General features: G+C 38.0%; 1 protein-coding gene and 1 long non-coding RNA gene across 2 annotated transcripts in view; both read right to left on the bottom strand.

Annotated features, from left to right (window-relative positions):
- Positions 1–41,033: 41,033 nt before the first annotated feature.
- LOC107309555 lies at positions 41,034–64,466 on the bottom strand. Its single transcript, XR_001553228.2, has 6 exons — positions 64,354–64,466; positions 63,370–63,467; positions 60,463–60,562; positions 49,047–49,197; positions 47,132–47,312; positions 41,034–46,592 (listed from the first exon to the last, which is right to left on the bottom strand). It is a non-coding gene; the product is annotated as an uncharacterized LOC107309555 (long non-coding RNA).
- Positions 64,467–68,776: 4,310 nt separating this feature from the next.
- Positions 68,777–72,089, bottom strand: part of LOC107309559 — a 4,475-nt gene continuing 1,162 nt past the window's right edge. Inside the window, exon 1 of the mRNA XM_015854471.2 lies at positions 68,777–72,089. This exon is cut by the window's right edge and continues 1,162 nt beyond it. Within this exon, the coding sequence (XP_015709957.1) occupies positions 71,100–72,089 (990 nt within the window). The 3' untranslated portion in view covers positions 68,777–71,099.

The raw sequence follows: 72,089 nt of genomic DNA, 5'->3' as shown, positions 1-72,089 counted from the left end.
ATTTTTTTGCTACATTCTTAAAGCCTATTCTCAAATTCCTTGATCACAACAGAAAGCACAGCTGCATAGTTTTCACTGTTTGTGGGACTGTATTTAGCCAATGTATCAAAATGTATACAATTATTTGCCTTCATTTGAGTCAGCACTGCACTGTGCCCTCTCTGTGTCCCAGTTTCAACCCAGGCAGAGCTGACTGCACACCGATATCTGGTTGTTGTGAGCAATGAGTTAATAACTCCATGCACAGGCCAGGCTGTGCCGCTCTGTGGGGCAGAGACATTGCCATGATGGCACTGGGCAGGATGTGGCCACAGGTAGGATATGGCTGTCCAACAGGCAGGTCTGTCAGATACCACTGTGGTAGCCATCACATTAAAACAAAAGAAAGCAAGAAAACTAGGAAAAAGAAATGTTACTTTACATTAAAAGCCTGCATTTAGAACATTCCTGTGGGAGAAGTAGGAATTCTGGAATAAATTTCTCTCTGTGCTTGCAGGTGAAGACGTATTTCTCTCAAAGAAAGGGACCAGGCTACGGTTGTTATATAAGCTGATGGCACACAACCCAGCCTGTTGAGGATATTCTAACAAAAGAGAAATCACAATATTTTTTGCAGCAGAATACAGAACAAAGCTTAATAGTGTACCATAAGGCTTAGGATGTTCATCTGGAAAGGAATGTTTGTGGTATGAATTCCCACTCCAAAGACCAGCAGCTTAGTCAGCAACTATGTCATACAACAGGGACAGGGTTGTGGACAGGGTTGGTTTCCCCTCCTTTTCCTTCCAGATTTTGCTAGAGCCACAAGTTCACAGGTTTGACTGTGAATCAAGTCAAACTAGATTTGAATCCAATGGACCATTTCTTTACTTGACTAGAAAGCTTAAATATTCTTGGGTTCAAGGAGGTAGTGAGGTCCTATTAGGGACACCAGACAGTCTTGGATCTCATACCTGCCCGCCACACTGCAGTATTTTAATGCTAGAGTATTAAAAAAATTGCATTTGTGTGACAAAATACTTAAGATACGCTTTCATTACCTACAGGTAGGTATTGAAAGACTGAGGACTTTGATTTCCAGAGTTCATCTCTAAGATTTGTGAAATTTCTTTCTCTCCAAGGAAACAAAAATATTTATTCTAAGCTTTCTCATTTCTAGTTTGGTTGGAGATTTTCAGAGCAAGGCCTAGTTTTAGCTGAACATATGGACCAGTTATACAGATTATACCATAATGAAACACAAATAGAAATGCTTGTGTGACACTTTTAAGAACAAACTGGCTTGAAAATTTTGAGTGCAGCGTTTTTATTGATTGAATGACACAATGAATTCTCGCATCCCTCTGCATTGCCAATGGATAATTATGATTATTACGAGGAGCATGCTTTGACTGAAAAGTTAGGCAAGTCTGTTTCTATGGCTCTGAAAGACTACTGCCCTCAAGAGGCCACAAACAGAAGCATGAAGCAATATTATACTAAAATGTTCGTTTTGTCTTTTTAAAATTAATTAAAATGAATGTGAATTATATCTTTCACCCCCTCCAGTATAATTAAGAGGAGAAAGCAGCTCTAGAATCCAGAAGTACTTCAAGTGCAGTATGAGATTTAAACAGCCTGGTACATCCATTTTGAAGTCACAGAAACAAAAGCCTGGACTATGGCTAGATGCAAAGAAAACCCACTGTCCTCAGCTGACAGTCGGAACTCCAAAAATCACTATCCCTTATTACAAGAACAGAAAAAAGTTACTTGTAAGAGCTGAAATCATATATATTTAATATTTCCAGATTACAGACTACATACATTCCATTAATCTCAGAAAACAAAACAAGACTAATTTTATGAAGTCAGGTGTTTTTCAAATGATTTTCACATTTTAATATTTTAATTTGAATGTTTAAAGTTGTGTCCTTGTACAGTTTACCATGAAGTATATCCCACACACTATATTTTTTCCTAGCAGGGTATTCTAGAATGTCTATCATAATAGTAACCATGTGCTTCATAAACCTTAATTTCTCTTCACAATAACTCTTCAAGATTACCATCAAAAGTCTAAGAAGAAATGCTACCAGCCTGCTTTCTCAAAGCATTTTTTAAACACTGGAGTTTTTGGTAGAATACCCACAAACTTAAAAAGCAAACCGAAACAAATGTCAGGAGTCAGAAACTACACCCTGCATTCCCTAATCCATTTCTACATGCATCAGACCGTAGGATTAAAACCTTTATATATGTCACACGTACCTCTGTCACTTAAGGTGTAAGTAAACCTTGGAGGAGTTTGATCTCCACGGCTTTAAAGTAGGCATGGATTTTTTTCACATCTTTCCTCTGTTCTCCAGATCAGAGCCATTTTTTCAAGAGTGCAATGGTGATTATTTTATTTTCTGGGATGAGTGGCAGCTTTTTCTTTCCCATTATTTTCAAGCCTCATTATGTATTCCTCCTATACAGCCTTTGCCCACACTCAGTCCCACATCATTTCCAAAGGTCTTCAGCCTAACATCCTACTCACCCTCTGCTTTGTACCCATGTGAACTGCAGTCAGCTTTGGTTTTCCAATCTATACCAAATTTGTTCCACTGAGTTTGATAGTGATCTCACCACATCTCAAACCTCCCACCCACCCAGATTCTTGCTGCAGGTAAAGGACACCCTGTGTTTAAGCTTAGAATTAAAAGAAAACCCAAGTGCTATATTTTAATCTAAGAGTCTCTTGGCATGTTGATGTCTTGTAGAAGCTCCTGCAGCATCTGCTCCCAATTCTATGAAGTCTCTTGCCGTCTGCTTTCCCCAGCATACTCGGAAGCTCTCCCTTGCACGTTATTAAAGTCATTTCCTCTTGCAAATATAAACCTTCTGCTTTAAACCTTTCTGGAGATGTGAGTGAAAAGATTCACACATACCATTTCTGAATTCACAATCAGTTTCGTCCTAAAAATTAAGTCAGGCAATAGAGATGAATAGGTGAGTTCACACAGTGCTTAAAATTAGTTCTTTCAGATATTCATGGAGGTGCGAGATCCGGCTTTATTTAAGAAGGATGTCCCTCAATTCAGACTGCATATAGAAATCTTCTCCCTTCAGTTTCCTCAGCAAAATAAAAGGCTACTCAAGGCAGGCCATCTCTAGCATTTATTCTCATAGTTAAAGACTTCAGAACAACGTTTTGTCCAACAGTCCCTCCTCAGCAAGATCAATTGTTTCTTCTCCAGCATTCGCCTACAAACCTACACCTTACTAACCCAAACTGGACTCTGGGGTCTCTTCTGTGTGTTTTCTGGTGACTATTTGTATTATTTTCCTCCTCATTTTCATATGAAAGATAGGACAAACTAGTTTCCGACTCCCAGCAATCTCCTTATAAGATTTATCATTCATCAAAGTATCATCATTAAAAACAAGCATGATAACACACTCCCATAGTCTGAAATTATGTATTGAAAGGCTAGGAGTATATACCAGCAGAGACATCTGTAACACAGTCATCCTGATAGTGCTACTATAAGAAGCTTGCAGTAAAAATGAGCTGCACAAGCATAAATTATGTGGACAACCTTGCCATGTCACCATGCTGTTTTACTCTTGTTCTTTTCCCAGCATGGGAAATTTTTCTCGCTTTTGAAATCTTGTCCCGAGGCCTCATGGGTGGAGGAGAGCATATTCACAGCTCCTCTCTCCCAGCAGGCAGGAGAGGAGGGAGTGTGCTCAGTGAACGCAAAACATGGAGAGATTTGTATCTAAGCCTACTAATCAGAGAGGTTTTCAGCAGAGTACAACTCATCAGTACCTGAGCAGACTATGACAGACACAAACACCTTGATAACCGTGCAGAATTTGCTTCTGAAAATCACAGGTGTATTGAAGCTTTTCAGGGAAGCAGCTGTGAGAACTTATTCTGGGTGACAGTGTATTTTAATCTTGCTGTCAAAAAACCAACTGCAGGCCCCTAAATGGAACCGCTTAGGCAGTGTGGGGAAAAAAAATAACCTAATAGCCAATAAAATAGTTTTACCAAATGTAACATTTCCCCACAAACTCCCCCTCCCCACCTCGGCAGCAACTGGGGACTTTACCACTCATGGCATCTGCAATAACCTTGCTTTTGACTGTCTCATTTGTGAATGTAAGCACATGACCCAAATCAATTATAGCTTGCTAGAGCCTGATACATAAACTTGCTAATTGAAACGTGTCCACTTCAACTGGCAACACATGGAGCATTTACTTAATAAGTTGTATGAATCATACAGACAATTTGTGCAATTCCCTTAAGTCCCCAGGAAGCTTTCTCATGAAAGTTGAGTAGGGCAGCGTATGTTGTATTATACCAAAAAAAAACCTGATGAGAGATATGAGCCTCTTTACACAGTGTATCGTGTACAGCAGCATGATAAAAACATATGCTGAATTTAAAATATCTATATATATCTATATATTTTAGAAAGCACAGTTTGCTATACCTGGAATTCATGCCTTAAAGCAACCCTTGGTATTACTTTTCCCCATCCTCCTGCATTTGCTACAGTGCATACCATAAGGATTCACTTTATTTAATTTACTAGACAAGTAGCTAATTAGAAGCTGCTCTTCAGCCAACTGAGAAGAGGCTGAAACAGCTTTTACATATTGTTACATAGACTTAGATGGGTCACAGAGGAAGGCACGCACTCATTTCAACTGGTTGCTTTCCATTTTCAGGGCTATGTTAATTCAATTTGCAGTGAAAGAAAATGACTCACGTACAGAACATTACTCACTATTTTGTTCCTTTTATGGGTGGTCTTTGGTATGAAGGACACTGAGAAGGACAAAGTAGTCTTCATACGACACTATTGTTTCATGGGCCACAGCACTATAAAAGCAGTAGTGTCTTCTAATTGACCACTGGTAGTCCATCTTTCCAATTGCAGCAGTGAAAACAGGATTGATGACAGCAGGGATGATTTAAGTTAGCTCTTAACACAACTTACGGAGAAAAGGTCACCAAGAAATTATCCGAGGTGTAGAAGGCTGAACTCAATCATATACTTTTGTTTTCTTGATATTTGCTTTGACAGCAGTAGCTCAGATTCTTAGTCCACTGAGTTGCTCATTAGCTCTTTCTTTGCCTTTCTCACCTTCATCATTAATACATGTAGGATCGAAAAGTACTGAATTTCATGTGAAAGAAGCATTTTCTCTTTTAAGACAAAACAACTCCAGAGTATCTCATCTGACTTGTATAGAAAACTGTACATGGAAACAACTGTTACATTTCTGACACAGATTAAACCTTCACATCATCTACCACTAAATATTTTAAATAGAAACAAACATCTTTGTCCAATTGTGCATGTGCTGAAGATACAATAGCCTGATTATTAAAAAGGCAAGCAGGGTGTTCTTTTTTTCCTTAAATTTCATTTTGACCTGTCACAGAACACTTTCAAGGAGTGAGTTCATAAGGTGTAATTGCTTGTTGTGTAATTATGGTTAATATTGAGTGGTGTATGAACTTCCTTCTCTCTCTCTCTCTTTTGTGAAATAAAACAAAACCCACCCATACATATCTTCAGTTTGCAAGCCATGATATCTAGTAAGTAGTGCCCCAGTCTGGATGAAGGTGATTACAAATAAAGGGTATGAAGAGACACCTCTCTATCTGCTCTGCAGGTGAGCATTACTGCTAAGATTACCACTGTCATCATGCTATGAACTGAAGGCAATGTTACATCTCATTCACACAAGCAGCACTATAGAAGCTGAAATCCCCTTGCTGGATGACTTCTGGAAACAAGGTGCACCCTGGGGCGCTCTGCTTCTCAACCTCTTGTTGTGTCCTTTTCAACTCTCAGTTGCTGCTTTTGCTTTACTACTTAGTTTTGCTTTGCAAGCATTTTTCTGTCCCCAAGTTTCTTTTTCCCCTGACCCTTTCCTATACCAGGGCATCTTTGTTTGCTGAAGGCTAAATAAACGTACAATCCAAACTATAAAATGACAAAAGAACCAGGTCTATAGGACTTGAACTATTCAATAGTAGTTTTACTTGCTTCTTGCAAGGCACAGGGTTTCAGTACACAACCTGTATTCCCAAATATCTATTCACATGTATTGATTTATCACCTATACATTTCAGAATGTAATGAAGCTTAGAGGTGAAAGCCTTTCCTGTCAGAGCTACTTAGTTCTTTCAAAACAAACAAACAAAAGAAACTATCCAAAACAAAATAACAACAACAACATTGTATCATAATGGAAGACCTAACTGGCAATAAGAGGAACTTACAAGGCTGTAGCGTGCAACATAACCCCATCCCACCAGTGCGTCTACTATAGTGTTTTAGCCCCAGGTAGTGTGGCTGAACAGTCTCTTAGCTAAACAGTTCCAAAGCCAAACTACTCTTGGATCCAGCAGCAGTAAATGAACTTTTACTTAGGCTTTGGATGATTATGATATTTCTTTGATTCTTAGGATCTGTTCAATTCTTAGAATTTGCTCAGCTAGAATAGCATCAAACATGGCAAGAACTGCATGGCTAGGGGATAAGAGAAAGTTGAGTATGACCTTTTGGATTTGAACATGGAATATTATTTTTCATCTCTCCCTTGCATGCTTTGTTAGACTTCAGTCATAGCACAGAAAACAATGACAAAGAACTGCATGACATGTTATGATTTTAATTCAATCTGAATAAATCAAGGAAAGTCTCTGTTTCTTTATTCATAGAATATCAATTATCTTTAAATTCTGCAATTATTTTAACAACTTAAAGTGGTTCAACTGAACTTTCCAGATTTAATAGAAGTTATTTCCATCTAAAAATTACACTGGGCTGACCTAATGCTATAATTATGTATAAAATAGTAGAATGCAAAATATTGCCAGAGTTTTAGTAATTAAGTTATGAAAAAAAATGACAGATGCATTAAAAGCCACTTTAAAAGCCTCTTTCACTGTTATGATTTAGGTGTTCTGGCTAAGTGAAAATAATTCATCTTATCCACTTGAGGCTAAGAATATTTTTTTCTTTGTCTAAACACAAAGTCGGAATGAGTATCCCTAGAAGTTGTAACTCATGTTTTGAAAATTTCAGTGATAAGTGGAAACTGTACTGTGTGTCAAACCTGCCAAGGATATTTTGGGTTTGTAGGCCATGTTTGAACACTTGTTGCTTATTTTGCAACAGCTGCAGATGTAGAAGTGAAATGGAGAGAGCCACAGGCAGTAGCCAAGACCAAAAACATAGGGCCACATGAGAGAAAGTACCAGTACAGTTAGCAGCTAGGTGTCAAGAACCACTGTGGAGATGCTTCACCACAATTTGTTTCCTGCAGGAAAGTTGAGCTGGTAAGTATTAATATCGCCTTGGCCTCCAAAGAGAGGAGCATTAGCTTGAACAATAAATAATAGGGCATATCATTTCAAATTAAAGGTATGTATACAAACAGCTCTGTAGGGTCATCTCCCAGTCCATAAACATTGCATAAATCAGCTTGAATTTCAACAGGCAGCCTTCATCCATGCTCTCATATCCATTATGCACCAGGTAAATCACTAAACTGTATAATGCAGACATCACAGCAAACTCTATTCATTATAACTTCTAACAGCACCTTATAGGCATCGGCCAGAACTCAAGATAAAAGGAGATCCATCACAACTGTATCAAAACATCTCCTTGGAACAAAAGCACAATCAGTGAGGATGACCCTGGCAAGATCAGGGTAATATTAATTATCCCTCTTTGTCTAACTGAAAACCAAAACACAGTCACTGTTATTAAGAGGAAGATGACAAATCTTCAAGAAGGGTCATGAAACAAAACATCAGCAGTGGCCTCAGTCATTAACATTCCCAGTTATAAACATATAAAGAATACTCTTTTCAATAGAATGTTGATGTTAAAACGAGGACTATTCCATTACCCCCAACAAGTCTGGACTCCCAGCATCTAAGACATGACTGAGCTGAAATCAACTACAGTGTATGGCTGACCTCTCTCTTGAGCAGTCCTTCAAGCAAGTATTAAACAGTGGATGATTGCAATGTAGCATTTAAGTCAGTTTGCTCAGATATAAATGGTAATAAGTAAAATAATAAATAAAAGATAATGTTCCATTTTGTTCATCCTAACTGATACTTCCAATACTAGAAGTGAAAATTATTTTTCCCACATAAAGGAAGCTGAAACGAAAAACACAAACCCCAAAATATATATTCTTTTCAGATATGTGATCTGTCTTTATCTCTAAATAAGCAATCTGAGTACTGAAAATTAAAAGAAGTCTTTAAGGCTATTTGAAGCCGACTGTACAATTCTGTGTCTACAAATGCTATTAATATAAATAAACAAGTTGAAAATGTTCATCCCTTACAGGCAAAGTATATAAGTTGCTTTTTTGTCCATTATTCAATTGATGTTTTTCACTACATTGTCTCTTCAGTAACTAGTCAATGGGGTAAGGCTGGTGAAGAAAGCTTCATTAGCTGCTTAGTCTCAAAGACAATTAATTAATTACCCTGAAAGAGTTTATGGGGGAGAATAAAACAGAGATTTTCACACTATGATGCTGTGTTTTTGTTGCTTTGTTTTTCAAACCAACATGGCTCTAATATTACTTCTGAGAGAGTCAAGTGCATACCATGATGGAGTTACTGAAAACACAAAAAACCAGAATCTGGTGAACCTTGCAGAGTATATAAAAACAAGCAAAATTTCTCTGCAGACTATATTATATACTAATTAGTTACTTTTCTTACCAGACAAAATTCAAAGTAGAAGATTGGTTGCAAAACATCTGGTCTGAATTTAAACAGAAAACACCTATGTAACAAGACAAACTCTCCAAGAAGTGACACAATTAATTGCTACTGAGATGAATGTCACAGGGCAGCTTCTTGCATGCAAATGACATTGTGAGGAAGGGTTTATGGCTGACTCATGGTCAAAGCTGTATGTGTCCCCTGTCTCTGGAGACAGAGTAACTTGTACAAACTATAGCTACATGAAAAACTTGCCACATAAATTATGTCTCAACAGCAAAATTAGTTGTGTCATTTACAGTGTTACAGGCTGCCAATAGCCTGGTTATAATTACATGTATAGCATTTTACTTGATCCCCCCATCCCTTGTAAAAGGTGACATTCACAAAGCAGGAGTCCTCCTTTAAAAATAAGAGCAAAACAACAAAGAACATATATTTAGGTGCATAGGAAGCAGGTTTTCTTGCTTCACTTACTTTTAATGATGTGTTACTGACTACAGATCTTGGCTAGAGAGCCCAGAGTTGCTTTCAGCAATAAAGGTATTAATACTGAAGAGGGAAAGTTTTAATTGCATGTACTAATAGAAAGCAAACCATAAAAATAGATTTTGTTATTCCCAGTGACAAAAGTACGAAGCCTTTCTGCTTCCTACAAAGTCTCCTAACACCAAGTCACCACTTGGCCACAAGACACAGGTTTGTGCTTTCCTGAAGGGTGCACACTCCAAGCATAGGTATAAAGGTGTATAACTTCAAGGGCATCAGAGATACAGATGCACACCAGATTTACCTAGATATACCATCACCACCAACAATAATGGGCTGTATTTCCTGCCCTTGAATGAGATGTGAATTATTCCTGCTGTTCTAAATTGTCTGAAGCATTCCAGAAGCTGTTCAACAACTAACAGCTCATGTTCTAAGAAAAACCCTACTTGCCTGCTTACAGCAGGTATTCTTACCCAGTGCTGTAGCTTGCAATGGTTTTGTTACTTAATATAAAACTTTCACAATTCTTTTATATTCCTGACAAGTAAAAATAGTCACAAGACCGAGAAAAGAGAACTCTCCTAGCTGTTCGCTATCCCCCACTCACTGTGCAGTATTCACATCCCTCCAAAACGTCTGTGTTATCTCAGAGCACCGCAGTCAGGCAGGAAAGTGGTTTGCTTAAAATCACAAAACCTGCCAGAGAACCAGAAACTGACCCTGAATCCCCTGACTCCCAATTTAATGCCTTACCTACAGGTACTCCTCTTCCTCTGTAGCAGTAGAGGGAACATTGCTCCTTTCAGAAGTGCTTAGTGCTAAATTTAAGTTGTGAGGTTGATTTGTTGGATTAAAAGGAATAGGTTCCCCATGCTCCAGGCATAATAAACAGATATTAGCTACTTCAGGGTTAAAGCAGAAAGTAATGTATATTTCCATAGTTTTCCATGCACATAATACATGAAGAACAGTAGGTTCATTAGTTTCATGTGCTCCCAGCAGCCAGAAGTGAACAGTTTAACTGTCTCTCTTGTCCATGTTCAGGGCAATCTTTCACTGTATAATAAGAAAAGGGGAAATCCAAGACATACACAGTGACTGAAAAATAATTGTGTGGCAGCACATAAATCAGCAAGAAGATTCTCCCAGAACAACTTGTTAGCAAGCGATGTGGCATTTGTAGGAAGATGTCTGTGACAGGGTTCTTTCTGAAAGCAAAATAACTGCTAACTATTTGCTTGAGCTTTCTCTTCTCCTGCTAGGTAAAACATCGATTAGAGCAGCACCATTTAGAGTTACACAGTTCAACATTTCTAATAGCTTGAAGGCTGCTCTTTCACCTCTCCGCTTGCTTCTGTGTGAGTTACAAGTTCCTTTTCAGCTTGAATAATTATTTTCCTATGTAAGAGATTTAAAGAAGGGAGAGTGGGGGTGGGAAAGAGGAAAAAGAAGTTGGGGAGGAAGAGGAAAAAAGGAAGATTTCACCTTGAAATACAGAGAAATTATTCTGGATGTAAAGCCTCCAAAATAGTTCTCAATCTTAGTCTTATCAGATGGAAACGAGCACGAAATTCATTGTAATAATGTGATCTTTCTGAAGTTTTTCCAGGTGCTGATTCTCTTAGCTTATTTTCTAAGTGACTACAAAGCAGAGGGCTATGGTCTCACAGCATAAGTGTGGCTCTGCAAAACAGATTGTTCTCAAAGAGTCACTGAAAGATGTTCAGTGAACTACATGAGGATGATCCTGCAGGGAAAAGCAAAGTTCCCAGAAGAAACTAAAGCTCTGAGCTCCATTACCACACTCCAACACTGGTTCTGTTGACATCACTGATAGAACTCTTCAAGATTAGACTTATGGGAACTTAAAAGATTACTGGGTATTAGGTTTTTTTCCCACTTTTATGATCTATACACACAGCTAATTCAGGTCTGGATCAATGTTCGTAGCTATTTGCAGTTGTCCATCTGGTCCAGCTTGCATTGCATGACCCATTACTTCCCCTCCAAACTACTTCTATGTCAGACAACGTGGTTATGGATAGGGCGAGTTAAACAGGAAAACTGATGTTAAATTTCAATTATGTCACTGTTGTTAGCAGGGCTATAACATAGTGGCAATTACTGCTTGATAAGTTTCTGGTAACTAACGTTCACTTTGGGAGACACACCCAACACACCACATGTTTGAAAGGAAATTTTTCTTCAAGACTGAGAACTCACTTTCCTGCTTTCTTTTGGAAGGATTATAAATCAATTTGAACAAGATTGTCTAAAGCCACCTGCAGCAACCAAGGGGCCATAAAATCCCAGCGGAAAGAACAGACATAAACTGTGCAACCTGTCCATATTATCAGAGTTCTGTGAAAGAAAAAAACAGAGAAGATTTGTACACCTGTTTTAAGCACCCGCCTAAATGCAAAGCTGTGGTAAACCAGGTCACACCAATATGCATGCTAATAAGCATCCTGTGGCGCTATTGAGGGGTTCAGGAGGAATCATGAAAAGCATTTAATGTTCTCTTTTCCATCTCTTCACAGCGTGTGATTGTAGCTAAACTTCCCTCAGATTTTTTTCTTCCAGTTCCTTCTTTTTCTTTTCCAATAGACCTACAAGAATGCAAATGGCCTCTTTAATTGTTCATGAGATCTCATTAAATTTTCCTTCCACACTTAGATTTCACTCTTTTTAATCAGTTGTTTGGTCCCTTTCAGACAAATCTAAGAGTCTGAATATATATATATATTTAATTTTTTGATCTGTGATAGAATGTGGAACTTTAAAGTGAAATGATTAGAGACCTTAATTAAAAACAAGGTGTATATTTGGTGAGTTAATTAGCATTTAAAAATGGACTTTTGTTATCAAAGTTTAACTATCTGTCCTCATCTTTTTATGTTCATTGTGAATTCAGATTCTCTGGAACGAGAGAATTTATAGTAGGTTATTAATTTTTTTTTTTCTACCTTCACTTTGCTCTCTGCAAACCATCATAATGGATCAACACTTTAAAAAAAAAAAAAAAAAAAAAAAAAGAAAAGAAAAAGCATGAGAATTAATGACCACATTCCCAGAATTAGCCAACACATTTCAATACACAAGGAGATGTTAACGCTACCCTTTTTACTTTCTTCTCTGGATAGGAGAAAAAGATATTCTAAATGCTCAGTTTGAGGAATGAGCAGCAGGACTACTGGCAAGAACAATTTATTTTCAGAATTTCAGATGCCAGCTCTGTGAAGACTCTGCCCAAACACCCGTCAGACTTGAGAACGGCAGAGAAGCCAGGCAGTGGCTAGAAATATCTGTCAATTCAAGTGGCAAGGTTATGAATACTGCAGAAAGAAAACAAATATTTAATGCCATTGGAACACGCAATGCCCCTGTGCTTATGTGTCTGTGTTTTCAGGGACTCAATTAAGCTTTGAAGGGATTCCATTTTATATGCAATTTCAGTCTCTGATAACTGCATATATCCCAGTTCTTACATGTGGACAACATAAAGCAGAACACAATCAAAAAGCAGGACCAACATACAATTGTTCTTTTGTGTTGTCAGCATGCCAGCACTCACTGAAACCCAATCTTCAAAACTAAATGAAAGCAAAAGATGCTGCAGTCATTACACTTGCACCCATTACCATGTATTTCTTAAAAGTTCCTTCTCTGATTCTTCATTTATTTGCTGGCTTTTTAATTGTTTTTGTTTAATAGTAAGAGGCTCACATCAAATCTACTTTTAACAGTCCCAGAAGTCTTGCAGCCTAGACACATTAAAACCATTTTCCCTTGTATCTGTGTTCTCCAATGTATCTACAAACTATGAGTTGGGCAATTTCTTTTTCTTCTCTCTCAGAAGTAAATAATTGATATACACACGCACACAGACATTCTCACCAGGCCAAGAGGGCTGATAATGACGTTGAGTGGATTAAATTACTAAGCTGATACAGTAAAAACTGTAAACAGTAAAAAGAATATTGGTACTGGTGAATCTTTGCTGGTAGGCTAAGGACAGTGCAGGAATCTTCTGATTGCTTCCAGAGAGGCTGAGCATCTGAGAGCTGGCGTTACAGGTTACACCTCCAGAACACTGAAATTACCTGTGATTAACTAAGGTCCAGTGGCATAAACAGAAAGCTAAAGATTGTTCTCACAACATCTCTAAAGAAGTCTGTGCATAAGCAGGAATGCATTTTTCACTGGAAATCAGTATTTGATCACATGAGGCTGGGAAAGAAATAAGACTGCAACCAAAGCCAATTGTTGTTGTGTATTAATTGGGCTACTCTCTTCAGTAATCATCTTGAAGACAATAAAATCTAAGACATGTATTACTTGTCTTTCACTTTGATACTAATTATTTTCCTTTTATTTCTTATTTTGACCTGATTTTGTGAAACAAGAGTGAATACTGTTCCAACAATAGTATACAGATGCTCAAACATTCTAATATCTACATGAGTCCTGCAGGCTCAGTTCAGTAGCATTCAAGTAGACTAGTTACATTGCCTGAAACAAGACTGAACGTACCAGCATGCCTGTTTTTACAGCATTCTGTGCATGAGCATGATGGCAGTGGAGTTCACTATAGTATAGGAAGAATCAGTTCCTATAGGGTTTATAAATACATTTAAAAAATTCATTGTGATATTTAAAATATCTATAAAGGTCCATCTGCTTCTATGAAGAATATTAAAAACCCATCTATATCTATATCCCCATTTTTTTTAAGCACTCTAGAGTATCTGAAGTGTTTCATAGAAATAGCTCACTTGCGTCCTACCTGTGATTTCAGACCTCTTAAATTCTGCTACCTAGGGGCAACAGAAATACACATATTGCTCACTGTGCCTATAAAGAACCCAATGCATTTCTTAACTGTAAAATTAATCTCAAACCTTACTGAAAAGAATAAAACACACACAACGGTTCAGTCATCATTTTATAAAGTCTAAAAGAAAAGAAAATAAAGAGAGAAAGAAAGGAAAGAAACGGGAAGGCCATAGATGAGATTGTGTTCTTGCCACAAAGCCACTGGCGCTAAGTCAGTGTAGTCCATTCAGAGCCATAAAAAATTACAAATCTCTAACTCAGCTGTGGGGCACAGGGTCTGATCTGAGCTCTGGTAAACACATGAAAATCCAGGAAAGTTTCTTTCCACAGCAGGATGAAACTCAGAAACACATCCTTCCTCCCCACACTGTGCTTTCCACTGCATAGGAAGACAGTCATGCAAACCAACGTTCAGCATGTTTAAGAGCATTACACAAGCAGGAATGTCTGGGAACAATGAAAGGCTGAAATTCTCATAGTATAAGAAGTAGTTCCTGGTTTTCAGGATCAGGTATGCTCTCAAACTTTTCATGATTTTAAAACAGCATTTATAGTATGCTGATTACAATATCTAAAGTAAGAGCTGCAGGTAAAAGCAGCTCCTTTAAACTTTTATCAAACTACAGTTGATAAAAGTGATTCCTGAACCAAAGTTTTGGGAAGGGTGGGGGGAAGGGAGAAAAAAAAAAATAAAATAAAAGATTATATTTTCCTTATTGCCTCTTTTGAGTTAGCTAATGTGAGTGAGAAACCCTGCAGGGAGATAAACACCTGTAGCTGTGTTATTGGTTTGTGCTTTAGCTTGGTGACTGACAAAGCATACATGATGTTGCACGTTGAGTACGGCACTTGAAATCTGCCTCTAACATCTCAATTTTCACTCTTTGTTAACCTTGGAGATAATATATTCTTCAGAATCACAAAATTCAAAGCTCAGAGCATATGTTGAGAATATAATATCTTCCCAGCAGAGAAATCTTGTTTCAATATCTCCAGGCTCATGTAGTCATAAGCCCATTAGTTATTAATTGCTTATGGTCTAATTAAATGGGACATATTGGCAGATAGAAAAATCCAAACTAAGGCAGACTATAATTACTACAACAACAAAACCACAAAAATCATCAGGAAACCAGGCAAAGAAGAAACCTAATTTAACCCGATTTCAAACTACTCAGTAATAATTTTTATGTATTTTCCTACAGAGAGTTGATAATTCAAATGAGGAACAAAGATTAAAACTTTAGCAATTACTGCTTGGAAGGGAGTAAATCTTATGGTGTACTGTGGTACCACTAAGAGTAAAGCACAGATTTTCTTATTTAAAAAAAAAAAATTAAAATAAATAAATAAAATCCAACACCCCAATACTAAAATAAAAGACATTTATATTTTATAGTTTTTAAACAGAACTATTTTGGAGAAAGCCATGCCTTCCATTAAATCCATGAAAGACCATAGTATAATTATTAGTGGGGAAAATAGTCTTCTTGTCTTTTAGAGACAGTAACGCTGAGGGATAGATAGCATTTTCCATCTCAGTAATGCCTTCTGTACAACAGCATCACTTTCAAGTCTTTCTGTCTCTTTCTGTTTCTCATTTTTGTTTTCTCTGCAAGCTATTTCAATGTCTTCCAATAGGTAGTTGTGTAATGACTGCTAGATCAGTTCATGGGTTTGACCACTGTTTCTAGATATTATTACAATAGCATCACAGTTTAACCATGCATCTCTGATCTTTCTTTTCCACTCTTCACTCCTGTCATGATAGCTAAGCATTCCCATTTATTATGCAGACAAGATGCTACAGAGGCAAATTATTTGAAGATGGCCATGGAAGAAATATCTGAGCAGATCAGCTGAACTAAAGATGCATAAGATGCTATAGCAATCTTGTTCTGCACTCTTTATGGTCACTTCTATAAATGGACCTGAAGTACTGACTGAAGATCATTCTGAGATTGTACCAGGTCTCTTAGGTATGAGGAAAAGTGGAGGAAAACTACATAGGCCAAGCAAGCCTTACAAGGGCAATTAATTTATCAGATAACAGACAGAAAATCACTTTCCGGAGCATCATGGTGTCAGACAGATATGCTAGGACTGCAGTTATTTCCCAGATTCAACAGGCTTGCTCTCTTTTAGAAACAAGCTAAGAAAAGCTAAGCCTAAATGAATTAACATCTTCTGAAACACAGTGGAGAACTGTGTGTAGAATTATTAATGAAGAGGTCAATTTGCACCAGTTTGAGTATTAGCAACTGTCAGCTAGATTCATGGCCATCTGTGGTATGGCATCCATTTGGGTAACATCCTACCAGAGTGGGCCAAAAAAAACCAAAAAACCACAACCCCCAAAAAGTCTTCCACACGAACAATTAAATTTACACATAATTTTTCCTCAAACAAGGAAAATTTAAATATGAAAGAAGTAGTAAAAAGAAAATCCATTCTCACTATGCCTTTAAAAATAAAAACAATCTAGTCAGCCTGTACTTCCACAGAGACCATAAATATCCAAAGAACTCATAGAGTTTTCAGGCACATCAGCTGACTAATCTTTAAACAGCAGTGTTAGAACATACATACTTAATTGCACTTGTGATTCTGAAGATTGTTTTCAAGTCTGGATTTCATAGTATGGAGTAAACCTGAAGTTTCTAAGGAAGAGAAATAAAGCTGAAAACTAATGCCCTGTTTTCTATCATTGTAGAGCCAGATTTCAAGGCATAAACTATGAGCAAGCGGGAGAAGCAGTCTGTAAGAATAATTCAGGTTGTTTGGAGATAAAAAACAAAAATATACCTCACTGGCCATAAGTATTTTGTTACAACTGCTATCTTCAAGAGGATCTGGAATTATCTTTTGAAGGGATGTGGAATGGCAGATCATCCCAAGTGGTATAGACTTAATTTGTGAGAGAGTGGGCTGGCCTTAAGTCAGCATATTGAGTAGGAAGTACCTGTCTGGAATTTCCTGGATATCCCAAGTAAGGTTGCCTAAGGACCACACTAGCCAATAGACTGGGACAATGAAAGTCATTTGTAGCTGTTTCTGTCTGGTATGGACAGAGAGCACCCTCATTTTGTACATCAGTTTAATTTTGCTAAGATCCAAGAAAAGCAAGAGAATCCATCCTTGCCCTTAAAGTTTTGGGGGAATAAAATAAAAAGCATCAGAAAAGAACACAGCAAGAAAGTTTCCAGCTTGTTCAAAATATGAATTATACTGACAAATTATAGAAGGCAGTAGACCTGTCTAATAGAACTCCCTTGAAATACTGAAAACATGAAACAACATAGGACAACCTTCTGTTTTTATTCCAGATTTATGTTTACAAGAAAACAGACAGCACTTTATCAGATCAACCTGAAGTTATAAATCCACCTAAAACCAAAACAACCACCAATATCAACAAAGCAAATAACCACAACTACTCTCTTAATTTGAGATAACTCCAGTTCAGTGTTTCAGGTCCTGTGGTTGAAATGTTTGGCATTTCTTTAACTGACAAAAGCAAGCCTTTGTCTACATTTATTGTACCATCAAACCATGAATTCTGGTCTATTCTTGTGAAAACATAATTTCACAAGTGGTTAATTTCCCATTCCAGAGAAGACTGCAGAGAACACCAAGAGTTTAAAAGGTAATTCTGATGATTTAATATCTCCCATTCTGAATAAATATTACACAACATCATAATATTTTTCTAAAGAATTGGACTAGAACAAAATGGAACCTCTAAAAAAAATACAGATTGTCTATTCATCTCCACGTTTATGCATCAGCAAAACAAAGTAATAATATTAACTGTTGTTGTAGAAGTGTTTTGCACATGTAAATAGCTAGCGCTCCATTGACTTTAGTAGAGTTTTGCCATTTACATCAAAAGATGATTTTGAGGAGCTGCCAGCTACATGCATAATGACAAGGGAATTACACACAAAATAGAGAAAAGCTTTTGAAAAAATAAATGTATGTAAAATAATGCACTCAAAAAGTAAACTGCATACAATAGATTAAACAGGAAAGTAAGATGCAGTCATGGCTTTCTTTCAGGCTCTACCCTTAAAGTAACTTCTAAATACATCAGTTAGTTGAGTTGCAGCACATATTGTACAACTTTTGAACAGCATCTTGCTTTCTCTCTGGGTTCACTGTTCAGCACCTTTCCATGGGATGTGAATACACTGCCAGTCTCTACTGGTTTCCTCTGAGCCGACTTTACTTCTGTCCTGTTTGTGAAGCCTCATGTATTGATTGTACTTCCAGAGCATGCCTCTCCATAAAGAAGTTTCAGAGACTTACAATTAGAGGCTGACGGAGATTGGCTGTTTCCCAAATCCTTACCTAACAGCCTTATCCTTGCTAGATGAAGCAGATCTGTTTTCCAACATAAAATGCTAGCTTTCCACCCTAAGCCCCCCACATACCAGCAAAATAGCTGTACACCTCCTCAGGTCATTCACTTGGCAGCCCACGTTGGAGGGCTGCCAAACACCCAGACCACTTGAGCAGCAGTCAGAGTCTGAGAACCAAGCAGCTAATTGGGGTGGTGACAAAAGGAGTTCTCAAAACAACAAGCAGCAGATTCTCAGCCAGAAGCACACAAGTTATTTCCTACCTAACTGATAAATGGCATTTGTTTTCTGACAACACCACAATGCTTCGGCTTTCTCCAAAATCCTAAGATGCTTTAAAATATATATATATTATAATATATATTATATTATTATTATTTTTTATTTTAAATACACCAAAATCTTAAATCTCAGATCATCTCATGTACTTCACTATGCCCTCTGTCATCTCTTGTGTAATTTTTCCTCCCCCACCCTAGGCTGTTTCTATTTGTGCATTGCATAGCACAGCAGAGAATTAATCTTAGTTTGGACATGAAGGAAGTATTGTAATATGAACAAGTAATTACTATTATGAATATTTAATCAGGAATACAATAAGCCATGTTATAGTCTCACTGTAAAAAGACATCAGGATAGAATCCCTGTTCATTATGCCTTATTCTTTTTGGAAGCAATTGATAACAAGAGCAAAACAGGACTGTACTATGCCAGAAAACTTCCCTTGGTTTGACATGGAGTCATTAACAAACAGCACATCTGAAAAAGCAAGCATAATCACATTCTAGCTTCTTTAAGTAGCAGCAAGAATATGCTGCACTCTACACATAGAAGCAACTGAGAGTCTGAAAATGAGAGTACAAGGCAGGAAAGTCAACTGAACACACAGAACAGAGTGGGTCTGGTCAGTGACCATAGGCAGGGGCAGCCACACACTCAGGGCACCAGGCAATCCCTTAGGAACGAGGCAGGTCTGAAGACAAGCCATGAAGTCAGCAAGTGCGATGAGGTCAGGATCACTAGGGTTCACAGCCAGCTACAGCTGCAACACAGTTCAAGCATACATCTCCTTAGGGAGGAGCTTCTCACAAAACTCTTTTCCAGTGTTAACACAGCTGCAACACTTCAGAGCCAGCCTTGAGCACAAGGAGCTAAACTCCAATAAAGGCCCTGAGATGCGCATTTAGGTTTTCTGCTCCATACACAGCAGAGCACTTCCACCCTTTTGTGGTCACAGCTTTACTTAGAAAGAATAGTCGCTAGGAAAGATGTGTTCAGTTCAGGCACTGAAAGTGTTCTGCAGTCCTGTGTACATCTGTAGAGATGAGTTTAACACATCTCCAGGGGCATGAGCAGTCTGGCACAATATACATCAAGAAATTTGTTTTCATGAGCTGCGATGCAACTGGGTCAGCCCTGGGTTTTTGTGCACTACTCACAAGACAGGCTTTGTACCACAGATAAGGACTGCCATCTTAACACAAAAGCACTACCAGAAGTTGCAAGGCTGGAGGAAAAATTGGAGCTGTTTCTTAGAGGCTACAGTTGCTCTATGCTAAGCTGAACTTCCAGCCTCTACAATAGCCTGTTTTCATATCAATAATACTACAGGAAGACTAAAAAATATCTCAGACTACCTACTGTTATGAGGAGAGAAGATGACAGTTAAGCTTCTGTGAAACTTCTGTCCATTAACTTTTGTATTTCAGAGCCAAATAAAACTTATCTGCATGTGATGCAGCAGATTCCCAACTCACCTCTACCACTTCCAATCCAACACATTCTTATGAAAAAGAAAAGAATTTAATTGAGGCCCAATGAAAAAAAAAAAAAAAGAAAGAAAGAAAAGAAAAGAAAAATTAATAGGATGGATGAATAAATAATGGTAAATAAATGAATTATACTAGGAAACTAATTCTACACATCTGCATTACTTTGCAGGTTGAAAAGGGATGAAATCAGAGCTCTTCGCCACATTTTTATGCAATTCAGAAAGAAAAACTCTACAGGGATGGTGAGATTTGATACCATTTTGATTTATAAAAAAACCAACAGTGATCAAAAAGACAGTTTCCAAAGAAATATGGAAAATATCTTTCACAAACACAAATATTGATAGAGTAAAAAATGTTTCTATAAAAATAATGGAATTAAATGTAAGAATCACAAGTTTGGGCAATGTTTCTGCCAGTATAGGGATTGCATTAGTTCATCCTGTGCTGAAGCTGACGTGATCCTTCAGCTTTGTGATGGCACAGTGAAAATAACCATCAGATCCATTTCCAACACATCAAAAAGTGGAACAGGCTAACACTGACATGAATTTGAAATTCTTGTTTATCTCTGCCTTCATGGACTGTATTTCCCTCCACACAGGAGAGAGATCCTTGGTTTTCTCATTTTGCCTCATACCATTATTCTTACTATCTCAAAAAGTGCCGTAGTCCTGCTCATTAAGTGACTGAAAATAAAAGCCATACAACTTAAAGAGGAACAATGAACAAAACCTTTTCTCTATACTATAACCACCAAACTGCACCTTCCTGCAGGTGTGACCACCCCTAATATTTGAGGGCATACACTTATATGCCAAAACCCTGTTTCCACTTACAAAAGAGGAATACACAACAGTGTGAGGCATATATTTTAAAGACACTCTTTCCTATAAAAACACTAATGCTAGGAAAGAAAATACTGCCTGGTCCTTACAGCACTCTTCAAGGTAGCCCTGCACACACTGAGGCACACATATATGGCCACACATATAGGCATGGTCAGAGCTTGCACATTAGCTGCAGATCAAAATTACAGCTTGTGCTTTCACTATAACTGCCTTTGGAAATGACCCGAGAAAGACAAATTTGATTGTCATTCTTCTCTTTAAAATGCTTGGGGTCTGGTTTCCCTTCCATTTGCTCTGGTGTAAACTAAGAGGAAATCTATTAAAGTTATCGGATTTTCATTAACATAAAGCTGCTGTAATGAATGGAAAAATTACCTTTGAGGTTCAGCCTTTTTGTCTTAGAGGGTTCCACTGACAACTTGATCCAAGCACACATACAGGTTCGGCTTGACTCATTAATACTGCTTTTCTAAGTAATGCAGTAACTTAATGGAGGAATCTAGATCATGCTATTTATATGCGAGAAGTGATTGTGACAACATAAAGCAACACCAAAAGTAGTAGCACAGCTACTAACAGATCTTTTTGTAAGAAAACAGTTAAAAACAGTGATACAGTTATTGCAATTTGACAGAATGCCAGTGTTTCATTTTCTCCTTAATAAATGAAAAAAGGTTATGGAGGAAAATCTGAGTTGCAGATGTGATGAGTACAAAATAAAGAAGAACCAAAGCTGTCTGGAATTTTCAACCTCGCAAAGTATGAATCTTAGCAATATATTATCTCAAAGACTCTAAATTCAGGTTTGTTGCTCAAATTTTAGTTTGGAAGACACTTGGAAAATAATTCCAATAAAGCCAGGACTGCTCTGCCACCTTGAGAGGGAGGCAGCTTATTCTGAATTTAAAAGCTATAAAATACAAGTTCAAAAGAATGCAAACAGACCACAGCCATTTGTTTCACTCAGTCCAGACTGATCTGGATTTCATTCCAACTTGGAATAACAATGAGTTTATAAATCCTTGGCTGTACTTCTGCAGAATTACTGTTTCTAATTTATTTCTTCAACATTTTTTTTTCCCTCCTGATTTTCAAATGAAAATCAACCTCAGAAGAGCTGAGATCTAGGATTTGCACTGGTTGAAGGGCAAGAGATGGAACAATGAGTATTACGATTAACAGCCTCTAATACAAAACCCTATGGAGCAATTTCTGCATCAGGCCCACGCATAAAAATCTAGTTTGAGTGATAGCCTATCTTCTAGGAAAAAAAAAAGAACCTCCATGGAATGGAGTCATGATCTATCCAGATAACTTCTTCCAACATAATTACACTCTCCAAAAAGTATGGTTTGCTTTTCTGTTGATGTATTCTCATCTAACCATTTAAATTTATCAATCCTTACCTAACCATTTTACATTATCTCCCATACTGCATGGAACTGAGCATGTTGGAGTTCAAGAAGTGTCTGCTCAGTGCCCTCAAAAAAATGGTCTGATTTTGGGGTGGTTCTTTGTAGTGCCAGGAGTTGGACTCAATGATCCTTGCAAGTGCCTTACGACTTGGGATATTCTATGATTGTATAATTGCCTTGTTTTCCCATTTAGCTCACCAAATTCTTGAACTCTTTTCAGTTTTAATGAACATCAGAATACTATTATTAAATCTATTTTTTTTCCCTCAAATGCAGACACTACATTTACCAGCATAAAAGTTTATGCTGTTTAAAGTAGATCCTTTGACCACTGCTCCAGATGGATTCACTAATCTCATTATTTACTACTTCAGGATCTACCATTATTATTTCTAAGTCTGATTTCTAAGTACTGAATAGGATCCACCCAGTTTTTGTTTGTTTGTTTGTTTTGTATTTTTTTTTACTGAAAGCGTGTTCTCTATCAAAATCTCTACTACCAGTCTCCTAATAGAAAAGTAATCTTATTATACCTCAGCTGAAAACCTATGTATTATCCCCTTCTTCACATGACTATAAGACATACCTTCAACAACAACAACAACAACAAAAAAAAAAAACAGAAAAAAAGAATTGCCACAATACAAACATTTCTTGCATATCTCTGATATTGGTCTCTTATCACATCCGTGAAGGGTAAAAACCATTCTCAGCTCCCATCCTTCACTTGTGTCTTGACTAGCAGCAGCAGCACACAACCCTTGAAAACAAGGAGCTGCCACCCATGTGCTCCAAAGCCTCCTATTTAATCTGAAGCTTCCATAACACTCTAAGTACCTCCAGGGCAACATGCCCATCAAAGCATCGTTGTGCAGGCTGTGTCCCCAGACAGCCAGCCACCAGGAAGGCTGTTAGGGTGGGAGCCCCACACGCTGGGGATCTCCAGACTCCAGCTCAAAAGCCTAAAAATTTTTTAAAACCAGCAAATCAAGGGACCAGCACTTGTACACTTCACTTTCACCCCTACTAGTTTTGGCCAACAGACTGGGGACGCATCTTTCACGTGGACAGAAGAAACGGGAATGAATGGCAGACATTCAAGCACCTCAGCATGCACAGGGAGTTGACTCACTTTGAATTCAAATGAAACCAGTGCTGCAAGCAAAACAATTTCAACTCTGGGAAATTTACTTATTACCAATTAGCACAAAAATTTAATTACAGATTGACGCATTGTGGGGAAAAAAAATAATTAAAACTTATCAAACACGCAGGGAAACACTATTCCTTCCTCTTCCCAAGGTTCACTTAAAATCCTCTCATTCCTACAGTCCCCAGGGTATATATTCACTCCCAGGAACAAATCACACTGTGAATGAAACTCAATCACATGTGCCTTGCCTCCAAGAGGGTGTGAAGCAAGCGTTCAGCATCAAAGTGCTTGGTATAGAAAGCTGATGGCCAGACAAGAGAATCAGTGCCAGGTTCAAGTGCATCTCAATCTTTCAGAAGAGACAGAGAGCAACAGTGAGTATGTAGTTCAGCTGTTGCAGCAGCAATACACATTAAAAAAAAAAAAACACAACAGGATTTCTTTGCACACACAAAGTCCACTCTTCTTTTTTGTTATTACATTTTTAAATGAGAAAGCCAATAGTAACAATGGTATTTAATTTGGATATACAGTATCATCTGTACCGTTCAAGAAAACAATTGATACAAATCAATTGCACTTGAGCTCTCTATTTTAAAAGAAATAGATAATTAATCATAGCCAGATCGATTTGTTTTCATCCTGGATTTCAATAGGGGTGGGAAAACATACTTCCACAGCACTGAACCCTCTCAGGGCACAAAAGGCATTAACATAACTAAACATCTTCATGGGAAGCAGTTCCAGACCACTCTGCAACTGCAGAATCACTGACGTGATACAACGAGGCATGAGCATACAGCATCATGAAGCCTTGGGGAGCAAATTTTGGTGTCCTCAAACTGAGATGTGGAGGGGGGAAAAAAGAAAGAAAGATGTGTGAAGATAGCTAGTTGAAGTGGCATTTCCTTCCCACTGATTTTATATGCTGGGAGAAGTGAACAAATGGTCTTCTCAGAAAGAGGTGTGTTATGGCGTATTCAACCTCAATATATTCTCACTCTCTCTGAAATGCCAAGAAGACTGACCAAACCTCACACAGAAGGGAGGAAAAAAAAAAAAAAATAAATAAAAAATTCCTTTTGATTCAACCAGTCTGCCACCTTTTGTCGGCAAATAAAATCCCTCAGAAAATCTCAACAACCCAAAGCTTAACTATATCAAATTTCTGTGAGTAATTCAGTGAGAATACAGTAAAAGTCATTACATGCTGAATACAAAATCTTCCTCTCAGTCTAATTTTACTCTATGTGCTATCAATTACTAGCAGTGAATTGGAAGGGTGATTACATGAAATAATTCAAGTAATCCTTCCTTGATGCTCCCCATCTCAGGATGGGTCCCCACACAGTGGCTCCAGAGATCTGAAATCCAAACCAATATTTTCAACTGAAACTACCACTGGTTGTGACAGAGATGAAAAGCAGGCATTGTCGTGGAGGTATGGAAGACATAGGAAGAGCAAATCTGAGAAAATGAAGCGAAGCCTCATGGTTTCTTTCTTTTTTCTTTTCTTTTTTTTTCTTTTTTTTCCCTTTCTTTCTTTCTTTCTTTTTTTTTTTTTTTTCATTTTTAAAAATTGTTTTAATGTCATGCAGTTTTCCAGTATAATTAATACAGCCTTCTTAGAGGCAGCGTCAAGAACAGGCCAAAAATCTCAGCTGACACACACTGGCGTAAATTGCGTAAAAGGCAGCACTCTCATGCATTAAATTATTGTGGAGGTGTAGAAAAACTAAAGAACTTTTATAAATGCTACCCATAGGGACATAGGCACATACAACTCAAACTAATAATTAAAAAGCATCTAAATCTGCGTAGCCTGCACTCCAGCTTAGCAAAGAAGAATGTATAATCAGAAAGAACTCACAGCATCTTATTTGTCTTACACGCTAATCATCTTGGATTCTTTCAGTATGAGCTTCCCCTCAATCCATTTCCCAAAAGAATAATATAGTGCAAGTCACCTCTGATTTCACTTGAGAAAGACAGCAAGATTTAAAAATACTAATAGACAGAACAACTAAGATCAATTCAAAGCCACCATTGTGAGATTCCTTATCCCAACCCAATAGACCCAAGTTCTAGGACAAGGATAACCCCAACCACTTAATTTGAAGTGTTCTATAAATGTGTGTTCTCTGTATCTGAATGTTCCAACGTTCTCTATATAAATAGAGATTTATTTGTAGTAATGTTTTTATACAGACACTCTTGGCTCCTTTTCACCTGGGAACAGGGATATTTGTTACTCTCATTACCTACCTCTCACGGCAATGCTTTACAAGTTGCACAAGTGCAAGCTGAACCAACAATAAACACTGGATGCAAAGAAAAGCCTCTGATCAGAACAGACTGAAGAGACCTGCAAGTCTGAAAATTGCTTGATCAGTCTATTTGTTAAAGCCTTGGACAGCAAAAGAATCAAAAACACTAATCAACTTGCAACCCGAAAAAAATGTTCCTCCATTTAGTTGTAGTAACCAATACACTGTCTAGAATTCTCTACCAGGTTTCAGAAGTATCCTGTCTTTAAAACTACCAAAGCAATATTAAGGAGACATGACATCTGCAGAATCCTTCCCTGGAGTGGGTCACCATCTCCTTTCATCATTCCTTACCTGAAACCTGAGCTCAGCACAGTAGGATATGGAGCATCTATTAATGCAGCACTGTTCACTGAAATATTATCATCATGTGTCAGCCTCTCCTTTTGTATTATATCAATTGTCTCTACACATTCAAGACTTTCTAAGTTAGTCAACATATGCAAAGAACAGTTTCAACTTCAGTCTCAAGTGATTTTTAGGTCCAGCTGACCAGAGCAAAGAGAACATTTAAAAATACCTAACTAGTCGGAGAATCATTTATTTCTTAACTTCTACGGAAGTAAAAATTCATAAGCAACTGTCTGCTTAGTGTGCAACTAGACTAAAATGAATCATCTAGATTCCAAACACTTTTGCTTTTTTAGCTGTCTTTCTTGACTATATCCTCCAAGCTGAAAACATTTTTTTCTTTAATGAAGCCAGTGATGGGAATTGCTCACTATTTACTAATAAATCTTACTCCTGTATAACACTTGACATGTGGAATATGTTCTAGCAAATCACATTTCATTTGCATGATATTAGCTGAAGCGTTAAGTTGATCTCATTAAATTGGAATGCTGCCGTATTGTGTAAATTGGTGTTGGTAAGAACCTTGAACAACGTTCAAGGTTATCTACCTAAAGTTTTAAGTGCATGCAGCCATACTTATGAATCCTGGTGGAAGCACCCTCTGTTCTTTCTGACAAGGCTTCAAAACATCAAACACATTCACAAAGTTTAAACGAAGTAAGTGTGTAAGTGTGATTAGTCAACATTAGTGGGGGAACAGCTCAAGAGTAAGTAACTTATAGTATTTCACTCACCACATCCCTTAGAAACTTTCAGTTGACATCTCCTCCTTAGCAGCATCGTCTCTCACCATAGCTGTTCACATGCCAAATACTGCACCAACAGAAAGGAAACTGAGTTGACATTTTGCTGTAATTGAAAGGCACAAATCTAAATATTTATTGTTTATTCTATTTACCGCTTCTCCAACAGATAAGCGTTATGGTTCAGATCAACCTGCCGATTATTATATCATGATGGCATTGATTTGCATTTTAATTACAAGATTTAATTTTAAAGAGAGAGTGAAAAATTCCCATATTATTAAGGTAGGAAATTGCTTCTTTCAGGCATAGCAATTGCTGTTGTTAGTCTTATTTATTACAAACGAGGCAAAAATATTTCCTGCACTGAGACACAGACATTTTGTTTTCATGTCCCTTGGGAAATATTTGTGCTATATGTTGATGTCTGTAATGGTAAAAACACTCTCCTTGCAGCCTGCTCCACAATAACTGTTCCTCGCTGTTACTGTCAGACTAGTGCACAAGTCAAGAGGAGGAAGAAAAGCAGAGAAGCTAAAGGACAGTTTACTACAAACAGCAGGGAAGGTCACAATGACATGGTCTTATTTACTCTCATGCTGCTTTTTGCAGATGGGACTGGGTATACAGGGACAGTCCAAAGTCTTAGGTTTCCAGTTCTCGGGAGAATGTTCTGAAAAATCCAGCTATCGTCTGTTCTGGTGCTCTTTAACATCAATTCCAAATTTCATGTGAGATTTTGGTATTTATCATAGAACAGCTTGGGTTGGGAGGAGCCTGAAAGGTCACTTAGTTCTAATCTCCTTGCCACAGGTGGAAACAGCTTCTACTAGTTCAGGCTAACCAACATATGGTCTGGCATTATCAAGACTTACGTTTGGAAACAGATGCTAATCATGCTATGGGTTTGTACCTCAGTTAAGATCTGTAAGCATCACTTATACTTGCAAGTATTTATTTGATCTTAGAATATTTATGTTCCTACAATCACCCACATCACAAGTTCCAACGGTTATGGTCTGACTGGCACATTGCCAGAAACCAAGGAACTTAAGGGTAGGAATGTGAAGAGACCCTGACAAAACACAGAATAAGAGGAAGATTCAGGTTTAGAAACATTTAATTTCCACCTCAGCTTGTATTTTCTTCACCTTTAAAGAAGTTCTTTTCTAGCTTATATTTTACCTAAGTAATTAGGAACTTGACTTTTTAAAAGGTGCAGCTCAAATCTCCATACTCCTGGAGTATCCTAACAGTGACACTTTACTATGGTTTAACCCAGCAGCAGCTCAGCACCACACGGTCATTTACTCATTCACCCCTACATAGGAGGAGGGAGCATTAGAAACAAAACAGAACTCAGGTTGAGATAAAAACTAAGACAGAATAGAAAAAAGGAAATAAAAACACAACAATAGCAATACAGATAGCTGCAATAAAATTACTCACCACCTACCGAACTCACAACCACCCAGAAAGTGTCAGCCCTCAGCCAACTGCCCACAGCTTTATAACCTTGCACATGGTGGCACCTGGTATGGAAAAATCCATGGGCTAATTCAGGCCACCTGTCTTAGCTCTGCACCACCAACTGCTGCTGAGGGTCTGTTCAACCCCAGCTGTGCTCCCATCACTCAGCAACAACCAAACATCAGTGTGCTGTTAACACTGTCTTGGCTGAAACCAGGGCATACACATATTTTAATACATTTATATGCCAGTGCTACTTATTCCATAAAAAATCTGAACCACCATGGAGGAGTTTCTCTGTTCTTTCTGTTTATTACTGCAGAAGCTTCATTTATAGAAATATTCGAACTGGAAGAGACCCTTAAAGACCATTTAGTCCAACTCCCCTGTAATGAACAGGGACACCTACAGTGAGATCAGGTTGCTCAGAGTCCCATCCAGCCTGACTTTGAGTGTCTCCAGGGATGGGGCATCCACCACCTCTCTGGGCAGGCTGTCAGTTACAATAATTTTTTTATTTACTACAGAACAACCTAGACCAGGAGCTGAATCTACTCCCCAGATTCTTTGTATTACATTGCCCTGAGTTTTCTGAGATTCAGATCTGAGTCTCAGAAGCGTATCATATTCAATGGATCGATATATATTTATCTTCATGCATACTTCAACTAATGGAAGAGAATAACTTTAAAACTTAAAAGCCAAAAACGTCATGAAGTCACACCTGGATTGTTTATTTCTTATAATGTCAGCTTAAATGTCTTAAACTTTTCCTTAAATCACTTATATGCTGTTTCCCATTGAAATATAGAGTAATAATAACATTCAAATCAGCAGTTTACCAGATACAGATAATAGTCTATCAAAAAGGTCACAATACAAAAATGCAGAATGGTAGCTTATTACAAAATAGGTCAGTAATATATGACGTGAAGGAAATGAGTGCTCAGTATATAAGGCAAACTGCAGCTGTTAAAAGCCAAATATATATGTATATTAACTACCAGATTTCAAGGATTTAGTGTCCTCTGGTTAAAGCTTTTTGCTTAGAGCTTCCCAGCAGAGGCCTTGAATACTGTATTGTCCTTCCAATCTAGAACTCTGTGTCAGTGGGTAGTGCAGACCATCACAAGGAATTCTCTAACTGAGGGAAAAAAATATATATACATATCCTCCACTCTTTCTCTAATAGTTTTGAAATTTCCAGGCAAAAGCCACACTTACAGGATAGGCACAAGGTGTTCAGGATCCTACCTTTGTGTTGTGAAGAGATGCACTGAGAAGAGCACTCTGTTCTGTGGATGAAGACAATGTTTTACTGTTCCACCTTTTCTGACACCCCCAGGGCCTGACATATGTGAAAAATTACAGGGTACTAAGAATCTGGAAGGTGACATAAAGAACGTTAAACTACTTTAGACCATCCAAAGGAGAGACAGAAAGATGGGGTAGGGTCTGGAGGGCACGGTTTGTGAGGTGTGGCTGAGGTCCTTGGGTTTGCTCAGCCCAGAGCGCCTCGTGGTGGCTGCAGCTCTTTACAGGGAGCGGAGGGGCAGAGCTGAGCTCTGCTCTGTGTGATAGCGGCAGGGCCCAAGGGAACGGTATGGGGTTGTGCCAGGGGAGGGGCTGTTAGGGAAAGGGTCTGCACTAGAAGTGGTCGGGTGCTGGAAGAGGCTGCCCAGGGGAGCGGGCACATCAACAGTCCTGACAAAGGTCAATAAGCATTTGGACAGCATTCTCGGACACAGGGATTGGACTTTGCTGTGTGGAGCCAGGTGCTAGACTTGATGATCCTTATGGATCCCTTCCAACTTGGGATATTCTATGATTCTGTGATGAGGGAAATAACAACATTCAAGGAAAAGGAAAATGAATCTTCCTGTAAGTTTCAAGTGAGTGCTATTGTACCTCTCAGATTTTGTCTACGCACGAAAGTTTGTACCACATCAATTCAGAATGGAGAGTTGTAAGCATTGATTTAAAGTGGAATAAATCCCTACAAAAGCATCGTTTAAAACTGGAATATAATGCTCCTGTTTAATTCAGTGAGCTACTGAGCTCAGCTTAGTCAATATTTTATTTATTTTGATTTAAATACCTGAAGACATCCCTCCAGCATGTTCAGAGCCTAATATACTAATAACAGTGTGTTTTAAAATTCAGCAGCATAAAACAATCAATTCAGGGGAACTCACCCAGCTGCCTATTGAAAACTGCTTTTTCCTTTTTGTCGTTTCAGAAGGAGACCTCAGCACGCCTAAAGAGCCACTTTCTGAAAGGGATTTTGCAGCAGGTCAGAAGCTCACAGCGAAACGCAGTCTAAGACAGATGTGTCAGCAGCAATTTAATTCCAGTTAATTAGAAACTGCAAAAATGGAACGGTCTCGGCTGAACTTGTTAAACTTGTGTATTTGGCTTTTGAGAGCAGATGTATCTAGAGTAGGATAATGCTCCAACTTTTTACCAAAATGCAAGTGGCTTTTAGATAGTGTGAAGCCAGCTAATGAATAACTGAGCTTATCAGAGAATTTAAATTGGCTCTAGTGATATCATTCAAACTAAATAGATAATTTGCTTTACATGTGAGCTTGCACCGTAGTGACATATTCATGCAATAGTAACTAGGAAACGCGGGGTTTGTAATTACCCATCTTAATTACGTCTCTGTAATCAAAGTGAATACATAAGTTACACAAATGAATTAAAAACCCGCAGTTTTATCTCTTCGCCTATTAATAATGAAATATGAGCACTTGTTTTAACATTTGTTATATATGTTGAAGATAATATCATATAAAGAAAAAATGCTAATGCTATCTTAAGTCTTCTCAGCATCTTGAAACAGGAGGAATAAGTGCTGCATTCTCAGTAGTCATGGCAGTGAGATGACAGTGTTTCTGCTATGAGATCTGGCACCATGAGACTACACACTGGAAAATTCCTTTGCACAGCCCTTCCCAGAAGATCAGCAATATGAAGACGATAAAGGGGTCTTCCAAACCAGTGCACCAACTCAGCTATTGCTCCGAGAGATTATTTATTCCCCTGCACAACTGCCCTACATTGTTACCCCAGTGTCTTCTGTAGATTCTAAAGGAGGAAAGCTTTCTGTCCTAACATCAAATGTTAAGTGCTGCAAGTCTGTTTTTTTCTTATTAAGAAAGCAGAGATGCAGGTGGGCCAAAGCTGAAGTTTTCAATCTCACCTTAAGGATTTGCGAAACCAAATACCATTTACTTTTGATAAAAATCACATCTCCAGGCCCCTCAGGCAGCTATGAACCAATTCCAGCCTACACAGCTGAAGCATCAACACCTATTCGTGTTCTGCAGAAAATAAACAGGTCCTGAACACACCAGAAATCAATCTTTTTCCTATTGTCACATGAGGTAACTGCAATATTGCTGTCTGAGTCACACAAAAAGCAGTTCATGTTTCTACCACAGAGGGATCACAGTAATAACCAACCTGTTACTCAGACATTTTAGTTAGGTTTCTTCAAAGCTCAGTGGGGTAAGCAACCAGCAACACCCATCTGCATTGCTGGAGGAAGGCCAATGGTTTTCAGTCATATTAAATCATATTATTTATATCAAAGAATTATCCCAGTAGATTTAGTTTTCTTCCTGAATATTATTTATGACTCTTCTACCTCATCAACGTACAATATTTAACTTCTGCTAAATCCAGATTTCTCTCACAGCAAGTTGAAAGATATTCACTTTAAGAAACAGGCTCAATAATCAATAAACTATTCTGAGCATACAGTTCCTATGGAAAACATTAAATGTTGAGTTCCTTCTGCAGCTCCCACCACCACCATGTGACTCTCCTTGTCACTCAACGCAACACACCCCCCTAGGGCTTCCTGGCTCAAACCGCATAGTACAGTGTTATTACTAATGAAAAATTAAAACCACATTCCTGAAATCCTGGACTCAAAGTTAGGCCCTAAGGAGAAAATCAGCTGTGGTCATTTCACACTCAAATTTTCTGCCAAACATTACCTGCTCTGCCTGATGGAGTTTTACATTATGCTGCATTTTAACTGGCAGTGTTTACCACTGGTATGTCAGCCTTTCAAGCCACCAGCTCATATTTTATTCTGAAATTTGCTTTGGGATTTGGTATACAGAAGTCTTTTACTTCGTTTTTACATTCTGTATTTCCTCTAACTATCTCTCATGACTCCTAATTCTTTTTCATTAGAACCAGTCATAGAATTTACAGCTCTGCCATTAAGATGCATTGTAAACTTCCACAGGTTAGACTGGTTACATCAATATATTGCCCACTTTCAGTGCACTTTATTTCTGAGAGTTTTGTGGTTTTGAACCAGACTAACACAAACTGAAGATGTTCATTATTGATTTAATGTTGATGTGGTAAAGGAAAAGGGCATACTAATGAAAAATGTACTCCTAGCAAGAGCTTTACAGAGCTGAATTCCTTGAAAACATGAGTACCGTGGCAGCAGTATACAATGGACTCTTAGGAAATTAATGTGATATCTATGCACACCTCCCACATGTTCTTTGAAAACAGCAGCCTAAGCTCATTTGTGGGAAAAGGTAAAATTTTTTACGCTATACCAACAAATAAGTTTTAGGAGTTGTGACTCACTCATGGTGCATGTTCCAGATTGTTCAATTTACAGCTAACTTCACTTTTCTAGTGTTTTAGTAAAGAAGATAAACTATAGAAAGAATTATTTTGCTGTTGAATAACAAACCTTCACTAGCTCTTTTGGAATTGTGGCTTTTCTAACCAAAATATACCACAGGTCAGAAAACTGTTAAGATGGGGAGTAGAAGTGACTTGTTACAAAACCACCAGCATATCATTAGAGAAGGCCTTCATTAGGCATGAGCACTGTGTGAAAACTCGAAGAAGGACTTTACTATGAGATCATGTAAGAAGGAGTGGCAGAGTTAGGTCCCTTCCTTTTACGGTGCTGGTGAATGTATGTTGTTAACCTTGAATTACATTTACAGAAGATAAAATAGAGATTTATTTATATAGCTCATGTGTGGTTGCAAAATTCTTTTAAGCAGCAGTACTCTGCAAGGAAGTTAAGAGACACTTGATAATTAGGTGATCTCATTAATGCCATACAAAAGTTTGCAAACAAAATTATTTCCTACCACGGTTGAAAGCATCAGTAGATTACCTCCTGAGACAACAAAGAACATCTCATCTTGTCTTCAGAAACCAGAAGCAGGTTCAGTATTTTTCTTAAAGCATTCACCAGATGTAATGAGAAGGTCATAACATGTTACTTGGCAAAACAACCCCAGAGAATATATAGGCCAACTTAAGGTACCCCTCTTTTAGAGAAGACCAACACATCATCAGGATGGCCAATCACTAAAACAACAACAAAAAATACTTTCCTCATTTAGCAGAGCTCTTTAACTGAGCAGAATCATTGAAAACAAGGTTTGATACAGTAATTTTCTGAAGTGATGATGCTCAATATGATAAGGTAAAGATGTAAGCAAGTAGGAAGATGAAATGTAAGCAAATATTATCACCTGCTTTAATCAGATCTTGTCACACAGACAGACTCATCAGTGGAAGTTCTTCTATAGGATTAACTTAAAAACAGTAGCTAGTGCAGAAGGCATCACTACCATCATACTATCAATTTTGAGAAGTCCTCCAGAGCTTTTCTTAAGCTGATGCCTTCTTTTTCCCCTCCAATTTCTTAATGCTTTTCCTTGGATCCTCACATGACCTGCTCAGACCAGTAAGAAATACAGGCAAGTTCACTGGTCTTTATAGGGAGTTTAAGCCCAACTTAAAGGATGGGTTGAGAGCTGTAGATGAGGAAGATTGGGTCAATTTGATGTGATAAAGGATATAACCAGATAGCAATTTACTGGTCTCCATGAAAGCATGAAGTTCTGCAAACTGGGTTCTCAAATACAGCAGAGGAAATAATCAAAAGGCATCTCAATATTTTGTAAGTTGGATATATTATATGTTTTACACCAGAATTCTGGAGCACACCAACATAATCAGAATAAGCCAATAATTTCTTTCAGAACTGTCTACTCAACAGAAAAAATCACAAGGACTGATGGCATTCTCAAAACTCCCATTTCACAGAATCACAGAATCACCAAGGTTGGAAAAGACCTAAAAGATCATCCAGTCCAACCGTTCACCTATTACCAATAGCTCCCACTAAACCATGTCCCTCAACACAACATCCAAACATTCCTTGAACACCCCCAGGGTCGGTGACTCCACCACCTCCCTGGGTAGTCCATTCCAGTGCCTGACCACCACTTCTGAGAAGTAAAAGGGTTTGCATCACCATTCACCACATCTTTAAAATCAAAAACTTTCAGTAATCAAAGGAAAGTATGGGAAGTGACATGCATAAGTCCAAAAACATCCCCAACCCCCCCAGAACCAAACCAAATCAAACACCAATTAAGAAAGACAGATCAACAATGGTTGAAAATGTCAGGTATTTTCTTATGCTATTAGTCAAGGTGGCATTTTGAACAGCATTTTTTTTTGCTACTAAGAAGGTCAAATTCCTGTGTTGTTGAAAAGTGGAAACATTGTTGAAACTGGAAACATTGAGGCATCTAAATATCCCGCTTTTGAATTGTAAAGGCACAAAAGATAGTGTTTAACAGTTACTGTAATCTCCCAATCTCAAAGTCACCAAAATTTCAGGAAGTCTCATCTGCCCTGGTTGTGTTAGTTATCAGTTTCCAGAAGAAATCTGAGATTTATCCATTTTAAGAAAATCGTGGTTATGACCCTTATCATGAAACATACTCCATCACAAAGGCAGAATGAAAGATCTGGGTGTAAAGTCATTAAAGAAGCTCTGTATCACGCTAGAACTTTCCCCATATAATTAGAAAGAAAGGAAGTCTTCATCTGTTCAGGGATGTGAATTATAAAGAAGACTGTACTTAAACTTTGGAGTAGAGGGAAAACTTCATATAGCATGCACAGTTATTCTGCATACAAAAACAGCTAAAGCAAGTTGGATGAAGGTATATACAAAAAGCATTCGTACTTCATTGCATTAAATAAGAATATTTGCATGCAAAAGCTAAAATGGGATGTATATATCAAACACGTTGCTTATCTAATATTCAAAAGTCTACATACAGAGAACCACAGAGATGTAGGTATTCAGCAAAAATTTCAGCCATAAGAGGGCATAAACCTGTAAGGAGCAAATTAGTCATGCTGCAGTGCTAAATAGTAGATAATGCTAGACTGCTAGAAAAAGAGAAAAAAGGACTAAGATGTTCAGCTGGAAGAAGACCAAATGGAAGAGAAGACAATTTAAATACTAACTTGAAGGATGATGTGTAACTGTACAAGCATAATATATGTGTAAGGAAGTGAAAAAAGACAAGAGGAATATTTCATCTACAATCAAGGAAAGAAATTAGACAATCTTGGCATAGAGAAACCTTTTAAAGGCAATGAATATCAACTAGAGATGTTCAAAGGAAGGGCATGCACTGTTAAAGAGTACTAAGCAAGTAAGTGATGATATAGAAAGTATACTATGCTTTGATTCTGTTATAGAACAAGAAGAAAAATGAGAGACTAATAAAAAAATATATAAGAATGAAATTAAAAAGATTGTGAAGTGGAAAAGAGAAGTTGACAATATATCCAAATGCAAATTAATTAGAAATAAATAATTTCCAAAGTCCTAAGGTATTTCAAAGTGAAGCCAGGTGATTAGTATAAATAAATCAGAGGACATATTGTACTTCAACAAGTATATCTGTATAGATATGTTTACCTGAGATAAGCAGAGAAAAAAATACACAGAAATATTTCAGTAAATCTCCACTAATTACAAAGTCTCTTCATAGTAAAGAAAAAGGAATAATTCCTTGTTTATGAGTATGTCTAGGGCAGTTGTTCAATTAGAACAGCAGCTGAACAAACTACATGGGTGAAGTTTCCCCTCTACTGTGGAAAAGGGAAGGGAAAATCCATTCTAGCCTTGTTTGATATCTCTGACATGCAGCCAAGTAAATAAGCACTAATTGACATCTCCTCCCCAAAAATCAACTAGAAAAAGTGAAGCTGCTTTCCTGAAACCATATGTTATCATCTCAGGATAAATGATCATTTTCTGTTGTATTTTATTATTTAAACTAGCATGAGTTAGTCATGGAATATGCTTCCATAGGAAACCTTGCAGAAAAGTCCCTTCAACCGATGCAAATTTTTGTTTGTTAATGTACCTTTTCCAGGTCAAATCCACTCAGATCAGATTCTTGTGTTGCTGTTCTCCACCTTGCACCTTCCTTCCAGAAGCTGGTTCAATCACTTTCCTCAATTAGATGAATAAATCAGCAGCATCAGCTTACCATGGTTCAAATGATCATTTCCTAACAAGCCTCAAGTAAGCTGATAATTTAAAATATAAATTCCTGCTTCAAAAGAACATCAAAACTTCTATGCGGCTTCTCCATGCGCAGTTCACTTTTCTTCTGTTCACAGCAGCAAAACTCCCTCTGAATTTGTCTATCATGTGACTTCCTGGGCCATATATCAGGTAGGTTTCAGTTCAAGTTTCCTCCTGTATGAGATATTTCTATTATCAAACACTCATCCTTCTGCAAGTTTTGTGCTACACTTGAGGAAAACGCTAGTGCTGGCATTGTATCCTGCAAGCCTGATCAAATGACGCAATACCTGTTTGCCATAATACCTCATGATAGACACAGCTCTTGTTCATGAGGAACAATCCTACTTCCAGTTCCCATTTCTTGTTTCTGCATTTTCTTAACATAGTGCAAAGTTTGTTCCTACTGTTCATCAGCTTCATTATTAACAGACATACCTAATATCTATGCTCACTGAAGAAATAATGTTATAAAACGATAATCCTACTTTTTCTAACCTTGATGTAAACAAGGATGAAAATAGTCCAAGTTTAGCTTCTAACCCCCACAAAACAGTCAAACATTCAATACTTTCTACTTTACACTGATCTGATAATTGGCCTACATCCCTTTTCCAGTAGCTGAAAGTTTTAAAAATATTTTTATTTCCCAATGTAGTAATCCCAAATGGCTAAGAAGTTAGAAAATATTTTAAAGTATACACTTGCCATTTTAATGATTGACTTGTTAACTCTTTGAGAGTTGAGAAGCAAATTGCAATGAATCTGGTAGGAAGGAAATGCCTTTGATGCGTGGTTCATAGCACGGACATTTTCTCTCCATTTTTCATGTCTTCAGAGTCATGAAAGGCCAATCAAAACACAGAAAATACATGCTGGTAATGAATGCAACAGAGTTTTAAAATGCTGATGCAGAGGGAAGAAAAAAAAAGCAAGGGAAAAGGTTATGACATTTTTTGTGATATTGCATTCTAAAGCCAATGGAACCCAGCCATGAACTGATTTAAGATGGTGTAAGGTAATTTCATAGGTAACTTGGACTTCTTTCAGACTGATTAGAGGGAAAAAAAAGAAGATAAAATATACTTAAAGCAGAGAAGTGCCATAACCTCAGGATGAACAAATGCCAGATTAAAAAATAATAATTATCAATAGCCAATGCAACTGAGATAATAGAACGCTATCTAGAATAAATTTAAGGATGGATGGGGTCAACTGGGCATTTTGGTTATTTTCTGATTCTCTTTGTTTCAAGTTGTTGAGTATAAGATTCCACTTCTAGAGGTGGAAAGAATTGGTTGACAAAATTTATATTGCAGAATATGGTAGCAGATGAGTTTCATCCCTGGAGGGGGATTGATAGAGTAGTTGGCACAGCTACCTTCACAGGTTCCTTGTGTTAAATATATCAGGGAAATTGTTCCTCTGGTTAGTGGCCATCCAAAGGAGGTGTTTATTTTTTCCAGTCTCTCTGCTAAAACACTTCAGCAATTCTCTCTGCAGAACAACCTGCTTTTAATTTTTGTTTTGTAGCAGCTGAATAAGAAATAACACACTGCTTTGGTGAAATAAAAATCTTTTAAGTAAGGGAGACTGCAATTCATTTTCAAAAGAGATAAACATGTAACAATTTCATTACTTGCAGTAATTTATAATTTATTATGGTACTGTGTGGTCACTTCAGGTGACAATGCAATATAGAAAGCATAATAATACTAGTCATTCTTAAACATCAAGTTTCATTACTTCAGTATACTTTCTATTGTGTTTTGCATAGTAGATTATTTTATCACAGTAAAACATTTTCTGTGTACGTATACGTATAGAGAACAGTTAGAGGCAACAGTAGATTTGCTGTCTGCATGGTGTAACACTTTTGTTATAACTTTGAAATACCATTACGTTAAGCAAAATGTAGCATAATGCAGAGATTAAAATGCATTTTCAATTGATTCACATTTCCCATTAAATTTATGGGCAGCAAAGACATAATGACATTATCCACAAAATTATACCAGATATGATAATAGCACCCAACTGCATCTGTGCAGTAAAAAGTGAAACAATAGTGCACTATCACTGGTTCTAATTACCTCCTATTCTTGAGAGAGTGGCAGGTGGCCAATGAAATGTAGATATAAAACCGGAATATAATCAGATGAAGGAAGATGAAGCTGTTATTGGCTTTTAGTTATGTAAATTAAGAATTTTACTCAACAAGTTATTTAGTCATTCTGATGAGTGGAAAACATTCATTTGGAAGACTAATTATACAGTAGTTACTATGATTAGAATACCCAGTTGTACTTTATACTCTTTGCAATGAAATCATCTTGAATTATATTAAGTTAGCGGTGAGAATTAATGTTACTTTATTTCCTCCCCTCTCCCCAGGAAATCTCCAAAGAAAACTAAGTACAGACAAAAAAAGTTGTCGCAGTGTAGGAAATGCCTTCCTTTTTAAATTCAATCTCTTTTACTCTGCCTTTCAGACCTACTGAGTCAACATCTTACACACAGATGTACTCAACTACTAGTAAGCCCTTCAGGTGAAGCACACTACACTACAAGTGATCAAGACCTCTGATGTCTTGAAATGGCATAGTACATTTGCAAGGATAGCAGCATAAACTTGTATCCTACTAGGATTTCTTCTCATCTATTTGCTCAGCCTAGGAACTCTTTTTCTTCCACAAATACTTGAGTGATGTATAAAATAAGCTTGTACTGTGCCAATCACCATACCATGTTTACTGTGTATGAACATGGTTGTTTCCTACCAGAAATACTCACTGAAAGGACAATCCTGACTCAGATTGCACCAAAGTGGACAAAGCCTACATTATGCTTATGTCTAAATGCTGGGTTACTTAATGGCATAAATCACTCCAACGAGCAAGAACAATAGCACTTCATGATTTAACAGATTGGTGTGTCAAGAAATGATTTACACAGGTGTGCAGTCTACAAACAAACCACACAATAAAATCATTGATCAAGGCATCTGTGTAGATTTTATATGACAAAAAAGTAATACTTCATTCATAAAGAGAATTAATGAGGATACTGACATAACTGATCTAATGCTGAACATTGCAGAAGTCTGGTAGGTAAGAGTTCTGGTGGGTAAAAATAAGAAAAACAAAGGAGCAAACAAAGGTAGCAAAGATAGCAATTTCTATCAAGATTACTGTGAAAATTTACACTGATTTTGTGAAGAATATATGTAATCTCTCCTCTGAATCCTATATCCTTATAGCAACAGGCCACTCATATGCATCCTTTGTTTCTTCCATAAATCATTTAAAGAATAGCATATTTGCTACCAGGATTGCAGTGCAGAAGATCTTCATGGAAAACACACAGCTTTGATTGGAGAAGAAACTAGGCCAGAAGACCACCCCTGCATAGTGGTCTTCTACTGGGTCCCACCACACATACAGGCTCCTCTGAACTAACCAATAGAGCGGCCCTGGGGTCCAGAGAGTCCAAGCATCTGGTAGGTTAGGTAGCATGTGTCCATCTAAATAGCAGTTTCAGGTCTCTGTAATGGAGCACACCTACTGCATCCCATACACAGCATAGCTAGTACAGGTATCTAAATGATCTTCACCTCCTCACATCCCTAGCATTGCTTGCAAGTTTTCTTCTACCTAGTAGCAACTGTAAAATTAAGAGCCTTCTGACTCTTCTGCAGAGTTCTCTACCACTGGAAAGGCTTCTAATTCAAAATCTTTTTAAAGGTCTCAAGAGTAGAAGGAAACAAACAGGTACATTCACAGGGCAGCCTCGGCCAGGATTGTTTCCAGCTGAGTTGAAATGGAGCTGCTGGGCTCAGGTATAGGCCCCAAGTGAAGCTTGTCATGGCATTAAGGTCCATTGGTGTTCTCAAGGCCCTGACAAACAAGGGATTAACCCCCAAACCATGCTACTGCTTTCATATATATACCAAATATATAATATTATATATAATATATATATTATATTAATGGAATATATATATAATAATATATATGTATTTTATATATATATATTAATGGAAGTAGAGAAAAAAAAAACACCAGCACACTCAGAAAACCCTCTATCGAATCATGTAATTTAATAGTAATTTCATCAGACACAACAAGCACAATACTTATCTGTTGAACTCACATTCTGCCTCAAACAATAACTTTAGGGTGAATAGGCTAAAACTAAATCTCAAAGATTTTCCAGTTCAGTGGCACAAGACTTGCACTGATATTACATCCCTTAACTTTGCGTTGCTCTGTACAACAATCTGCTTGATAGCACTTCTCTTTACTTCCTAACATGAGTCCAGAAAACAGTTTTGAAGATGCATAAAAGCATGTCCTTTTTGAACCAAAAACACGAATGACACAAATAAGGTGACTTGTTTTTTGCCATGCATTTCTTTCTTGTCAATTTTTGTATTGCAAAAAGGGAAACTTAAAGCCAGCCTCAGAAATTATATTATTTTCCAAGTTGAAAATTATTTAAATGATGAGCCAGAATAAGATTTTGCTTCTGAAATCTCAAAATCCATGATAGAGTCCAGAGTCAGGCCCCATACTTGCAGAAGGTCTCCAGGCACAACAGAGAAAATCTAATATTATCCATTTGAACACTGGGATTTTTGAATTCAAATCAAGACCAAAATGTTGTAGTGTAGGTTACAGTCTAACAATCACTTAGGAAGACTATTTTTATCTACTAAATCTGAGAAATACGTTTTGTAGCCAACAGGACAACACATTCCTTTTCTGAAGTGCCCTCTATTACTATGTCAGTCTCCCTTTCAGGTTGGCAAAATGGGTGTTCTACTGACACCAGCAGGTAAAAATAAGAAAGGAATCACACATCTTTGCAGAGAACAGGAAAACAATCTGAAAACTGCTTCTTGATAATATATCTGTTTGAATCTCTGTGCATAGTTTGTGCTTTGTTGGTAGGAAGAAGAGGAGAAAAGCATTACTGAATAAGCATTCAGTAGGTAAATTATTGATAGAAGAGTCTGAGCAAGCAGCTGCAAAATTCACCATGGTAATTTATCTACATGGGTCAATGGCCATTGACTGACTGAAAATAAAGGTTGATCGCTGTGATAGATTTCAATGCCATTGCTATGAGCATATATTAATAAGCACAGCACAGAAGTGATTTTTGGCTCTGTGGTGGAAAGGACAGGTAATCAATATTTTTGTGTCCTTGCTGAGGCTGAACTTTGTATTTGGATTATGCTAATTAAAAATTAAATAAAGCTCTGACGTTTTCATATAATTAAGAGATGGTGGAAAATAATAAAGTGGTAAGTGGCTTCTGTTGGCTATTTCATTCTGAGAGGAGAAAAACACTGAAGCCATCAGAGAAAAGCAACATTTGTTGTTTGCACGTATCATCTTCTGTCTCAGATATTATTTCCACTACATGTTAGTCACAGGAGCAGGTACAGTATTTTACTCTGTAAGCAGACATGGACTAGAAGTATGGATGTTATTTTGTGCAAGAGCCCAGCAGGTCTGGGTCACTTTTTGTTCGGATAGGTGGCCAAGCCATGCAGGTCCACTCAGCCCTGCACTTTTCAGGCAGACCAATGGGTTCAGACATATAAAGTTCTTCAGGTAGAAACAAAAGTTTCCTGATAGTGCATGAGTGCTGGGGTCCCCTTCGCTTTTCTTATATCCCCTCACTCCCAGCAAGGCTGAGCAGAACCTCACCATGTGACTTGTCAGGACTGGGTGCTGCTGGAGCAGCTTTCCTCTCCCCAAGAATGCTCACCAAATTCATGAGGCTGACAGTGGGACTAGGAAACTAGGGCAGGGCTCAGCAGGTTAGACATAAGCAAGCATAAACTTCGGTGGATCCACCTTTGCAAATTGCATAGGCGTGAAGATAAATATGCATCTTGTCTTGTGTAACCTGTTGTTCTGTGAAGTTATTGAGTTTCAGTCACTCAGCACAATGACCGACACGACAGGTATTCTTGCAGCATCATTTGACTGCTCTATCTGGGCCTTACGTGAAATGCCTACATTATTAAGGTATTTCATGAAATACCTGGCACTGTTATTACAGACATGCTGTGAAACCAGTCACTGTGTGAAATGACTAAAATTTCCATTCATTTGCAGTACAGATCCATTGTACACATCAGTCCCAATTTCCTGAAATGGTATGCAGCACTCTATGAGGATAGGGGTGAGCATAAAAGATGACAGACCATTACAAATATGTATAGTAGGAATAGTTTTACTTCTCTTTTTCAACTTAGAAATTCAAAATAATCAGAAACTTGATATTTTACACATCTACTAATTATTTTCAATAATTCCCTGATACATAATTACAAAGTATGTTTTTTTAGTAGGTATCTTCTATATGTGTCCTAAAATTACCTTTCATACAAAATAAGCAGTTTGATTACATATAAATACTTACAGCAAAAACTGGAGGATCCTTGGCGATCCTGGATGAACCTGACTTTCAAAGCACATAAAAGCACACAAAGCACTATTAAACTTTGGCATCCCTTCAAACCAGATGTTTGCCTGCACCTAGGCAGCAGCAATAACCAAGCAGTCATCGTGGCAATAGCCATGTGCTCAAAGTCCCATCCCGTATATAGAACAAGGTCATTTTGTATTTGCATTCTGCTCCATCTTGGTCTTTTTTCTTTCCCTTATTCTTTTACCGTGCAGAAGTTTTCATCCCCTTCTGAGGCACAGAACAATGCCTATGCATTGGCTATGTGCCATGTCAAAAGCACTGACAGAGACATGCCAATAATATTGGCCACAAAATAAATCAGAAGTGAATCCATTAACTATTTCTCTTTAATCCTTTTCCTGACACCTCTCTACACCAAAGTTTTAAACGTTTCCCCTTTTTTTACCCCTCTGAACAGAACCACAGTGTCAGACTGATTGGCTTCCTAGTGGCCATTGGTGAGTTTTAATTCAGTTGTTGAAAGAAAAAGGAATTCTTAGCAATTTACTCAGGATACTCCTCTCCTTCAAAAAGGACTGAATTTTTCCTGAATCTTTAGCCTTCATTTTATCGCGTAAGTCGAATGCAACATTTCAATATCTCTTCTGCTTTTAATTTGTGTGTTAAATTTAGTTGCATGTGAACTTCAAGCTCTTAATTTAACATTTACAAATCTGCATTTTCCAAATGTTTTTCAACTCTCCTTTTCACTGAAACTAAAGGTCAAATTTTAACTGATTTAATGAACAGTTTTTGTTGGTTTTTAAGGGAACTTAGAAGCCTCAAGAAAAAAAACAACACCTTTTCCTTACACGAGCAGAAATATCTACTTTGAAATGAACATTTTAATCCTTGCTACTTGGTAACTGATCATTTCCCCCAAAGCACTCCCAGTAGGTGAATGAGGTTTTGTGAACAGCTGCATTGCACAGGTTATAAAACGTTTATCTCCTCTGCATTAGCCATTGAGGTTGGATTTAAACCTGTGCTTAGAGACTCGATTTTTGTCTTTACACTTATCCTGAACTAAAAATTCAAAGGTTGTGGTGGGTGCTCTTTAATATTTGCTGTTTCTTTTCCTGTCAAGTGACTATCTGTGTTTCAACATACACTATAAAGCCTGAGTACAACGTTGCAGTATCTGCATGATAAATACCCTGTATTTGATCATTTCCATACTTCCATCAAGTAAACTCGTTCACATCAAGTAAACTGATTGACAACAGTAAAAGCTGTGTAGAAGGCGAAATTTCTTAGTTCTTGAAACAGTATTCTCACCTAGTCAGTTTAACCATTCACATCGCTTGCTTTCCTGCCCTCCTTCTGTGGACACTCAGACAGTAGTAGAGTTTAAATCACAGAATCATTAATGCTAGAAAGACCACAAGACAGTCGATTCCAACCATCAACACATAAACCCCTGCCTATAAATGCCTTAGACCATGTCTCTCAGTGTCACATCTACACATTTCTTGAGCACCTCCAGGGATAATGACTTCACCACCTCCTTAGGCAGCCTGCTCCAACACCTCACCACTCTTTCTAAGAAGAAAATTTCCAACTATCCACCTGAGCCTCCCCTGGTGCAACTTAAACCTATTCCCTCTCATCCTATTGCTGTTACGTGGGAGAAGAGGTCAACACTCACATCAACACAACTTCCTTTCACATGATCATAGAGAGTTATAAGGTATCCTCTGATCCTCCTCTTATCCAGACTGAACAATCCCAGTTCCCTCAGCTGTTCTCTGGAAGGCTTGTGCTCCAGGCTCTTCACAGCTTTGTTGCTTTTATTTTAAATCAATATTCTCCTGACTTCTCTCATTGGTGGAATTGCCACCAGAAAATATTCAGTTGATATAGCAGTTTCAAGAAGAGCAGTTGTGTAAAATCTAGCACCAACCAGCCAGCCCTTTAGGTCAGGCATTGGACCACAGTACACCCTGAGACTCTTCGGTCCAACTAACCTGAACCTACTCTTCATGGGTGAGGCACTCTGTTCTCTTGGACTACTTCAGTTTAGAAAAAAAGGTTATCTTTGGTTATTTTACATTTCTTAACAGCTGGAATCCAGGTCCCTAAGTGAATTATATCTGCCATAAAACATGAACCATGAGGTGATTCAACTTGCCTCTCTTTCATGATGACTCCAAACCTAACAATGTTGTCTGAACTCTTATCACAACGCTAATTCCAAACATTTCAGTTGTGCATATAGAAACTTAGGACATCATTACAGTTCTCTTATTAAAACCTTCCAACTCTTTAATACCGGGTTCTTCATTTCAGAAGGTACAGTGGATCTCATTGCTTTTGTTAGACTGAGCATGAACTCATGCTGAAAGCATGACTTAAGCTGACACCCCTAAACACCGCTGTTTTCATAATCTCTTAATTAATTTCCACAGGAGCAAGTGGATTAAAAATTACTGAGAGTGGCTACACGGTATCTCTTGAAATCTCCTCAAGATGAAGTAGAAGGCATTGAGAGCTGTAATTTCATTTCACAGATGCTTTTTCCAACGCTTTCAGTCTCAGCAGGAAAACACTAACATTGGCAGCACTTTCCCACAAGGGCACTTCAGGAACCAGAGGAGGTTGAACAGGTTATCTTGATGATAGAAACTTGCTCCAGGCTTACTGGACAAACCTCTTCACACTGCTCACAGTTTATGGATTATTTTCTTTGAGTTCTTCTTTAGATTTTCTAAGTGCATGCCAGGGGAATACCCAACAAGTGTGATGGGAGCTCAGTCGCTCTTAGGGGTCTTCCAACCTGCAATGGGAGCAAGACCTACTCCCTGGGGCTGTGCAGCCAGAGGCAGATCATGTCCAAGGGATTCCTTCACTCAGATTTCTGGAAGCAAACTTATGTTCATGAAGGTTCAAGGGGTGTAATTTTTATTGTGCACTGTGGTGGGCAAAGTGAGGAAATCCAAGGTCTTCCTTCCCATTTAACAAGCACTACTGTGTCTCTATAAAGTGGATACATGCTGTAATTCATTTGCTCACCAGTCAAAAAAAAAATAAAATAAAATGAAGATGGACATACATGTTCAGGTAACTTGCAGTTCCTTCTGGGTACCAAGGCACTGGGCAGAACAGCATGCTCTGGAGGTGCAACACATCCCACACATAGAGAGGTGCCAGAAACATCTGTGCTTGTTAAGGCTCTGTAAGGATCAGAAATACAAGGGAATCTTGAATTGACTCAGTGTCAGTTAAGAAGAGCTGGTCAGATATCTGCTACCAAAACATTTTAAATAGAATTGTCAGAATTAGTAATGGGAAAAAGATTAAGTTTAACGATGAAGTTTATCTATTATCCTTTTCTCTGCCTTCATAAATAGTTTCATATTCAGCCATGAGTTCTACTTTGCTTTCCCTCCACCCCCCACCCACCAGTTCTCTCCTCGATGCCACTGGGAGTTTGCAAGTGAGCAAACAACTGTGTGGTGCTCAGCCACCTGCCAGATTAAATCACAACCAAACACTTTAACAAGAGGATGCAAAAATTTGCCTACATACAAACCAATAATAAGAATACTTTTTGAAACCCCATTTTCCTCAAGAAAGGAAGCATCAGTGTGCTGAATCCGCAGGTAGAAGTTGGAGTGTCCAAAAAGCACAGGCAGGAATTCAACAGCCGTGCCCCCTTGCACACCTTTCAGCCCCACAGCTACTTTACAGGAGTTGCCAGAACTAAACTTACCAGGTTTTCTTCCTCCTGCAGCCCGACGGAGAGGTTTGCAAGAGTGAACCGTCTGTGCCCCCATGTGGAAGCTTGCAAGAAGAACAGCACCCAGTCTTCGGAGCATTTCTGCGCTGAGCCTTCCCTTAAGAAAAGGCAGTGGCGTGTGCTATGCCAGCCACATTCTGCCTGGGGTGATTTCCTACAAATAATACATGGTCAGGAAGATGCTTAGAATTCTTCAGTCTGATTTGCCGGTGGATTAGTATAAAAACCCCACAGGAACAGATGTAGGTGGATTTACAAAAATATAACACAGATACTAAAATAAATAGATTATTTTGCACAGATTGCACTACTAATGCAGAACAGAAATGAGCATCTTGGCCCTGAGTACACTGCAAATCTTTTCATCAGCCTATATCCTAAAGCTGTTATGGAACGTTCCTAGACAATATACAGGGTATTGCTAAAACATGATGGAGGAGAGAGAACTTGTCATGAGTACCACCCCAAAAATATGTGGTTGCCATATGTTTGTTTAAGCGAGCAGGAAGTTTTCTGCATCTGTCACATTCACACACACAAAAGGAGGTACGTAGAAAAGAAATGAGTTTAGATCAGAGCTGTATGCCTCTTAACATAACCATCATTACTTTCTCATTTTATCCTCTATCTCACACAAAACATAGGTCATTTTAATGCATTAAAACAAAGCAAAGAAAATCTGAAGCTGATCATAAAGATTAATGTAATGATATAAAACTTTTTGGGGGAAAAAAAATCACCAGTTTTGTTAAGAAGTGTTCCTTGTTCTGTATATTCACACACATATGCGCAGATGTGTATGTGTGCATATATAAATGATTATACATTTGCATCCACCATTCTTTACACACAGGACAAAGGGAAACAATACAAGATGATCTTAGCTTCCTGTGGGAAGAACTGTTGTTCTAATATCTGCTAACAGGAGTACTGGAGGGCATTCCCATGGAGACTGAGACTAAACACCATTGGGAACATTGTCTGTTAGAGGCGAAGTCTTCAGCACCCAACCTGGTCAATGATAATGACACTGTCCTGATGTTTTCCATCAGTTTTATCCAGACTCGGGTTAAACAAGGTTCTGTGAAATTCAATTTGATTATTCCTGAAATAATAGGCTCACTGTCTCCATATGAGTCATATATGTACTGCAAAGTTTTAGATGTGCATGAAAATCACTACATTGTAGCCACCATTATGTCTTACTTAATTTGGGTGACTTTTAAGTAATTCTGTTAACCTTCTTCTAAGTCTGACTTACTATGCAGTAGCCCATCTTTATCTGACTAACCTTTATGTGCTGACTGAGCTCTTTCTGTGCAGCATTTGAGAATATCTCATTAGCTACAGACAGACATAAAGATCATAATTAAAAATCAGCTGTAGGAGTCAACAGCTTTAAGCAACTTGCATAGAAAATGGAGCATTTTGCAGGACTGTGATCCTGTAGTTTCTCCAGTATGAACACAAGTTGCCCTTGTCAGTGATCACCACAGGAAGCTACTGCCATGTAGTAGCTGTAGCATTATGGGACCCTGCAGGCCTATGGAGCCTGTTGCACTGAGCTAGAGGTCAGGAAGATCCAAACTTCATTTCTTGATCCACCAAAGGCTGCTACTGCTCTTACCTCCCACACTTCTTACCACTGAAAAAATCTCTGGGCTCCCACAGAAACAAGCAAATGAAGTTAAGCTTAGTGTCATGCCTCACTACGCTTATGAAATGCAATGACAAGTGAGTCACCTATTTGGCATGAGAGCCATCAGTTGCTGCTATCATCCTTTCTGACTGCAGTGAAGGCCAAAGTGGTCCTTAGTCTCTGCATGCAGAAGTTGGCTACTGCAGCTCGATGTAATGTGCACCAATGGGATGGGGAAGGATTTCTCACCTCTCCTGCCTTGTCCAGCGAAGTAGTTGAAGACAGAATATGTTCTCTCAAATATGAGGTTCCAGGAAGAAATGAAGATTGTCAGAAGCACCACATTAATGGCTCCATCATGCTGTCAATGAGCTGATGAGTCCAACAGAAGAAATAGTTGCTAAATAAGGAGAGAAGAAATAATATCTGCACATGCAGCAATAGACTAGGGAGTTCAGAAAGCTGCCCCTTTTCTTTTCAAGATAATTCTAGCAAGGATTAAATAAAGTAGAAGACATTTACAGCTATGTGAGCTGATTACATTGCTTTTTATTATTATTTAAACAACACGTCTACTAAAACAGACTCATTGAAAGTTAAACAAACTCACAAACAGCTTCATTTTGTTTCATAATCCAAGGCCTTTCTGGAGACATATGAGAAACACCAGAGAAAAGTTCTCTATCTCCATTAACGTTTTATGTCACAGTTACAATTTTATTCCAGAACTGCCTTGTTTCAGCCTCCGAGAGTAGTATTGCAGAGTCTTAGAGACTGCTATGCAGAGTAATTTAATTACTATCAGATGGTTAGATCATCAGTGTGGAAGCAGAGAGTCGTTACTGATGAACAGGCCAGCAAAATTAAACCACTCATTGGAAATTGTTCTTTAACTACTTTACAATAGCAGAGAAAACTGTATACCTCTATTAAAACTTCCAAGTCATGCTTACTATCTTTAAAAGAAATAATCATTAGAAACAACAGTGGGATTTTCAGAACTGCTTCATCAACTATGGTCCCTACACTCCATTTCCAGCAAGATCCCCAACTGCCAGGAAGCCTGTAATAATAAAGTCAGGTAGACATTTACTCCAGAAACATTGGAAAGTACTTACAGGAATCTCAGCGGAGAAAATATGTATTAAACTTAAGTTAGTTTTCCAGAAATTCTGAAACAGGGGTAAATTCTTCTCAAAAAATAATTCTGAAAGCCAAGATATACAAAAGTAGTTTCTAATAAAGTCCCTGGGGTTTCCTGTTTTTCAGCTATAAGAGCATAAGCTTGAGGCAAGTGAAACTAGAGAGCTCAATGGTTACATGGGAACAATTGCCATAAGACAATTGAATGAAAGGACAGAGCTTATCGATCTTTCTAATCTTATTTTCTATGTTTCTGAGGAATCAAACACAAAGTTTCCATAATTGCAATCTCTCTCCCTGCAACTCAGCAGAAACTGCTGTGAAATACAAGAGATGAGAGCCTCCATTTGAAGGACTGAGGAATGACTGACTGCCTGTTGGCTAGTCTGGTGAGAGCAAGAGTTTATTGCTTAGTTCAAAATTGCCTCTAGGCAGCTTTACATCATGACAGTATCATTTTGGGAACCAGGATGACTTACATTTGACAGCCAGGATCCCCTACCTCCCCACAGCAGCTTATGGCCTACTATCTTCACATCCCTTGGCACTGCCCACAATTACAAGCAGAAATTCTCTTGGCAATTAATTGCTCAAAAACTTCTCCCTTGATAATATAAACATATATTTCCTATAATCATGCAAGACACTTCCACACACAGAGCATCAAAGTTGATATGTTCTAAGACACCTTTCTTTTTCAAGTGTGCTGAGAATTAAGCTTCAAAGATATCCCAAATCAAAAGTACCTAAAACTGTCATTTACTTTTGATGCCTGAGTTGCAATCTAGTTTCATGACTGCTTTCAGTGATTGAAAACAAGTGTTTCTATTCATCTGAAGTCATGGCATGTATTCTGCCAATAGCTCCAATTACTTTTCTTCTTCTTTTCTCTTTTTTTTCCCCCCCACTTGAAATGAGTATTAAATGACATGTTCCCATTTTTATTGTTAGACTAATTTAACCAAGCAGAAAAATCACAGTATAAACTTAAGATATTACTGACAATGCAGGGTTTTGAGAAAAAATAAATTAGATCAATGCACTGAATTACAGGAGAGCTGAATTAGTGTTCTTTCAAGATGCAGTGCAACTTTTCATATAAATGGACCAAAAGAAGAATAATTATGTTAAGACTCTCGAGTGAGTAGACAAAATCTTTCACAGGTTTTTAAACAGCATCACTCTTTTAAACAGGATATTTCGTAGTCCAACTCTGCTGAAATTAATGAGCCTACTTAGAGGCGGAGATTAAATGGGATCCACTTACTGTTTTCCAGTTAGCATCTGGGAACAAATGAAATCTACTTGGATGCTAATTCAAGGAATAATGTAATGGCTTGCCAGCTTTTCACATCTTAATAATGCACAGTAATAAAATCTGCTATGGTGATGACGGCACTCATTGGATAGTTCTCTGAATAGCCAATTTTGTCTTGCATATTCTGGAATGCCAAACAGTGGTAACTAAAGCTGCTCAGAATAATCTCTTACAAAGTATGGGGAGGGCTTAAAAATGTTAAACAGCTTTTCAAGGACAGAATACGAATGTGCATGGTAAAATAAACACGCTTTAATACGGCAATCTCCCTCCAGACCACAATGGTGCCGAAAAGGAGATAGTCTTTTCAAAGCAGTGAGATAAGAGGATCTTTCCCCACCCTGAAGCATCATGGGGCAGTTGGGGTCTGCCTTCACTGACAGCATAGAAAGTGGCACTGGGGTTCAACTGAGGCACAAACACTTGTGTTGGGCAGGAGTATCAGGTGGAGAAGGTGGGAAGGAAAAGACAGAAACAGAGAGGGAAGGAAATAGTGATGCAGAGGGGCAGATGCTACTACTGAAGAGGAAATGCTGAAAGAGAAGGAAAGCTGATAGCATCCTGACAGAGATGAAGCTGGGTCAAGACAGGAGTAACTTTTAAAGAACATACAATTCTCTTCATATACAGTATTAAAAACTGCCGTGAGGCTATAAAGCTTCTCTTCTTTTCCTTTTACTATTCACTACTGCAGTTTGAATAACCTAAGAATGACAGATGAAAGGGTACTAAAAGACTTTGCTTAATACTATTACCCTTTGCTACAATTTTCACAAATCATTACCCGTTTTTAAAAGAGAGTCAGCAGTTTTAAAATAACTTCAGTGATCTTTCATTACTGTTGCTAACCCACATCACACACACAGTATTTTTCTTTGCATTCTGAATATACAAATTAATGAGCAAATTGTAATGTAGAAATTGAAGTGACCCCTGAAAAATCCTTTGCCTCACTTTGTGAAGAGATGTCATAACATTTTTCTGGTTCTTGAGTGATCTGTCTCTTTGTGCATTCAGGCATCTCTTATTAAGGATTCTAACTTAAATTAGCTTTGTTTTGTATGTTTATTTGAGTAAATTGAATTTGTTCTCTTTCTCTTAAAGCACAAATAAGTAGATTAATAAAAAGAAGGTAGGGGTAGGACCAGAAATTGCACCAATCTCAAGAAGCTAAAATAAAAATAGCACCTAATGGGTGAGAACCACATTGTGCTAGAATCATGTCCAAAAGGATGCAGTAAAAGCTGCATTGATTAAATAAGTTAAAATAAGCTAAAATAAGCCTAAAAAACCAATTTGAAGAACAGTTACAACAGTGCTCAGGGAAGGGGGTAAGTTATTCCAGGTTGTAATTGTTACCATCATGTTAACATGCAGTTTTACTATTTGTTTACAGAACATTTTGTAATTTAAACAGTGTCTGCATTCTACAGGACCATACACACACCACTGCTTACGAGAATAGAAACTAGTTTGAAAGAGAAATAATAGCATTTTTAATAACTTCAATATTAGGAGATTCAAAGCAGCAATCCAATAGTCACATCACAGTACAGTAGAACACACTGTACTTCAATATTTATCTAACAGATTTCATTAGAAATAACAATAATTTGCATCTCTTTGGAGAGGCAATACTGAAAATACATGGAATGCTCTATAGAGCAGCCATTGTATTCTTCTCTGATGAGCCTAAAGAAGTGAAATATGCAAGCTTGAGGAGAAATATTCAGATATAAATTGCAAGATTAATTTATTTTTTCCTCTTGCCTTCACTGAGTTGTCTCCAGGTGGCCCTCATCTGTCTTGAAAGGAAATATACAAAAGGGGACCTGCAGCTACATTTGGCCTTTCTAATGCTACATAAAGATAACAGTAAAATCCCTAAAACCCGTGGAATAAGTCCCATCTCCCCTAGGAGCTTTGAAATGGTATACTTTTGCTCACCTACATAATAGACAAAGCTGAGACCTTCTGAAAAACAGACAACAAATTGAAGAACTGTGGAGGGAAGTCTGAAATTTTTTTATGCAGGAATGCATATATACAACAAGCTACAGAACTCAGTCAGTGCTGCAGACATAAAATACAAATGAGAGCATATGAATTTATGACAAAACACAGCAGAATTAAGTACTCAAACGGCTTACGGAGATGCATCAACATTTCCCACAAAGATGTGATGCAGTGCAGCAGAAAGCAACCAAGAGCACTAAAACAATCAGACTGCCACGCATAGCTTCAAAGCTTTCTTTTGACCATAAAAAAGAAAGCTGCATGTCAAGACCTCTCAGGCTATGACCCTGTTCTACCTACTTTGCTTAGAGGGGAGGAATGTCATTTCTAGAGTACTCTATTCCAGCTAGCGGACCCAAATAAAACAAGAAACTAAATCTCAGTCCCAAGGAGAATCACAGAAAGATTCAGGTTGGAAGGGATCTTTAAGCTTATTCAGTTCCCCTCTTCTGATGCAATCCAGGATACTGTTGGCCTTCTGGACTGCAAGGACACACTGCTGTGAATAGGCTTTAAACTTTAACTTGTTTGAATTGACAAAAGTCTTCTCCTAAAATGAGAAAACTCAGTTAAGAAGGCAACATGCAACAAGATTTGGGCTTTGTGAAATAGTAAAGAATTTCACAAATAAACCAATGCTGTGATGTCACGGTTTTAACGAAAATCTACCTGCGTCCGTGACAGGGGGGGCCGTGGACCCTGCAGGGGCCCTAGGCCGAAAGGAAAAGTTAATTAGGAAAAGAAAACAGCAGCAGCGATCTAAGGAGGCACACTTATTTACTAAATACTATATTGAAATACAGGATAACACAATATAATACAATATAATTGAAAATTGAGCTAACGAATCAAGCAAAATAAGAGAGAGAATGAGTCCAGAAACCAAGAGGCCTACTGTGAATCTAGGCAAAATGGTGAAGGCTCCCACACACTCCCCTGAACGCCAGAACTCGAAAGAATGTCAGTCTAGCCTGGGAGAGAGATAATATAGTGTCCAGGTCCTCTGACCCATCTCTGACCGTGTTGTTCCCTGGGAGATGTAGTCTTCTTCTGTAAGTTGCAGATTCAGTAAAATTATTTATGCCTTATACAATGTTATGATGTGGAATACTGATAGTAAAATTACAAAATTATTAAACCATGACATGTGAAAAATCTCAGTGCTTCTTCTAGCATATACCAATGGCAACTTCTAATCTTAAAATGAGTGATGCAGCTAATACAAGATACAAATTTTCTTCTATATTTAGATGTTTCGACATCGAAAGAATAATTACTGGACATTCTGCCAAATATATCAGCTTCTTCAAGGAAGAAGCCATAATCTGTTTTCCTCACTGCTGGTCTAGAGAAAACCACTCTGAAAAAATTCAGCTTTGTGACCTTAAGGCTGGTAGCTAACTACTGTCATTAGTTCTTCTATTATCTGTGGTTTGATCTTGGGAGCAATCTTATTTTTGGATTTGGGGTTTTTTTTGTTTTTTTTTTGGGGGGGGGGGGGGGTGGGGGGGTGGAATAGCATTAAACACACAAACAAACAAGACAAAAGCTTCCTTTTCCCTCTCTTCTGTATCTGGCTTCACAATATAATCTAGCATGGAGTTCAACCCAGATCAGAATATTTCACAGGAAAGTGTCCAACTGAAGGAAGGATATGTTGGGAGAAGATCAATGCATTACTTACACTGTAGCTACCAATATCATGTGGTTTTTACAGAAGCCAGAAAGACTTCTGTTTGAAGAAAGTGGGAGAAAGGGATGGAATAATCATGACACAGAAAGACAGCAAGCCCTGGATTTGAAATCATTTGATAAAAGATTAATGCAAGTGCTTCATTCTGAGGATTATCTGATGAGTATTTGATGTGACTAATGTTTTCAGTAGTAATATTTCAATATTACAGTCCTATGACTAGTCAGATTAATACTTGTTTGCATACTAGTTCCAAACCCCAATAAGAAGTTTTCATATTGGCTAAATAAATAAGGTAGGCACCACAGAAATAGGGATGCTATCCCCACCCACTGCAGTAAGAGTATTTTCTCCAGTACTACCTCTACTTTCCTTCCTGGTCTTACAGACAGACTTCTCCCGATCCCACCAATGTAGAAGCTATGAAGATCCCCAAGCACTACAGAAGATGGTCATAGATTGCCCTAATTCTGCATTTGCAGACCACTGCAGGAGGATATAGCTCATTCAGGTATCATTATGACTGCTCTAGGAGTGATAACAGTGCCACAGACTCAGCATGGTAATGGTTAGGTGAGTCAGTCAGCAACATAGGACAAGTTACAGAAGACTAGTTGTATCAACACACAGTTTTGTTAAAGTTGATATAACACTCACATTTGTGCTACATCTTTGTATTAAAGCAGACCTCTCCACTATCATAAAAACTTTAAAAGCTGTTTTACCATTTTCTTTAGAATATAAGTGTATGTGTTTTTAATTTAGATTGTTTTTGAATTTGCCTATCCTGCTTCTGACACTTGCTCTTCACATTTAACTTAAACACATTTGAAGGCTGGTTACATTTAAGCAAAAAAAGAAGTCAATCTGTTTAGAATTACAACTAACTTCCCTAGCATCCTTCCAGTTGACAGAATAATGTTAGAAACATTACCTGATGAAGTAATTTATTAAATTCTGGTCCATTTGGCCTTCCTTTCAGATCTGCTAGGATGTACCAGAGACACACATCAGGGAGTTCAGGCTTCAAAAAGTAAAGAAGTTTCTTTCCACACTTAGGAAAGCCCAAATCATATAAAAAAGCTTCTGCTCTTCAGTCTGAACTCAGATACTTGACCATATGTTGAGTAGTACCTACACAATGCAAGCTCAGTAACAAGCATTTTCCGGGAATTCTACTCTGTATCTAGAAAGCTTGCACACTGACCAAAGATAATAATTACAGCTGATCAGTACTACCCGTTACCCTCACTGTGCTCATTTCTTTTCATCTATTAGAACCTTTTCATGGAAAATACTGAGTATATATCCTTTACATAGAAGAACATTAAAACAAATGTTTAGCTGTTCTGTCACTACCTGCCATGAGGCTGTAGGCCCAAGAGCATAATGCCACACAGAAAGCAGTCTGAACCTCCATTATTTATTCAATGCCAACATTATAAAAACAGATCATTCAGAACACCAATGAAAACAAGACAAAATTTTTAACATTTTCTTGTCAATTCAATCCTTTCCAAATAAGTAAATGCTAACAAATTATTTGGCTTTACACTGCTTTGACAGATAACTACGAGAGGTTCTGGTCAACTCCCTATCAGATTAATTCCTAAGCTGCGCTCAATGAACTCACGTCTCCCAGCTAGGCACTCAAAGCGATTAATATTCTAGTCTGATTTGCTACCTATAGTTGCATTTCTAAGGATGTTTCCAGAAAAAAAAAAAAAGTTAACAACATTTTCTTTCTTCAAGAAATACATGCTACCAGCAGGAGTCTTCTCAATGGTGATAGTATGACTGATATTAACTAGAAAATTCCTGCTTCTATTAAACAAGAAATGAGAAAGTAAGAACAAAGAGAAATGAGTATTTGGGAGTAGAGATTAGAATGATATTTAATTGATCCATATTTACCTTTTACTAAAACACAAGCTCAAGCTTAAAGTTCTCTTGAATATGGATCCCAGCAAAGGTACAAAGCAAGTTCAATGAACCTGCTGATCAGACTCCCAAAGCCTGCTGTTCCCTGCTGAGTATCAACACATTTAGAGCAGTGGTGTATGGGAAATTGGTAATCACAGCCTGAACCTCTGATTAATCAGCTGAGGCAAGTGTCAGGTCAAGCTGTGGGAGCACAGGTGAGAGTAATTTAGCTGTGCTTCCAAAAGGGGTAAAGCTTGACTCCACCTCCTCTAGACCTCATTTAAGGGCTGACCACCACTAAGGCAGCGTCTCTTCGAGATTGCTCCCTGATGGAGATAGCCTCAGCATTTCCCAGCAAAGGCATCCATATTGGTGATTTTTTCCTTATAAATAACCTTTTGAATATCTGCTACCATCTTTGTATCATTCCACCTTACAAGTGGCTAGAGCAATGAAAAACATCAACTGTATATTACACAGAGATAAATTCATTGATAGAAAATTATAGGTTATACTGGTCTGAGTTGTGCAGAATATGCCAACCATAGCTTTATGAAAGTATGAAGCTGTTATGAAATAATACTTTTTCTTTAAGAATCATTACTGTTGTAATTGAAACAGCACAAAATTCATAAGGAATCCAGCCACCCTAGATTGCCAGTGATGTACATCCACTTTACTTTTGCTTTTAAAATAATAACACGATTTCCCATTTAATGATTAATACAAGTCTACTTCATTTGCTAGTACAGTACTGTTAGATTTTAGGGTTTTAGAACTTGGCCTTATTCCTTGCTTGAAGGACTTCTTGTTTCTTCTACTTATCGAACTTGTTTTCATGAAATATAAATCAAAAAATGGGAAATTTCAAAGTAGTTTGATCTTACTATATATCACAATACAACATGATTGCTTGTCTCTTCAGTGTAGAAAAAGGAAGACTAGATCAGAACTACATTTTTTTTTCTAAATGTACTTTGCCACAACAGTTGTCATTGTGATTAAGTACAAAAAAGCAAGCATGCACATTTTACATCTTACATTTACCATGTCAGCCTCTTTGTAAGCATACACTACTTCATATCTGACATGTATTTATCTAATTTGAAAAGTGTGGCTATTGTATTCTAAATAAAATACAAATTCCATACAGAAAAAGGAAAACCAGCAACACCTTCTCAAGGAAAGGGACATGTTTTAAACTTCAGAGGGTGGAAGTGTTTAGAAAACAAGGCCGTACGACTAGAAATGTGTACTACTGTTGACATAAAGCTGAGAAAATTAGAAGCTGAAAGAACTCAGCATCAGTCACATGAACTTATACAGGTAGCACAAAGCAATAACAACACAGGTTTTAAAGAGCATTAACTGACCAACTTTACATGCCTGTCACAGACAGCATATCACAGTCAGTATCAGTTTAGAGTTCAAAATCCCAACTGCTAATTAATCAAAACAAGGGAAGGCATGTTTCCTGTGTGGCCTCCAAGGATCTGCATGAGAAACTGCTTGCTGCATTTTGAAAGCTACTTCATTTTGAGTACTGGAAGAATTATTCACATAGAAAATACTGAAAAGTAAATATATGTATTATCCACCAGAAAACTTCCATTATTATTATTATTTTTACCAGAATCTAATAAAAAACCCATAAGTTGATGTAGATCCTATTTCCTGCTATGGTGGTAACGTAACAAAAAAGCTTATTCTGAGCTTTCTTGGCTCTTCCTCCAAACACATAAGGAAGTGTTTCAGTAATGGAGAAAACAATTTAACAATAACAACAGAAATCCTCATTTCAGATCTACCCAGAGTGAAATATTTAAGCATCAAGTAACATCATAATTATGAAGCCATTTTTTGAAATAGTTTAGCTGTAAGCCAGAGTCAAAATACTTTAAAAACAAAAAAAAAAAACCCCACACACTAAACTATTAAAGTAAAGCATTTCATATTTTCTTCCATTTGGAGAAAAATGGCTAAAACACAGGCCAGAATTTGACATGAATTAGCAGGTAATATGCACTGCCTTGAAAAATAGATTTTCAGCTATTTTATTATTTCCTGGGGGAGTGCATGTATATGCACATACATCCTGCTTTGCCTTTTAGAATCATTATCAATGACAATTTGATGTGAGTTAACACTGCCAGACTTCAGATAGTACTGCCAAAGTCAACTCAACATTAACATTAAAAATAAGTGAAAGCAACAACCTCTCTTTTGATTTTCAGTATTCATGTCTCCAGATCAGATAGAATAATTTTTCTTATCTACATTTGATAAAAAGCAAAAAGAACAAGGAATAGAACTGTAATTTCTCTTTAAATATACCAGAGATCAAGTATCAGATTCTACCTCTAAGTACCTACTTCTAAGCCTTGCAAACAGTACAGCAGATGTCTAAAGTAACAGTCATTCAAACAAACTGAAAATGACAGTGTATGCTTGGACAGAAGTTCAGATGAGAGATTCCAGCCACAGCTATCCAAGAGGCCATTTCCCCATCATCTGCTCCAGGGTATCCAGATCCATTTGCTTGGGCTGAGGTGGCTGGGGAAGCAGGGACAAGTCTTGCACTCCCATCTGCACAACACGGAGGAGGCCTGTGATATGAGCAATGGCCTCTCACCCCACCCCAAATCCTTGGCTTCTTCCATCTCTCAAAACCAATGTGTTGCAGGTAGGAGAAGCTAGAAAACTAACAGAACCCTAGAAAGGCTGGAGCAAGAAAAGAGAAATCCCTTCTCTCACATGTTTTATTCCTCTTCACATTTCCTGAAATGGTTAAGTAGTCTATTGCTCTTTGCACAGAATATCATCAATCTGAATATCATGTTCTCAATCACGGGCCAGAATGAGGACACAATACTCAGATCTCCTGCCATACACAAATTCTTTCAGAGGTCTCGCATTGCCTGTTGGCTGCCTGTTCGATCTACCAGCTGACCTCAGAGCAGAGGGTTTCCTCTTTGCTGTTCAGCCCATTCTCTACCTCATATTTTTGATAATACTACAAAACCAATCTCCAGACATAGGGAATAAACAAATTGGAAGAACTGTGGAGGAGGACTACTCTGTACCCTCCTCCTCCACAAAATACATCATACCTGCTATTTACATCTTTTTCACAGTATACTAGGGGTTTTTTGTTTGTTTGTTTTTTAAAAACTGAGGTTGCTTCCCTGATAATTAGTTTGGAGAAACATTTCATTCTAGTACCACCAAACCTGGAAGCATTTCTGATGTATATATTATATATAGACTGATGTAATTATTTTACCACATTTTCAGGTATATTTCAGTGGTTATCATTTAGGTGTTAAAATAAGCCACATTTTTGAAAATATATAACCTGAATTACCTGACATCAACACAGTTCCATTGCTGTTTGCATTGGGATTAAGATTAAAGTTCAAGTTACCGCTTATTTGTACAAGCTCTTTTGCGCTCTCCAAAGGCACACCCTCCTCAAGAACCTGATTCAAGTTAAAGGAGTCAGTTCAGTAGGTTTGCAAGACTTTATAGGCTGACACAGCCTACAAACAGGATCATTACTTTGCTCTACTTACCAGAAGATATGCATCTTCTTCAAATCCCATCCATGCAACATTTTCATTCACTTCCTCCAGAATAATTCATTCCATGTTAGGGAGCAGAGGAGCTATTTCACTTGTAAATATAAACATACAAACATTTTGAGAAAGGAACAGCTTATGTTAAAAATATTCCCTGACACAGGAGAAGATTAAATGGAGATTTTAAAGACCATGGAGCACTAGCATTTGCCTTTCAGTAGCAAGGCAAAGGTGCCACATTTCTAATAGCTAAAAATACAAAGTGTTTACTGTCCAGTCAGTGATGAATGCATTGCTTCTAAAATCTGTGGTTCATGTTCTGATTTTTGTTACTAGACTTACTTGATCTGTGCATGAGTGACCTCTATACCACAGGACCATGAGCATTCCACAGTTTCATCATACCTGAAGTTATACGTGCTGTAAGATAACACTGGACTGTAGCACAGTCTTTGTTCTGCACCACTGCATTCAAGACGTTCTGAATGGATTCCTCTGATACTGCATAGCTATCATACCCCTAAAGCGTCACTTGGTGATTTAAGGAAAAAATTGCAATCCTGACAAATTATGTGAAGCTAGGACATTTAACAGCTACCTGATGCCTCTTACAGAGAGAATTATGAATTCTTTAACCTAAACTGATTTGTGAGACAGGCGGGACCAATAGAGCCCATTTCAGACCTGTGCAATGCTGTACAGTAAAAGCCCACTTCACCATAGATTTCTATATACGCTGGCTCAGTGACATCAAGTCACATAGGTACATGACTGAGAAAGGTTTACAGGCAGTTTTCTGTCTCTGTTAATGGAGTGAACAATACACCACACTGAATTAAGTTTACAGGACTTGGGCTCTAGTATTAAGCAAAAGTGCATAACTATACATTATAAGCACTTTTGTCATAGATCTGTTTTCAGGTAAAAATCTGTATTTTTCTCACCTGCTAGAGCAGCGTCAGCCATGTAAAGATGATGAACATTGTATGCAAGCTATCAATAGATGCAAAGTTTTTACATGTTGGGTAACTCACTTTTGCCCAAAGTCAATTATTATCACCTCACCAGGCTTGGTTAATATACTGGACCTTGACCCGAACTGTAAACCAGACCAGAATAATCCCAACCTTTAGGCAACAAGAAGCAATATCATTTTTTTTCTTGGAGAACAGAAATCAGATGCTGATTTTTTTAATGCAAGAAAGAACTCTGACACTGCAGGCAGAATTCTGGGTGATTGTACTCTCCCCACCTGTTCTGAGCTCCATGGCCAAGTTTGATCACAGTGCAAAAATATAGGCTAATAAGCAATGAAATGTTTGCATGTCAGACTGTCTAAATGGTCCTCAAATTAATTATAAAGAATAGCTTTGCTATCTCTGATGCAGCCAAATACATTAAAAATTTAATCACAAACATCAGGAATGAAAAATGGGGGCTCACATACCATAAGACGCTACTCACATTTCTCCCCTGCAAATTATAGCAGAGCTTATCAAAGCTTATCAAAGGAGGCTGACAGATATTTTTAGTCCTTAGCAACAAAAACTACAAGCAAAGTACAAAGTAGTCTTTCTCCAAACATTAGCTATGTATGTCTGACACTAGGGAATTTCTGCAGATAAGGTAACTTGGCTAGAGAAAAAAAGACCAAGTCACTGTCTTAAAGAAGATAGAATTATCAGTGATATACTGCTCACTTTTTTTCCCACCCATCCAAATTGGAGAAGCTTCTCTGTGCTAATTTATTCTTACACATACTACTCTTACACATACACTTTTCATACACATACTAAGGTTATAAAGGGATTTTCTGATTAGGAAATAGGAGTAGGACAATTATTGAAGCCAAAAAAGTACTAGCTACTTCAATGAAAATACAGCTTTATTCCAATATCTCAAAGAGTATCTCCTCAAAAGTAAAAAAATAAAAAAAATAAAAATCACTGCCTTCTGCTCCAGTACCTTACAAACCACCACTAAGTTACGTGTCTGAGAAGACACAAGATAATTACAGGTGGGACAGAACATCCAAAGCTAAGCCTGCAGCCATCAAAAGTTTCCATTAGTAACTGCAGAAGCGCTTCTCCTTAACCTCATGATTTCTTAAAGACTTCAATGTAACGCTTCCTTTTATTTATGCATTTTAACAGAACTATTTCTTTTTCTTCAAGTAGAACATCTCTGCTAATTCTCTCAAGAATGCTCTTGCTCCATACTTAGCTTTCCCCCACTTCTCAATAACTGTATTTCAGCCCTTAACCCTACCAAGATCTCGAGCCCTTTGGCAAAAAATTACCTTTATTTGTGACCACTCCGTGTAGTTAAAAAGGAAATTAAAAAAAAAAAAAAAAAGAAAAAGAAATTAGGTCAAATATCTTCAAAACTTATATTGGAATTATTTTTCCTACATCACATATGCATTTCCTGAACATTCATTTTGGCTGATGTTGAGAAACATCTTTACAGCTAGAACTTGAGACAGCCTTGAATTTCTTGAAAAAACCAACTGACACATTCTTCACTTTCCTTCAATGACCATACCAAAATCACAAAACAGAACTGCGCTACTACATCTCTTCCATTGAAATGCAACCATAGGTACAAAGCCTTTTCGAAACATTAGGAATATTACTGAAAATAACAAGATACATAATATGCAACATCAGATTCTTCACGCAACTAGAATTCAGACACAGATGGAGTAGTGTTTCGACTATCTGTGAAATCACACAACAGAGATGTGCACATTTTTTGCTTCATTACTTGTCTGCACTCCACATTTTAAGGCTTACTTAGAATCAAGAAGTATTTTTTCCAGGGTCTCTGGTCAGACAGACCAGGCTGAACCCTTCCAAACCTTCTGGAAGCTAGAGGATGCAGTGGAAGTCAATGACTTACATTCCATTTTAAGCTCTGATTATGTAGCTCAAAATCTCTGTCAGCTCAAGGAAGAAGTTCTCTGTGGAAGTCTTTGTCATTCTTCTCCGGAAACAAATCTAAACAGAAGTGAGAAAAACATGCGAACCTGTGAGACAGAAGCATGCAGGAAGAGTTCAGCTTTAACAGTGCTCAGCAAGGCTGGTTAATGACTGTTCCAGCAACAGCATCTTGCACAGTTTCTTCTTGTACATTCATTTCAGAGACAGTCAAATAGGAATGGGGGATATAACAAAACATTAAGAAAAAACAAAGGCAGAGCCTTCAAACATGGCTGTTTATGCAACACATATAGGTAGGCTACACTTCTTGCTTCTGGCATAAGTAGTGCCACAGAGTACAACCCTGATCCATGAGCAAGGGTCAAATTGCTCAATGGCCATCTTCCAGCAGGTAAAACTAACAGGGGTGAAAAAGCAAGCAGTAGCTCTCTGTTGGTCCTCCTCCATAGCCAAAGAGAGACTCAGACAATTTGCAAAAAGCAACAGTGCACAGAGGCTGGCAAAAGAGGTTTTGATGTTTGATGTCCTTCACCCTTCATCTATGATCAAATGTGAAGCCAGTCACTAAAGAATCTGCCTGAGTAGCTTCACAGTGTGAAGATCTTCACATCTGTGAGATCTTCCTCAGAGTAAAGACAACGAATGGAAATTCTCAGCAACATTCAAGAAATGATGTAATGATAACAAATCAAGATATAATTTAAATTAACCTTACCCAACACAGATATTTGAAAAACTCAAGAAGCTCTCCTTGCAAGCCTCTTTTCCCTTCTCCTCACAATCTTGATAGAGGCTGCAAACATTTTCTTTGTGTCTCTAGGTTTAGAAAGAATTACTTCATATACAGAAATACCACCAGGAGAGAGGGAGGATAAGAAAAAAAAACAACACTAAACAACATGGTTACTTGTTGAATTTCAGTACCTTAAGATTAGCTCTTTACCTGACCCAACTGAAGACAGGATCCGTTGCTTGACGATACTTTTTGGTCTCACAAAACACTGACGCTGAAAAGAGCATCAGCTATATTTGATGACTCATTATGAAAAGCAAACAAAACATCTCCCTAAAATGAGACATACAGATGTTTGTTTTATCAGCTTATAGCCAAGCTGCCATATGCTTTTAGCATCTGATAGCCAATTAACTGTTCTATTTGCTGTGAAAACGTAGAAACACTAATTGGAAAACTCAGCATTTAGAGAGTGAAGCCCACAAAAGAGTTTTCAGCACAGAACATAACAGTATCTCCCCTCACAAATCAGAGCCCACACTGCTAGGTTTACTATACAACTGCTAGCACTAAGGTTCAAGCACCCAAAGTGTCCCAGACAATTCATACACAGAGCTTTTCAGAATAACCAGGAAAAATGATTCAATAAGTTCTCCCCCCACAGCCCCATTCTATGGACTTCAGTAACACATTCCCCTAGAAAAAAACAAAACAAAACAAACAAAAAAACCTACTAACTCCTTCCTAGACAAAGGTAACTATTTTATTTTTTTTTTTTCTAAAAGGAAAAAGGTTGTGACCAGCTCAGAGCAGAAAATTGGTGGCATCTTTCTTTTATTTGGTATTTCAGTGAGCAGTCGGCAGAAGACCCATTTTCAAAGCTTATCTTTGCCTTACAGCTAAGCAAGGGATGAATCATTTGGGAAGGGAAGTAAGAAAAGAAAGATCATGCTCTTCAAAATGTCAAATCAAGGACTGGTCTTCAAAGGGCAGTGAACCAGTGTACTGCTCTTGCAGCTATAACTGCCTGGGCATTTGTTATTAAAACTTATCTTAGAACTCTTCTTTGCCACATCCACTTCATGCCATATCTGACAGGCATTCTTAAGTGAGAAAACAGATACTACAGATACTGTTATTGACAGCTTAGATGTCTATAACATAATAGTTGTTGCTTTACATGTGTATTTGGCAGCAAGCTTAATCCAGAGATAACAGCCTTTATAGCAGAGGCCTTAAACTTGCCAGCTTAATTTAGAACTATGCCATTTGTTTTTGTCATGTTAATGAGATATTCATCAGATTGGGTAAATCTGGGTAAAATCTGATAGGGAGCTATGGGCTCCCTATCGCTGTCAGACTTGTTTCAAGGTACATGTACACGTACTGTGCACCCAACACAGTGACTCTGCTGAAACAGGCTGAGGAGAGGATGAAGAAGGCATGCCAATCTTTCAACAGCAGAGACTTCAATCAGCTTTAGCCAAATGCTAACTTGTACTCTCATTGCAGCAGGGAAGAACATAGATACAGTTTTCAAGATTAAATAACTTCACCTCAGTTCCCTATTATTTCCAACAGTATTTTTCATTCTCTGGACTCTCTACTTAATAACTTAGGTAAGATAATGTCTTTGAATACTCGGAACTAATCAGGAATAATAAGTTATCACTTTACTTTCAAAATGATTAAACTGTTTTCCTATTGATAATCTGAAAAAAATTAAATGGTATTTCTTGTGCTATAAATTACACGATGTAAATCAAAGGAAATCGCTCCACAGACTGGCTACTGCATGTGCCAGCTTTCATAAAATATTCTCTTCATGGCATACCCTGGTGTCAAAGCACAGAGTCTGGTTTCTTCCCTTTGTACAGCAGAGGGCTTGGTTTATGAGCAGGGTTCCTAGGCTGCACAGCGATGGAGATCACACCATAATTTACTCATAAGTCATGGCCTTTGTAAAAACACTGATGTTTTGACTTGGAAACATTGACCTCTCACCTGCACTGCTAAAAAAAAAAAAAAAATCTGGAAGGGCAATATTTTACATAATTTAACCTTAATTCAACTTATTTTCATAATTTAATAAGTCATGCTCTTAAAAGCAGTGGACCTTTCACAAATCAAAGCACCTGAGACACAAAGTTAGGCTTAATCCACATACTCCAAAGGAGGGAAGAGCTTTGCTCCATATATTATCAATCAGTATGCTAATTTTACAAATTTAATCCAGTGTAACTACAGCATTCTTGTGGGAGTTACTATTGAATCTGCAGGGGAGCCACCAACAGGAACGCTGGAGATCTTCTCTTTTTAGTGATTTAGTGATTTTGTTAGGGCATTTCTTACATTGATTCCAATCAGAATATTACATTGTTTAATGAAGTTGAGGCATTTTCCAGAGAAATTCAGTTATTTTAATTTTTTTTAAGAGACTTTTTGGCCTCAAACTGAAAATCAAGTCTTGAAAGCAAAGCAGATGCAGAGTTTTAGGAAGAGATTAAATACATAATTGAACTTATGATCTAAACAAAAAAACTCTGTGAACACAAGGGCAGTATTTGAATTCCCAGAGAGTAGTTTCAAACAATGATCTAGTAGATAGAACTTTCAGAAGCACATTCTACTGAAGACATTTTAATGACTTTCTGCAATAAGGAGAAATACACTTGTTACCATTTGGCTGGTTTCTTGTTTGCTTGTAATAGAATTTGTCTGTTTCTGACCACAGTAAAGAAATATATCAAAAATATCACTCACCTGTACTTTATTACCAGCTTACTCCTGCTACTTCATCTCTACATCCTTTCACTGGATCAGAATGCAAATTAAAAAAACTTAGTTCAGAAGAGTTGTGAGGATTCTATTAACTTAAATGGAGGGAATCGCTTTTACTCAAACAAAATAGTCGATGCAAAAAATAACCCACTATCTGCAGACAGTTTAAGTCATTTTAAAAAGTAATAAGCCTCATTACTTTCCTACTTGACCTCAAGTGCTATAAATGGTGGTCATTACTTTTTAAAAGGCGTTAAATACTGAGTAGGTTCTAGAAATATTATGGCATTTTTAAGCTTTCTCATGTTATTTATATTTGCCTTGGTATTCAAACCCGTGCTTCTCTGGGTAACAGTGCAGAACAGGAAAATATAGGAGTTGTGTTTACAGTTATAAATGAGGGGCAAGGAGGGAATGTTAGCTGCAGACCTGTCTGTACCTGTAGATCCAGACCTGTAGACCTGTAGATGTGCAGAATTACACTCTTCCAGACTAATGGGAACTCTGAGTTACTGCTGGGAGCAAAATGGACTGGGTCTGTTATTTTTTCTTTTTCACTCTGGTTGAACCCAGCCAGTTTTTACAGGCTGATAGCATTCAGGAGTTTTTAGGATCTGGCCCTGCAAAGAGAAATATCAGTGAAAGTCACAAGAAATCTGTTCCATCAGCACAGCTCCCTAGGTCTCAAGCATGATCAGTTGGATTAACCACCTCAGTTAGCACTGCATCACTTTTCCTCTTTGATTATCCAAAAGCAATCCTCAGAGCTGACTTAGTTGCCAAATATTTAATGTGCAAGAAAAAAAAATATTTATGCCTCTGCTGGCATAACCCCCCAGAAACCAAACGATATGTGGAAAACCAAATAAGGTAACTGGAAATAGGATGAGACATCTGAAATACCTCACTTCTCAAACAGGCCTGTCTAGGTAAGAGATAATTTTTATCCTTACAATCGTCACAAAAGGTCTACAGACTGAGTGAAGAGATGAGATTGAGATTTACATAAGCAAAGATAAAACTCCTGTGAGCTCCTGAAATTTCTTCTGTCATTATGAATCATCTTACACTTGTAAAATACCTGTTGTTTGGTTTTGTGTACAAGACCAACGCGTTTCTCTACATGCTAGATTTTAATGTACCCACAGCATTAATGAGATGCATTATCAGGTAGGTATTAATAGAGCCAGATTTACTGCTAAGCCATAGAAACAGAACGTCAGATACCAGGCACTGCAATTCAGTAAAATCAGCTTTTGCACATCGTTTTTTCAAAATAAAAAGCAATGGCTGCTATCAAAATAAATGTACTGCTGAGAGGTAGGATTAGTATTTCACAAATTCAAAATAAGGATTATATTGGCTAAGCTCTGTTTCACTTGTTAGTCATGAAAATATAAACTGAGACTTGACAAAAAAGGCTGGTTTTTTCCTTTGTTGAGTCTTTTGGTGAGAAAGATTTCTCACTGAAAAATGGAAGGCACTAATCATTTACATCTCACTGGTTTCTGGATATTTTATAGACATATTATTCACTTTCTCATCAATTTGCCAAATGTTATCAAGTCCACCTGGAATGAGTGTTCTCCCACAGTGCAGGGAGGAAGGGAGAGAAAAATGTTTGCAGGCTTCTACTCAGGCTATGCAAGTTACAACATACACACAGACAAGATCATAATTGTTCCTTTTGCAACCATTTCCTACCTTGTGGAGATACCTGTATGCTGGTGTCATAAATGCTTCTGAGGTCTGCTTGGGTTTTCCAGTTGTCTCACTCCAATTTGTAGGAGGGAGGCAAGGTTCTTTGATATGTGTATATACCCGGCGTGAGATTAAGAAGCAACGGTTCAAATGTTGGTCCAACCAGTTTATTAAAGTCCTAGCTGTTTTTAGGGAGACTGGGAAGGGAAGGTATGCGATAGGGAAAGTAGGAAATATAAGCAAGGAGTCATTGCAGAGAGCAAAAGAGATAGTCACCACCGTGGGTCCAGCGAGGTACACAGTAGGTCCGTTGATCTTAGGAACTCGTCGGATCACCGCAGGGGATGGGAGACAGCCAGGGAGCTCCGCAGCAAGCCCGTCCCGGGGGTTCTTCCAACGAGGTTTTCCCCTCAGGGAATTCTCCGTCAAAGGTGTCTTTGGGAGTTTGTCTCCCAAGTCCCCAGTTTAACGAAGGCCTTCTATCCCCCATTTCGGTGGGTTTTTTTTCCTCTTTGAAGTTTGAGGATTACAGCTCAGCATTTTTTGGGGGAAATACCGAACTTCCAAACAAACAGGCAAACACTTCTCAAAAGATGATTTACAACCAGCTTTTCTGGCATTCTTGGCCCACAGATGAGCCAGCAAGGAGGGGGGAGGGGGTCTCTGTTGCCGGACACAAGCGTTATTGCCTTCTGCAGTGGTCCACTCTTTCGAGCAGCACCCCAGAGGAAGACTGCTCTTCCCGTTTATGCTTATCTTTGTGGTCGTAAGCAGAAACACTATGGCACAATGACACCCACCATCCGTCCTCCAGGATACTGTTTAACAGTTGTCAGTCAGAGTCTTATCATCAGGAAGGCCTCATGAAGCAAGCTTTGAGACAATTAAAAAAAAACAGTTCAGTCCTTTACACCACCCCGTGGCTCAAAGGTTGCTTGAAATTGATGCACAAATGACCATTCACGGTGGTGAGGAAAGAAAAAAAAGTAAGCATAAGGGAAAAGAGGGATAGGTGATATTGGGGAATTAAATGTTAACAATCATCATCATTCAATCAAAACCTTGATTGATAACACATTAAACATAAGGTTACTCGTAAGGTCATAATTACATTCAGTATACAGGCATGTATTTTAGCAAACCACCAAAGAAACCACTATATCAGATCTCTTTAAAATAGAAATTAACACCCTTAATACCATATAACTTTCCTTTAGCAATCCATGCTTATATATACCATAAACATTTAACAATCACAAAGACAGTGACAGTGACAATAACTAATAGTATCAAATAAACAAGTAAAACAAATAAATAGGGGTATTTGTGTCAGCTGCTGTCCACTTGAGCATTTCCAAAGCAGTTCAATTGCTGAGAGATATAAATACTAGTTTGGCAAGTTAGAGTACTGTTATAGTCTACCGAACTTTTCACAGGACAGTGTGTGGGATACCCCACAGTATAAACCATAAGAGGGATAATCCCAGAAACATACACATCTCTTATCAAAACTTAGACATTTTCCAACAACCATGTTTTGTATGGAACTCCTGAACTTATGTGACACTGAAAAACATCAGTGCAAAGGGTTTTATAATAGATTTCTTTTTTGACCACATCTATTAGATGGGTCCCTTGGCTCATTTCCCAATTTGTTAGGAATTTGGAAACACTATGGAGGAGTTACATGCAAATCATAATCAGTTTGACAAAAAGGGGTAAAAGAAGGGATCAGAAGGAATGGTTATCACTGTGCAGAAAGTACCAGAAAGCCAGAATGACCTGAAAAAACTCTGAACCAAATTGTGAAGTTTTAACAGATCCAAGGACTGATATCAATCACAATCCACAACAACAAACAAAACCATAATACTATTGCAACCAAAATATGTAACAACATGTTATATCAGTATTCTAGCAAGATCACATCTTTAATTTTTCTGTCACAAAACACAAATGGTTCAAGTCAGCTATCAGTAAAGGTCCCACAGGGATCTTCTGAAAAATAAGACAACAACTTGCCCTTTTGGGGCTTTGTTAATACAATTAAAAATGATGGTACAAACCAGTGAGAGTTAATTTTACATTTCTTTATCGGGGTGTCCTTAGCCTTCCAAGGGTATTTATTAAGAGGATTTCATTAAGGTTAGGGAAACTGGCCTCAGGTTAGCTGGGTCAGTCGACACAGGCTGGCCAGGGAGAGAAGTGTTTCCCTGGCTTATCAGCAACTGGATCGTGACTCACAGGGGCAATTGGCAGGAGTGGGGAGGCCTTGGGACAGAAGGTGTTAAATCGAGGATCTCCTTTTGTTGTGAGCTTTCTAATAAACATCCACCCTTCACTGCCTTCCTCCCCCCCCACCTCCCACTCATCTGGGGGAGGGGGCGAAAGCATCAGCTTTCCTTGAGCTTTTGTTCTGGCCACAAGTTAACTAATTTCTCTAACCTGACTGTGGGTAATCCATTCATCAGGTCTCATGGAACACCCTTTTGCCAGCCCAGTGTCCAGAGACGATTACGTTTATGATCAATATTTCGCCTACCTGTTCTTACTGGCAATGAGACCCTTCCAGTTCCACTGTGCTTTGGACTAGGTGGCCTAGGAGCAAGGGTGGTTGCTGCGAGCCTTACTTCCCTTGGCTCAGATTTACTGGAAGAAGCCACAGGCCCATATTTCCTTTCATAATTAATCAACTCTTGGGCAACCTCCCCCCATGTCCATACTTTATATCCTGACTGCAAATGGCCTGAGGTGCCAGTTCCTTCTAATGCTGCCAGGGTTCTTTCTCCCTGAGGCATAGCTTGTATTTTTCCTTGTAGTTGTATACCTATAGGTTTCAGTGATTCTGGAAGCCCCCTGATTAAAGGAGTCATCCGTTCAGGATCAACAGGCATCATCATAGGTGATCCATGATGTGTCTGCAGCTTTCTATCATACATCATTTGCAGACAAGCAGCTTTTTGAACACTTTCCACTAATTGATCAGCTGTCCCATTAATAGCAAGAGGGTCTCCCCTTTCTAAAGGGTTAAGACCACCTGCCCAATAGGCAGCCCTCTGTGTTAGGGACCAGGGAGCACGGTTGTTACCAGTAGTTAAAAATACTCCAGGCCCCCAATAACCTTCAGCTTCCTTTTCAGTTAACAGTATTTGGTCTCCACCAGTTAAGCTGACTCTCCATACATATTCTGTTTCCGATTCCTTTGGAGAGCGGCTAAAATCCTTTTTCAGTTTTGCTAATTCAGTGGCAGAAAAAGGAATTTCTTTAACATTCATTTGAGGGTCCAGATCCTCACTGTTATCAAATGTATATTCGGTTTTTATCAAAGGACGCAATTGGGTTGGCGAGTCCTCTAATTTGCCAAGCCCTTCCTTTATTCCTTGTAGTTCCTTCTGAGGAAAAGTTTTTTCTTGAGGCAAATTATGGACAGCAGTATTGCTAGTATTCTTATATGTTAATAGTTC

This window comes from Coturnix japonica, chromosome 2 (genome assembly GCF_001577835.2).
Source record: "Coturnix japonica isolate 7356 chromosome 2, Coturnix japonica 2.1, whole genome shotgun sequence".
NCBI lineage: Eukaryota > Metazoa > Chordata > Aves > Galliformes > Phasianidae > Coturnix > Coturnix japonica.
Note: the sequence above shows the minus strand (reverse complement) of the source record. Positions and strands in the feature narration are given on the sequence as shown.